Here is a 63,025-nt window from a genome sequence, read left to right as displayed (position 1 = left end):
GTGACACAGATTCTCATTAACATGGTCAAGAGATGAATAGAATTTTTACTATAGATTTTATGCTATACTAAGCCATATCGGTATCCGAGTAAATTATGATTTATTTTCAAACATCTTAATACAATTCGATGATGAAAAACCTTAAATCGTCAAGAACAGATCACGCACTCTCAATCATAAACGACATTGTATTTAGTGTACCCGAAGTAATGCCACAGTTCAAGAAGTTAGAACAGCGCCATCATACACAATTCGAAACCAGTCTTACTTTCTTGTAAATTATTTCGAAAAACCGATATTATTGTTTTGTTGTTTCTTTCCTACCACTGGCGTAAATCCCGCGGGGATGGGGGGATATATCCCCCACACACTTTTCGAGGAGGGGGGGAAATGGCCTGTACATACACCCCCCCCCCCCACACACACACACACACACTTCTTATTTTGATTTGATTTTGATTTTATTTTATTGATTTCCGTTTCACAACATAAGAATGATAAATATAACATGACAAGGTTGAAAATACTGCAAAACATAATAAAATATATAGAACATAATCTTAGACTTAAGGAACACAATTAAACAAATAAAAAAACCCTAATATGACATTTGTATTTGAAAGTAAAACGGAGGGTCTTGCCGAAAAAAGCAAAGCTTGTACAAAAGGCAAGACCCTAAATAAACTTAGTTTCATTACACACAAAAAACACTGGGTCGTAATGATATATAGAGCTTTTGTTTACAAATAAATACAAACAATTTTGGTGCACTTTACGAAAAAAAAAGTAACAGGTGGATCATGCAAAAAATATTTTGTTTTATAGCATTAGGGAGGAAGGGGGGGGAAGGGTTAGGGGAAGAAGAGGGGAGGGACAGAGAAGTGCAGTGTACATGACGTAGAAAGAAAGCGGGCAGCAGGAGCAGGTACTTTGGCTAATTGCGATTTAAAAAAAAAAAAGTAATAACAAATTATACATGTATATGTATATAATATGAAAGCATACAATACACATATACATAAACGCCGAGAATATAAAGAAAGAAAAAAAAACAGTTATTCGGCATGACCTGCTTGCAACGAGTATTGCAAAATTAACATTTTTTTCAGTTTGCAAACTGAAAAAGCATGTAGTTTGTCTTCTGGTGATTAAGTGAAAGTTTGTTGGCCTTGATCCAATCTGTAACATTTGTTAGTTCATAATTTACGATTCTAACGAGTTGGTTAATATCATCATGGGAAAAAAAATATTGGAGTCGTCAGCAAAAAGTATAAATGAAAGCAAATCTGATGTATTTTTAATATCATTGATATAAGTAATAAAAAGAAGTGGGCCTAGTTGGCTACCCTGGGGGACACCGCACGTAATTGGAAGAGTAGATGAAATGCTATTATTTACTGATACAAATTGGGTCCTGTCAGTGAGGTAGCTCCTGAACCACTCCAAGGCCTTCCCTCTAACTCCATAATGACGTAGTTTATGAAGAAGAATTTCATGGTTTATAGTGTCGAAGGCCTTGGAGAAGTCCAGGAAAATACCAACAGTATGACAACTATTATCGATGGAAGTGGTGACCTTATTAATAAATGACAAAATTGCATGGGAAGTACTATGGTTTTCACGGAATCCAAATTGGGAGTTTGAAAAAATGTTGTGTAATTTGAAAAAAGCACTTGTTCTGGTATGGACAAGTTTTTCTAGAATTTTAGATAATGAGGTTAGTAAGGATATCGGACGATAGTTGGAAACGATGACTTTGGAGATTTTCATTTTATTGGGGACCCGTCCAGTGCTAAGAGAGGTGTTAAAGATATGTACCAATGGGTCAACGATGGCTGCAATAATTTTTTTTAGTAGAAAGTTAGGTATGCCATCGTACCCCGGACTTTTCTTATTCTGTAGATTGCGAACTATATTTATTATTTCCATTGAATTAGTAGGATTAAAAAACATAGAATTTGGGTTAGGGTCATCGAGGAAATCGGAAAATGATTTGTTAGCTCGAGGTATATTTTTAGCCAAGTTGTTGCCAACATTTGAAAAATACAAATTGAACTCTCCCGTGATTATGTTAGTGTCGTCTGTGATAGTATTGTTTGACTTTAATTATTGTGATTGTAGATTTTTTTTCTTTTTGTTCAGTACATTATTGATAATCTTCCATCATGTCCATGTATTCTTCATATCATATATTACGGAAGAAATGAAAAAAAAAATCACAAGAGATAATTGTTTTGTTGGTGAAATTCTTCCTAAAATACCGCTTAACAAATAAAACAATATCATTGGATCATAAAATGCAAATAAAGAGCCAGTTCACCATTTGCAAACGAAATACTTTTGTCCTTATTATAACATTGAAGAGAAACCCCCGTTTCTTCCAATTCATCAATGTTGGGGTTTTGGGGGGAGGGATTAAGATGGAATGTCAAAACATTTTGAATGTAATCTCTAATAAAACCATTAAACCATCATGGGGTAAAAAAGATAACAATATCGGAGGGGTATTTGCCATATGGACATACAGTGGCGTAACTACCGGGGGAGAATGGGGGGCACATGCCCCCCCCCCCCAAAAAAAAAAAATGGAGAAAAGGAGAAATAAGGGAGAAAGGAAGAGAAATGTAGTGGGAAAGAAGAAAATACAATTCATTATAATGTTATATTATAATTATTTCTGTTACATTACATAAGAAACATTTTTATCATAACTTTATGAAACATAATTTGCCCAGGGCCTACGTCTTCATTGTTCCTGGTGCTCGCATTGTCTGTTTAACAAGATATATAATCCTGTTGTACTAAAACATCACGTTTTCAAGTCAATATAAACCAAATATATTTTCTAGCACTTGAGTTATCAAATATTGACATATGCTTCTTTTACATGACTCAAAAAGTGATTGCCCCATGTTAAGGTCTCCGTATGTAAACATTCCCTGTCCGTGATTACGATCGCATTAGTGGATTGGTGAGATATGTCTGCTCTTCGTGAATTCCTAAAATCAGTCCTTAAAATGTCCCCTCTTCTGATCTGAATATAAAAAAAAAATTCAGCTCGCGCTTCGCGCTCGCATCATTTGGTTAATGAAATACCTATATGGTCCTAGTTAATTCCTACAAAGAAACCTTACAATGCCCCACTTCAGGTCTGAATTATCTAAATTTTCAGCTCGCGCTTGGCGCTCGCAATATTTAATTGGTGAATTGCGTATGATAATCATGATTGCAATGACTACAAAGAGTGTTTCATGTGTTCAGATGTAATTCTAATAAAATCAGCAAGCGCTTGGCACTCGCATTAGATGACAATGGTGAGATATGCATACTTTTAATGGATTCCTAAAATATATTCCTTAAAATCTCGCTGTTTGTGGTCATAATAAACGAAAATTTCAGCTCGCGCTTCGCGCTCGCATTGTTTAGCAAGACATGTACCTATAATGATTACATAAATTTGATTATAATGTCCCTTTTTAGGTATGAATATAAAAAATATCAGCTTGCGCTCTCACTCAGTGATTAAAAAAATTGCTGGTGCCCCCACAATGCCGTGACCCACGGAACGCCAGTGTGGACATACTAAATTAGTAAATGTAAATTCCTTGCATACACTCTTAAAAAGGATTGGTCAAAATGACCAATCTGTTTGTTAATATGTGTCCGACCGATAAAATTGTTCAATATCAACCAAAATTTTGGTCAATTTGAACCAATAATTTGGTTGCTTTTGACCAATTTTATCGGTCGGACACAAAATAATGCCAAAATATTTCAGTCATCCCCCACCCATCAACACGGATTTATGCCCGTGTTTCTTTCTCTTCTTTTCATCTTTCCCCCTATTTTTTTACATTTTTCTTTCTCTCCATCTTTGTTCCTTTCTTTAACTCTTTCTTCCTTTTCTCCCTTTCTTTGAACCCCCCCCCCCTATCTCTCTCTCTCATCGACTACACTGTTAGAAAATTTATCCTTAAAAATAAAAGAAGTTCTTGCAGCAGATTATCGAGAACACCTGTAATCTTTTTGCTTAATATTGCATTACATCATGTATAATTACAGGAAGTTGGTTTTGGTAACTTTAGAATTTAATTAAATGAAACACATTTTCCCCTTTTTAAACAGACCTGTTCTGTTAAATTGCAGAAAAAATCATGTTTTATGAATTAACAGAATGATACTGTTATTGCTTTCTGCAAAATCTTCTTTTTCTGTAAAAATCAGGGTTTTTTTAACAGTGTACCCCAAACCTCTCTTCGTTTTTCAAGCGCCCTATGTAGTTAGTTTTCAGTCAAAATTTGAACAGACTCGATTCAATGTTTTCATATTTACAATTTAATGAAAAGAGAAATCCATAGATTCAATTCAAAAGGAATAATAGTTATGTGTTCGATATACTTCAATTCTAATCAAATATGCATGGGTCGTGTTAGATAGCAAACTCTCGGAATAAGTTTCCGTCGTTTTCTATCTTCATCATTTATATATCTCATAAAATAATCGGATACCCTTTTTGTTTTCTCTTTTGCTTTGCTCAATGTATTTTAATACATATAAGATAATAAAACAATCGAATATCAAAATGTAGCCTATGTATAATGTAATAAAATGATAAGGCCCCTTTCATCTGTAATGGTGATTCTTGATTTAAGTATAAAACAAGATATTTATTCTATAGTCACCATATTAAGAAATCATATATTTTTCTATATTTTCATACTGTATAGTTGGTAGTAAACGATGCTTATATACCATTCCCATTTATACAATATATAAGTCTACAATGGTCCCGTAACACAAAGGTTAGCGATGATCGCACGCTTGGTATTCATGATTAAATTGTACATTGTAGTCAATTCAATCAATCGTAGAGATATTCATCTAAGATGGTTGTTAAGGTTCGTATAACAGGCCCCAGAAGTACATTTCAAACATGACGCCCATTTGCTCTTTTTTTAGGTTGAACTAACTAGGCGAGATATCATAAATGTAATAGCCTATCAAGATCGTCGTTGCATGCGTATTTTGTTCACTAGACTGAATAGGAACCAATCAGAATTGTTGTTTCAAATTTGTGTTACGGGGCCCTGACGTCACTGGTTTTTCATTCAAAATAAATTCATCTCATAGCTACGCATAGTCACTAATAGTTATGCAGTCATGGCATCAGAAAACATATATTATAAAATAATACAAACCTTACCGAAATTATAAATCTTTAAATTTGTAATAAATTTACTTTTGAAATACTCTTTCCCCTTGGATAAACAGAGTCGTTCTAAACATAGGCCATAACTATACACAAGATAATTTCAGAGACTAACCTCTGATAGAGCAGTAGCTCGATAACATGCATTTCTAAAAAATAAATCATTTATAGATTGAATTCAAATTACAGTGAAATGTTATTAAAGGAAAACAACCACAAATCAACAAAGACTTGGTAAGGTGATACAATAGCTGTATGGTGATACTTTGGTCTCTAGAATTATTGCGTAAAAAGTTTTTTAGAACGTTTTTTTTATGAAGGGCTGTATTTATGATCCCAAAATCGGGTCGAACACAATTTTGTAGTTTGGCGCTTGTACTAAAAAAGTTAGTTGTTATTTTTTTGTTTTCTAGATCGATTTTTTTTATAATTTTCTATCTTTACTTGATTAAATTTCCATTTTGAATTATGAAATAAGGCGTAGTGTAGTTTTGTTATTCTTTTTACACCAATTTGTTAGGTGCAAATTGGGAATGATTGCAGGAATGTTCTTTAAGAACTACTAAATGGGTGTCAAATACTAGGATTTAAAGTAATCATGGTTATACACTTGAAGGTGGAGAGAGAACACCGGGCAATAAAAACTTGAGTATACAAGTCGAATGGCAATTGTTTACTTGATCTGAAATTAAAGATATTGAAATCTATCTGTATGAATTTTCGCTCATAATTCTTAGATAACCTCTTCACCATAATATAAAGATAATGCAAGACTCGTAATTACACTTTACACTGTATTACAATTCATTTCTATATGCAATATCAAGTATACAATGAATGAGATAAAGTTTATATTTACACGCATGTATTGGCAAATGAATGTAGATTATCCATTCATATATCCACTTGTTCACTAATATACGAATTATTATCGCATTGCTTCCATTCGTTTTCAGAAGGACTTGTGACAAATTCAAGAAAGAAAAAAATATATTCTCAGAAGAAAGGAAATCGAAATTGAATATTTTCAAGACTACTCTGAAACAATCCCTTTCAAAAATATAAGTTTTTATTGGCAAATATTCTTCTCTCCCCCAAAATAAATTGTTATCAGAGGTTGGTATTTTCCCTTTTTCGAAAATAAAATGCAAGAAACTTCTAGACGGTCCAAAGGAAGCAACTTATCTTTCCGTCATCCACGATAATTAACTGAATGCTATGCAAATAGCGAACAGGCAATTACGATAGACATGGTAAGAAAATTTCGCATGATGTGAAAGAAAAATGGTCAAATACTTTAAATTGTAGTCTTTCTGATTATTTTTCGTTTATGCCCCATATGCACTGTAAATATTTTCATTAATATGTATGATAGTAAATCTCTTGATTTATTTTTAATCACATTTGCTGATTACTTTATAATATTTTCAATAAATACTGTTGTTTTTAAGTTAGTAATTTTCCTATTACTTGATAATTACAATAATAAGAACGATAGGCCTGTGTTTTTTTGCAGACGAAATGGTACACTTAATACTTGGAAAATTGGTGGAAAAATGTATAATTTTTATACTTCATTAATTGATTCATATTATTTTTCACTTGTAAAACTCGAATATTGTCGTATTAAATTCTAAAATTTACATGTTTTATCCAGTTTCTTGCTAAGACACATGTTATTACTTTAAAATAAACACATTTTATACTAATTAAATTGTATTGTATCTATATCACATTAACTGATTTTGTCGATCATTGGGAAAAGTTATTACATCGTAAGTAATATACATGTAATAATGAATATCGACACGTGTTAACATGGTTAAAGTGGATTTGTAGCAGGGTGAAAGCACGTCAGTTTCAATACTACATGGTGTGATATAACGTGGATTACAGTGATACCTTGATAAAATATAACTTCTTGTTACAAGCAAAGGCGAGCATGTCTGTGGAGAGAGAATCCACGTAACACTCATTACAATGATAACCTTCCGATTCCATATCAAGTGGATGAAACTCAACTCTTTCCTTCAGGTTCACACCATCAAGATCATAGAGCCTGATCACGACGCTACTATTATCCATATCAACACTCGCTACATACACCCTGTCCTGCTCATCCACGGCAGCATACAGGTAGACACCCCGTGGAGCTTGAAGTGACTCACCAGCATTCCCATCCCTGCCATAGACCGTCACCACACTTGGATCGTCCAAACATGAACTCGTGACGATCAAACCCGTCCTGGTGGTAGATGCCTGCCACGTCCTGTGCTTTGTTTGAACAGTGTGTTTAAGAGTGGATCCCGTCGGGTCATAGATATATACTAGGTTTCCACAGTTAGTAATGATGATTTCATCTGATGGACTTCTATTCACTTTGAGAAAATGTCCATTGTCTCTCACGTGGATTGTTGCTTTCCTGAAGCCAATGTGAGAGTAGATATAGGCTTCTGATGTAGAAGCAGTGGACATGCAAAACGTCCCGTCCCGTTTCAACACCAGATCATAACATTTCATGTCACTAAAGGGTCTGTTTCTATACCACTGCTTTCCACCATTTGAATCAATGATACCAATACCTCGTGCAGTCCACCCATACCCGATAGCGACACTGCTATGGGAGTACCGTGCCATACCGTGAATCGCTTCCCGTAGATCAACGCACTGAATGACTTCCATCTTGGGATCTGATCCTGAGATGCTCCCGAGGTCAAGACAAGTATCGTCTGCTGGTTTGAACATCTTCTCCTGTGATTTCTTCTTTAAGGTTGCCGTAGATGGATGATAAGTATATTCTGAGATGCTCCCGAGGTCAAGGCGAGTATCATCTGCTGGTTTGAACCTCTTCTCCTGTGCTTTCTTCTTAATTGCTTCCGCAGAAGTGTGATCGGTAGCCTCCTTCAGCATGGAATCTAGTTCCTTACAGAGCAAGATATGAGCAGATAGAGTGTCTGTCTCAAGATGACCCAGTCTGCCATTATCTACCAAAGTAATTGAACTACAAATACTCTTGATCCTCTGACGATCTTTTGACTTCAAGACGTTGAGGTTGTCATTAAAACTTCGCTTTAAAGCATTAAGTTGCTCCGTGAGATTTCGAAGATTTTTTTCCAACTGTTTGGCCTTGATACTGTAGGCTTGCTTGACATCATCTAATAGTGTCTGTACTGCAGTGTGTACCTCATGACGTTGTATTTCTATGTTTTGAATGTTCTTTTCCAGCTCTGTTTTCTTGTCAGCACAGCGCTGGGCAAGGTCTTCCACCTAAGGAATGAACGTTTGAAAAGTAAAAACAACGCTTTAGATCTGCAAATATCACTTTAATGTGAAAATAACATAATATTAAAAACGATAAATACAGCAGAATGACATGCAATAATCAGTAAAAGAAAAAATACATATTTACATGATTGTATGTCATTGATACAATAACGATAAAGAAAATCATTTATGACATTCCAAAAAAATATTGGGACGAAATACATTATATATACAATATTAACAATATTGATGATGGCACGTTAAATAAGCACAGCCTGTGAAATGGGCCCTTATAAAGTACATTACAATGACAATGATGAGATGAGATAATGAGATGGAAAATATTTACAATGATAATCTAGAGTATATAAGAAAATACATACATACAAACACAAACACACTTATGGTTTATCAAGAATCAAATGAAGATATTTTGTAATCTTTCAAATAACTATTTTCGACATGAATTTTTAAATATGGGCAGTGTTTGACTGGATCTAAAACTTTGTGGTAACTTATTCCATTCTTTGTACATCACAAAATAATTCAAAGCAGTATTTGTTCTTATCCACCAACCAAGTTGTTGGTGGATAAGATTTTTCTGCCGTGTATTGTACAAAAGGACATTTAAGTTAACAACAAATGCATCTTTTAAAAATGAACAGTTTTGAGAGGATTGTGATTTGTACATAAATATCAAACAATTCAAGGAGACTTAATCATCAAGAGGCAAAAACTTCAATTGCAGAAATAAAGGAATACTTGGACATCTGTAATTCGAATATGTTATGAGCCTCATAACTTTCTTCTGAGAACTAGCAGTTTGTTTAAATGGTTCCTGTATGTATTTCCCCATGCAACATTACAACAATGGAAAAGTAAGCAAATGTCATATGCGAATAGTGAGTAAGTAAACAATATTGATGAATTTATAATGTCATTAACATGAATCAAGAACAATAAGAGACCCAGAACCGAGCCTTGGGGTTCACCATATTTAACCTCCTTAGATTGTGATTTAACTCCATTAATCATTACATACTGACATCTATTCGTTAAGTATTTTTTAAACCAACTTAAGGCTACCCCAAGAACACCATAATGCTCAAGCTTGCAAATAATATATCATGATCGATAATATCAAATGTTTTCGATAAATCTACAAACACACCAATACAAAATTTTCCACTATCAATTGCACTTATAATGGTATTTACTAATTTAAAGACACCAATACTTGTGGAGTAATTCTTTCGAAAGCCAATTGTTGTGGTATCATGAAGTTATGAAGTTGAAAAAAATCATCCATTCTTTTTTACGCTATTTTCTCAAGAATTTTTGAGAATATGGGTAACAACGTAATAGGTCTATAATTTTCAATGCCTTTACGATCATTCTTTTTAAATACTGGGACTACTTTAGCTATTTTCAGTTCGTCAGGGACAATACCTGAAACAAGGACTTATTAAAGATATCGCATAAGGGATCAACAATGCATTGAATAAAATTTTTATGACCTTGGGAGAAATATCATCTGACCCGCATGCCTTCGATGGTTTTAAGGTCGAAACCAAATTAGAAATTTCATGAGCAGATGTTGGTCGAAAATACAAGGATGAGGAGTGATTTTGGACGGACATAAAATCTCTGTATGATGATTGAACAGGGGGATTTTCCTTGCTTCTTTTAGAACGTAGATCAATAAAATATTTATTGAATACTCTGCTTTATGTAAATCCAAATTTAACAATAATTCGTTATGATGCATGTCATTTGGGAGTGGAATTTTCTTCCCCCTCTCCAGCAATTCATTAATATGGGACCAAGTCTTTCTCATATCATATTGATTTTTCGAACATCATTATCATAATAATTTTTCTTACTTTGACGAACAAGGCTTGTCAATATATTTTTTAATCAATATACCTTTTTCCGATTAATTTCATTTTTATTTTTTTTATATGCATAATAAAGCTTGTGCTTTTTATGAATGGATTTTAGAAGAACTGGAGTGATCCATGGTTTCCTGCATTTATTCTTACAACTACATTCGATTAAAGGGAAATGTTCACTATATAACTTAGAAAAAAGGTCACATTGGTGTCAAACAAATCAAACAGAATAGACCAATCCGTGTTAAGTAAATCTTGTCTAAAGTTATTCATTTTTGCTTCAGTAAATAGACGTCTAAACACTTTTCTATTTGCTTCACTAGAAGTAATGGCATTGCCTTTGTTAATGCTACACATCGGCATATGATCAGAAAAATCAGAACAAAATATTCCAGAACAGAAATTATATTGAACACAACTGGTATATATATATTATCCATTAAAGTTGCTGAAGATGATGTTATGCGTGTGTGTAAGTTCAGTGATTGGGGAAAACAGGTCAAATGAATACATGAAATTATTAAAATCTCTTACCTTTTCATCTGTATCAACATTTAACAAGTTAATGTTAAAATCACCCATAACATACATGTCTTTTTTTTACACAATTTTTGCATTTCTTGGTCAAAGTCATCAGAAAATGATCGAATATCATTACCAGGGGCTCTATACACACAACCAACAATTGACTCTTTGTTTGCATTATTCAATTAAATAAATACAGACTCATAATAAGTATTTGCCGTTGATAAATCATTGTGTAATTTGTAATCAAGCTCCTCTCTGACATAACATGCTACACCACCACCTTTTTTATTTGATCGACAGACTTGAACAAGTGAATATCCAGGAATATCAAACATAGCTACTTCTGTGGATGGAGTAAACCAAGTTACTGAAACACCAATCACAGAATGATTTACACAGGATAACAAGACTGCTAAATCTTCAAATATTTTAAAAAGGCTTCTCGAATTAATATGCATAACATAAAAGTTTTCACCATTACATTGGAAATCTTCACAGTTTATGTATTTACACTCATTAATAACCGGTTCTGGAATATTAAATCCGTCATCCATGAGGAGAGATTTCAACAAGCAAACAATAAACCAAAACAACCTTTTATAAACCAAATCCGTCACAAACCATACAAATAAAATAAATTATCAACAAGGATAGATGAAACAAGGAAATCTGAGGACAACCATTACACATATTCACAGACAACCTCACACACACAGACACATTAACAACTATATGATGAATATATAAAGGTATGTACATAGTATATACAAGAAAAGCAAGTGCAAGGGCACATAATGACATTATAAATATACAACGAGACATAAGTTAGAAAAAAAAGCGGAAAGAAAAGAATGATAAAAGAAACTAGGAAAATAAGTCAGAAAAAGGGTGTAGTAATTTTCAAGTTACAGTTAAAAGGTAAGCCCCCGAGAGAGGTAACAGTGCCCGAGGGGCCACTTACATTGACGAGTGGATACCATGCGCGACCAAAAAACACGTAAAAAGTTGTCCTTTTCACGATAGGGCACGTTACGTACGTAACGTGATAAGGGTGTCAAAAACACAAAAAATAAGGAAAAAACGGTATCTATTTCGCTAGGAAAATTACGTGTTTAGGGTCGAATTTGCGGGGATGATAAAACAAAATTAAAATGTTTTATAAAGGATGTCCTTTTTGCCCCAACACTTCGTGTTTAGAGTCCGATTTGCGCGAGGTGTAGAAGGTGGGGTCGTACTAAGCCAAATAAGGTAAAGCCGACGACCGAAGAACCCGTAATAATAAAACATTCCTGTACTTGTTTAGGGGTTCATTTCAGGGAATATTTGCCAAGAGTATCGTTTTGTTTCCAATACTTGTTAAGGGTAGAGACCCCATGGTCGCGCATGGTATCCACTCGTAAATGAAAGTGCCCCCCCCCCCCGGTAAGGTTAGAACAAGATGTTACAGTGGAAACAAAGTTCAACACAAAAGCTGGAAGTTGTAAAGGAGCAACTTGTTGCAGTGATGAAAAGGCCTCTTAACTTGGATTCCCTCTTGGTTGGTCTTGAGGGCAGTCATGACTCTCCCATCAGTTGACCATGCCGCTTCAACTTTTGGATGGGAGGACAATTTCATGAGTATTTGATAATTTAATTTAGTTAGGTCCTCCTGGATGGAGATACCTGACCCCTTCAATTTACGACGATCCTTCATCAATGCAGCCTTCACTCGATAGGGGCAGAGCTTGACTAGGATTGGTCGAGGCTTTTTGTCAGATCGGGGCTTTCCCGATCGATGTGATCTCTCGATGTCAGCCTGGGCAGCCAAGGCGATCTGTCGCCACCTTCACCACCAGGTTGTCCGCAGAATCTGTTGATGAATCTGGCACACCAGACACTAGTCTAGTTCTAGACGATTTTAATCGAATCTATTTTCACCGATATATACGTACTATCTCGTGCGTACGCCCAGCCGAGTGTGCGCGCAAAACCGAGAACCTGTACTCCGAGGAAAATCGCCCCAAACCGAGAACCTGTACTCCGAGGAAATTCCTCGGAGTACAGGTTCTCGGTTTTGCTTGCACACTCGGCTGGGCGTACCCACTGGATAATACGTAGCCTATATATCGGTGAAATTCAATGATTTGACGAGATCCTTCAAAAAATCAAATCCACATGTCTCCCAGAGGTTTAATGTTCAACCCAACTTAATGGCAATCAGAGTATCAGATCAAGTCCAATTAAGACTAAAATTAACACACTCGCAGGCCCGGGGGAGGGCACTCGACCAAAAAAAGTAGTCGGCCTGTGCCGCTGGCGGGACAAAATACGGGGTCCTTGGTGCGGGCTTATTGTAAAAGGGAGGGTCCTCGGAACGGGCTTCGGAACTACAAATGTTTGTGAAAACGGGGGTCCTTGGAACGGGTCGCCTGCATGTGAGTGCGTTTGCATACCTATGGAACGTGCATGCAGCTCGCCCGGCGGCACGGGCACCGAGTGCGCTAGCGCAGAGGCGATGGTCGGACGGCGCTCTGCGGCCGCTTTTCACAAAAATTGCGGCTTACTGTAGCAGATCAATGCGAACGGAACGGCGTATTTAAACGAAAAAATATGCGACGCCTTGGAACGGATTTCTTCCTTCTTTTTTTCTCGATAAGAAGAAAGTGCTATGCTTTGGAGCGGCTTTCTTTGTTCTTTTTCTCAATGAGACAAAAATGCTATGCCTTGGAACGGAAATTTGAGTGTAAAAATTGGGGTCCCTTCCGCGGCACATACCCACTATGCAGTATATACTGAGTGCCCCCCCCCCCATATGTAGAGTAGTGATAGGAGTATTATAATTATTAATGAATTTTTTGTTAATGTAGGCTTATATCGTAAAACCTGTGAAAGTACATGAGTTAGAAGGTTTGATGCCATAAGATATGACAAGTTTGTTTTTAAGTAATATAGGTAAATGGAAAAGTCCAGCGGATCTTGTAGGGTAGTGATGAATACATGTATTTAAATTTCTTGTAAACATGAGTAATATTTATGTTTATCAACATTATAGTATAAAAATGTGATTTGTTTTTATATCTTTTAATTTCGTCATTATTATTATCTTTATTATCATCACTTACTGATTTTATTACCCTGCCATTTCAATTCATACTTTCTATCTTTAATACCATGAGGTACATGTTAATTAAAGGTCAAGTCCACCCCATAAAAATGTTGATTTGAATAAATAGAGAAAAATCAAACTAGCATCACGCTGAAGATTTCATCAAAATCAGAGGTAAAATGAGGAAGTTATGACAGTTTCGCGTATTTTTCACAAAACAGTGATATGCACAACTCAGGGACATTCTAATGAGACAGTCAATGATGTCCTTCAATCACTATTTATTTTGTTTTGTATTGTTTGAATTATACAATATTTCATTTTTTACAGATTTGACCATATAGGGACCGACTTTACTGAATAATATCCTTGGCACTGAAACTTGGCTCAACAGCAACATCCATAGTGCTGAATTGTTCCCTCCAGAGTATGAAGTGATACGGAAGGATCGCTTTGACGGATATGGTGGTGTTCTCATAGCACTTAAAAAGGACATCATCTTTGAACAACTACCAGATGATCCTAATCTTGATGTTGAAGCAATCTTCATCAAAGTAAGCCTTCCAAAGAATAACTTCCTTATAATAGGTGCTTTGTATAGACCTCCTTCTAGTTCTGTCAACTATATGGAGAATCTCTGTCAATCTATAGAAGAAATTCACAATCAGCACCAAAGTTCTGTTATCTGGATGGGTGGGGACCTGAATCTACCGGACATCGACTGGGATACAGAGTCGTCATCAGGTAACCAGTATCCTCTGCCAATCAAGCAAAGATTCTTGACGATGATCCACAATTGTGATCTACAACAGATGGTGTCCTTTCCTACTAGGTTGAACAGCTGTCTTGACATTTTCCTGTCAAATAGGCCCACTCTTCTTAGCAGGTGTATTGCCCTTCCAGGAATAAGTGACCATGATATCGTGCTAGTGGAATCCTCTGTTGTAGCGCGCAGGAAAAGACCGGTGAAGAGGAAAGTATTCCTTTGGAAGCATGCTGACATGGAGGCCCTCCGAGAAGACTGTCTTGCCTTTCAACATTCCTTTACAGAGCAATTTGATAGGACGAGTCCTGTGCAAGTCATGTGGGACAACATCAAGTCTACCCTCTTACGTCTGATGGAAAAGCATGTACCATCTAAGATGACATCAACAAGATACAATCAACCTTGGATCACTCGTTCATTGAAGCAGTTGACCCGTAGGAAGAAGCGATGCTTTGACAGAGCTAAGGCAAGCAACAACCCTGGGGATTATACCAAGTACTTGGATGTGAAGAAACAGACAAAGAATGCATGTAAAGCCACTTACTTCAAATATGTTGAAGATATTGTCAGCCCAGATTCAACCACCATTTACATTACATTAACAGCAAAAGATGTGACCCATCTGGGGTAGCTTCGTTGTTCCAGCTGACCGGAAGAATACAAACATTGCCCCTGTCTTCAAAAAGGGAGAACGATGTAAGCCAGAGAACTACAGACCGATCTCGTTAACATCAATGACATGCAAAGTTCTGGAACACATTATCCACAGCAATATCATGGACCATCTTGAAGACCATGACATACTCTCTGATGCTCAGCATGGTTTCCGTAAAAACGATCCTGTGTCTCACAACTTGCTCTTGCGGTCCAAGACCTTGCAAAGGGTATAGACAACAGAGAACAGATCGATGTCATCCTGCTAGATCTTGCCAAGGCCTTTGACAAGGTGCCACATGGGAGACTTCTTCATAAGCTTGATTTTTATGGCATACGGAACTCTACTCATGAATGGATAGCCGACTTTCTTGACAATCGCACGCAACAAGTACTCCTTGAAGGAACCATCTCTACCAAGTCCCAAGTGACATCAGGAGTTCCGCAGGGTAGTGTCGTCGGTGCGATGTTGTTCCTGATATTTATCAACGACCTACCAGAGTACCTGTCTAATGACACCACTGTTAGGCTCTTCGCAGATGACTGCCTAGTTTATCGCAAGATAAGGTCAGAGGAAGACGGTGCTCAACCGCAGGAAGACATCAAGTCCTTGGAGCAATGGGAGGCTGACTGGCTGATGGAGTTCAACCCCAAGAAATGCCAAGTCCTCCATGTAACCAACAAACGGAAGCCTATCATATTGCCATACATCCTTCATGGTTACACCTTGGAGAAAGGAGACACAGCAAAATATCTTGGAATCTACCTCCATCAAAAGCTCAGCTGGAATCATCACATCAGCCAGGTAGCAAAAAGGCTAATTCCACCAGGGCTTTTCTTCAAAGGAACATTAGATCATGTCTTCGCAAAGTCAAGGTGCTCTGCTACCTCACTCTACTTAGACCAGTCATGGAATATGGAAGTATCATCTGGGATCCTTTCACTCAAGCTAACGTCATGAGGCTCATACAGAGAAGGTATGCTCGCTTTGTTTGCAATGACCACCGCAGAACAAGCAGTGTCACCTCCATGCTCCAACAACTGCAATGGCCATCCCTGCAAGAAAGGAGAGCCCAGGCAAAGGTTGCGATGATGTTCTGCATTAAGAACTCGTTAATATCCGTCCCCGAGGCTACTCTGATCCCATCTCTCCATTCCTCACAAAGAGGTCATAACCAGAAATTACAAGTACCATTTGCTAGGACACAGACACTGCAAAAAAGCTACTTTCCTGACGCAACCAGGCTATGGAACGCTCTTCCACAGGTAGCCGTCTCATGTACCTCTCTTCCAAGTTTCAAAAGAGAGGTACAGAAAATCCAGCTCCGTTAACTTTCTACGGATGTCTTTTTAGCTGCACACTCTGAGAGTTTATTTTAGTCCCCTTATTTGAGACACTGTACATACATTGCACCTGCACAACAGTACAACAATACGCCAGACGGTGGCCTGTACTTATAGAGAAGAAGAAGAAGGAAAACCATATACATGTAGTATTAAACAATGCTAATTCCACATGTTCAGGGAGGAATTAATCTTTGTCCACTTGACAATGAGGATAAAATTAGAATATTTCATATAATAAAAGTTACAAAAAAAAATACAAAATAAAAAGTGAATGAATAATGTCATCAGTCTCCTCATTTGCATACCGACTACGATGTGCATAATACATGTATTGTGAAATTAACTGAAACTTTGAAATGTCATAACTTTCTTATTTCACATTCAATTTTGTTGAAATTTTCATTGTTATGCTAGTTTCTATTTTTATTCGTATCAACTTTATGTTGGGGTGGACTTGTCTTCAAATATTGTTAATGTTATCCATATGCATGATCATTACTATTCTTCTCAAAGCCATTTTCAGTTATCAGCTCTTTTCATCATCATCATCAATATTCAATTTCATTGTTCTTCTATAGGTGAGGATTCATGGGAGCCAAACTTCATGAGCCCTCTTGACCCCCATCCTTCCTCCCCCTCCTCATTCCGCCCCCCCCCCCCCCCCCTCTACTCCTCACCGATCGAAATTATTCACATCATTTGTTTTATCCTAGGCATTAATATTTTCAATGTCAATATTAAATTCCGTGTTCTTTTCCACACCACGATCTATTGAATAAATAAATTTACCTTCCGTCGCAACTCCTGTTCAAAGTCAACCTGGTTCTTGATTTCATGAGCTTTATGACCAACGAGTACGCACTTTTGACAAACGTGGAACTTACAATCATCACAAAACATATCTTTGTTTTCTTGTTTGTGGATAGAGCACTTCTCGAATAAATTACCTATGCTAACCTTCCCTTCGATAACATCATCAATGGATACAATCTTATGATCTCCAAAGATCACTACAAGCTGTTGATGAGAGTGCAAGCACTTTTCACACATGTAAAAAGTACATGTTCTGCAGAATGACACAGCGTCTTTCTGAGACTTGCAAGAGGTGCATTTTTGTCGCATCTCGAGGACAGCATTCATCCCTCCCCGCTTGGCGTGGTAATCGTCTACGCATCCGTTGATGGAGACATTGAGGCGTAGATCATCGACACGGTTGTCAGACAACTTGGTGATCTCCCTGCAGAGAGGACAGACCATGTGATCAAGGTCCTGGTGGGTTAGATCGTATTCTTTGAGGCATCGCCTACAAAATGTGTGTCCACATGAAGTCAGGATTGTCGCCTCGACAAATATATCAAGACATAATGGACATATCAGGTTCGGTGAAGAGCTTGAAGCTTTCTCTGATTCACACTTCTCAGCCATCGCTAAATCAATTTACAAACACGAGATCTAAATTTCAACAATTATGATACACACAATATGTCTATCAGTATTGATGCATTGAAACGTCGATCGAGTTTGGGTTACAACGTGTACTTGAATAAAATTCAACAACAAGAGTAAAATACACCCATTTCGAACACCCTATAACAAATAAAATTTAGTATTCCCAGTTACCTTTGAACTTGAGTGCGTTATGTATTTATTCATATCATTATATCTAGAATCATTTGTATAATGTTTAAACTTGAAGATACGTGAATGCCAAAGTCTATTATACTATTCTTTCGTGTTACCTTATTTACATTAATGCTAATATTGCGTGGGGTTGTCAGACCAAAATAAATTTTAATTCCTTATTGTTATACTGCAGAAAAGAGCCATAAAAATTTGCACAGGTTCTCCATGTTCTCCTTGCTTAGCCAATACTGATCCAATTATCAAAAAACTGAACATAAAATATCTGATATCATTATCTTACAAAGTGCAAATTTTATGTTCAATACTAATCACTTGGTTCCACGCAGTATTAATTCAATATTTATACACAATACCCAGGTTCATGCAAACAATACCAGTGGTTCCAGGAATTTTCATATTAGTAATCCCAAAACAATCCTTGCTTATAAATCCATTATACATAAACATGATAAAGGACCCAATGTTTAGCACTCATTGCCTCATGAAATAAAAAAATGTTCTTCGATCTATTCTTTTAAACGTAATGACACATAGATGATCTTATAGTATATTTAGATCATTTATATAGGTATATTGTTACACGGGTTTCCAGTTCCCGATGGGGTAGGAGGTTTAGAACATCCTTCCTTTTTTCCTCATGTCATCATTTTAAACCTATGTCAATGTATGTATACTGCCATGATGGCACTCGGGGTCTGCCTCGTCAAGACCATTCAGCAGTTCAGTCTTTTGCAGTCTCCCAAATTTCATTAAGTAATTGCCTTATTTCCTATAATGTATTTCTCTGATATTGCATCTTGTGTTTTTATTGAATGGAATTTTAATAAATTAAATAGAATTGATATGTGCTTTTCACAAATATGAGTGCATTGAATACTCCTGCCAAATTATTTTGCTCAAAACCATTCCATAAAAAACTATGGTACTTAAAAGTGGAGAACTTACTTTTGGTTGTGTTTATATATGTGTGTATGTTTCTAAAAAAAAGTTTGAAATGGTCAATAATTCCTCCTATCACTCAGCATTAACCAATACATGCTTAAACATAGAATACGTCATGCTTTCTGATCTGCACATACATTTATATCATAGTTGTATTGATCAGAAAACAAGACGTATTCTCTATTTTAATCTTATTCAGAGTTTATATGACTATGCCAACCCTGCTTGGTTTAGTGGCATAAGCCAATCCGATCAAAAGAAGTTGAAAATTATACAGAATAAAATGGTTAAATTCGTTTACTGTTCTGTTCCAAGAACCCACGTTGTGCATTGAACTATCTGGAGCAGGTTTTCTTAAAGACAACAAACGATCAAAACAGCTTATTTTGCACCACATGCATACAATTTATCACAATAATTCGTAACATTGTATTGAATCAAACTTTAATCTAGTTACCGAATTACACAACTATCATACAAGAAATAGCCATTTCAATTTCTGCCTTCCAGAAAATGTACACAGTATTGGATACTTTACAATGCGATGAAACATTGGAATTCTCTTCTTAAGCAAATCATACATTATATTGTCTCTCCATTGTGTCATATTTTTAATCTGTCGATCAGCACCGGTAAATGTCCAGATTCCCTAAAAATTGCAAAGGTAAATCCTGTTTTAAAAAAAAGACAATCCACACGGAATAACAAATTATAGGCCTATTTCTATTCTCCCCAGCATATCCAAAATATTTGAGAAGATTATTTACAAAAGACTTTATAAGTTCCTAGATACTTTTCAGTTTCTAAATTCAAACCAATATGGATTCAGGAAAGGGCATTCAACTGATCAGGCTTTAATACAAATATACGATAAAATTACAAATGCAATGAAAAATAAAGAACACATGATAGGAGTATTCATGGACCTAAGCAAAGCATTCGACACTCTTGACCACCAGATTTTACTTAAAAAACTTGAAAATTATGGAATTCGGGGAATCGCACTATCATGGTTTGAGAGTTATTTGTCTGATAGAAAACAATATGTCACTCACAACAATATTTCTTCTAACTTTCAGTCAATAAAATGCGGAGTTCCACAAGGATCGATCCTTGGCCCCTTACTTTTCCTTATATATATTAATGATTTGACTACTGTAACGCCTTTATTATCATTTGTATTATTTGCCGATGACACAAACATTTTTTGTTCAAACACTAGCTTAGAAACTTTAGTAGATACATTTAATCGTGAATTACCTAAACTATCTTTATGGTTTAAATGTAATAGGCTCTCACTTAATACAGACAAAACAAACTTTATGTATTTTACGCATACAAGTTCACATATTACTGAGTTTCCATACGACATAAGCATAGATAATATTCCACTCAAAAGGAAAAAAGAAACAAAGTTTTTAGGTGTCACAATAGATGAACATTTAAATTGGAATGAACATATACGTTCTATAACTACTAACATCTCCGGAAACGTAGGTGTACTTTACAAAATGAAAAACATAATTCCTCATACTACACTCGTTCTACTATACAATTCATTAATATTGCCGTATATATCGTACTGCAATATAGTTTGGGCAACGTGTGCAAAAACTAAAATTAATACAATATACTTATTACAGAAAAAAGCAATTCGAATTTGTACTAATTCGCAATATTTATCACACACAAATCCATTATTCCATAAACTAAAGACTCTAACTATTTTTGACATAAATTCATTTCAAAGCTTACTGCTTATGTTCAAATATGTAAATAACATGCTCCCACCTTCATTTCACAATTTTTATACTATGAACACATCTATCCATTCATACCCTACGCGGAACTCTTCTAATTTCCATTTAATCAACCCCAAATTGCTTATTGCGCAGAGATCCATAAGACACCATGGTCCTGATTTGTGGAACTCTCTATCAGAATCTATAAAAAGATCCACGTCTCTTTACTCATTTAAGGCAAACGTTAAATCTATGTTGATATCAGAATATTTGAAGTAAAATTTCTGTGTCGATGTGTCATCATTAAAGCATCATCACCATCATCCTCTCCATCGCCTTCATCTTCACCATTTCACCATCATCTTCATCCTTATCATCTCCATCTTCATTGCTCAAATTACATTACTGCTGTTTTTCATGAAATGTACTGTATATCGATTCTGCTGTATTAATGTATTATATTAATCAATGAGTTCTAACCTGGGGTTGTCATTTTTTCAAGCAATCTGCTTATGATGACAATCCTCCTGCAAATTGTAAATGTTAACTAATTTGGTATGAGATCAGTTTTGTTTGTAATGATAATTTTAGTACATTTAGTTATGATTCATGCCAAAAAAGTTCTCAATATACTATGTTTGTTATGTTATGGAAAATGTATTATATACGAATGATGTAATTGCAGAAGTAAACAATAAAATCAAATCAAAAAATCAAAATCAATTACTAAAATGGAATAGGAATCTTTGAGAAAACATCTTTCACTCGAGAGTAAAACAGAAGATGCTAATTGTATGTTATACGGTTGATTTAGCAACCCATGTTCTTTCCCTGCCAGGTAATATTGATTATTTTACATATTTTATGATTGGATTTTTTAATTGATATGTCTTTCTCATTTTCCTTCTTTTTTCTCTTCGTTCCATTCTCTTCTTGTTGTTGTTATTGCTGTTGTTGTTGTCGTTGTTGTTTATCTCCTTGTTATTTTTCTTTCTACCCTCCTTCTTCTTCCGAAGTGCTACTCCATCTTCTTCTCCTCTTTCTTCTTCCTCTTCTCTTCCTCCATCATCTTCTTCTCCTTTTTCTTCGTCTAAGGCTCCCATGAAAGTCCGCGGTTCGATTCCCGGCCCCGCCCTTTTATCTACATTGCTCTTTTTATCAAATTGCTTCAAATGAACGAAAACTGCTCCTGGTTGTTTGTACAGTAGGGGAGCAGTGAGGTACAGATCACTAGTGTCGATCCGTGACGTCATACTATTCAAGTATGGGGGATGAAACAATAGATCACCCCCCCCCCCTTGTACAATAGATTCATCGCTTGGATTGACACCAGTGGCTTTGCTGGCTAGTATTTTTTTACCGTTACGCCATATTCGGCCCCCTCTAAATTTGTGGCTCATTTAACTCCACTAATCTCCTCAAGACCAAAATCTCGAGATATACAGTAAAATCTGCTTTTGGAAATCCAGGAATCAATTTTCTACATATCTAAAACGATCGGTGCCCCATGCCCTGCCTCGCACTCTTTAAAAAAAACTATCGGTATCCCATGCCCCGCCTCGCCCACTTCTTTCAAAAACTATCGGTGAATGCCCTTTACGCTCGGCGTTCCATACGCTCCATAAAAGGTGCCCTCCCCTGGATCCCCGGCTATGTCACCACTTTATCAGCGCAATTCAAATATATAAATTTCCATAATAGGGAGCTTTTAGCACGTCGACGCAGAAAGCTTTCAAGGAAATAGAAAATTTATTGTCAAATGCATTTCATGACAAAGATCAACTAAGAAGTCTTTGTCGAAAATAGGTGAATCAAAACAGTAGTTTCGTCTTGGACAAACGACATGTCGTTGTTTATATGTCAGCTCAGCCGAAACTTAGGCAGTTAGGACGAACTGTTGTTCCGGTTCACTAATTTTCGACAAAGACATCCCAGCTGTTAATTGTCATTTGAAAGATATTATCAATACATTTATTATGTTCTTGAATTTGTTCTGTGTCTTGGTACTAAAACTGCCTATTGACATGATTGAGGTGAATTTAACGCACTCTACACGCAGTAGTTCTCAGTAATACCAATCTAACCAAGGCGATTAGTAGCATTTAAAACGTTACATTCGCTTATAGTTGCTGTATGATTTTTATCAGTTTTTATGTTTGAACCATCAATCATTATACTTCAAACAGGGGATATCACTATTTTCTATTGATTTAAATACTTAGCGCACCCCACAGAGACCATCTGATTTTGAGTGTTTTTTATGTAAATCAAATTACAGTTTCAGTATCACTATACACAAGATGGCGCTAGACACCTAACCTCAAGCCAAACATTAAGCTTTCGGAGCTATCGAAGCTTTCGATTAATACTCAATGCACTGCAGAAACTCTGTTGTTGATTTAACACCAGCCCGGAATCTATATATGTCCACACCATAAAAGTGTTAAACAACACCAGTTTCGGTTTGGTCAAACACCAGATATGTGTTTATACAACAGCAATTAGTAACAAAACAGCATCGTTTTGATTCCAAACTGGTGATGTTTCAACGTCAATATACAAATCTACTTCAATTTAATACCCTCATCTTATTCTTCTGTCTTTGTCTTTTATTTTCATCTCTATCCTCTTCCTTTCTTTCTACCTTCTGCCCTTCTTTCCTTTTATCTTTCTTTCCAGCTCTCTTCATTATTTATCTTTTGTCTTCTTCCTCTTCTTTATGTTTTTCTGCTCTTTCCCATTTTCTTCATCTTATTCTATCCTTTTCATTCCTTCTCCTTTCCATTCATGAGATTTCTACCTCTCTATCTCTCTCTCTTTCCCTCTCTGATTGCCTACCTGACTCCCTCTCTCTTTATTTCGTAAACTTACGAGTTCCATATTTAAAGATGGAACAAACTCAATTCAATTTGATTACATTCAGAATTTAATGAAATCTTGATATCAAACTTGACAGAACTGATGAAAATTTTGGAAAATTTCTTCCCACACCCATTAACTCTTCTTTACTCTTTAACCCAACAAATGTTCAGGAATTAATTGAAATAACAAAAAATCTAAAATCAAGCAAATCACAGGGAATTGATAGAATTAGTACTTCCCTTCTTAAGCAGATCATACACTATATTGCCTCTCCTTTGTGTCATATTTTCAATCTCTCAATTAGCACTGGAATATGTCCTGATTCTCTAAAAATTGCAAAGGTAAATCCTGTTTTTAAAAAAGACAATCCGCATGAAATAACAAATTACAGGCCTATTTCTATTCTTCCCAGCATTTCCAAAATATTAGAGAAGATTATTTACAATAGACTTTATAAGTTTCTAGATACTTTTCATTTTCTAAATTCTAACCAATATGGATTCAGGAAAGGACATTCGACTGATCAGGCGTTAATACAAATATATGATAAAATTACAAATGCAATGGCAAATAAAGAACATATAATAGGCGTATTCATGGACTTAAGCAAAGCCTTTGACACTCTTGACCACCAGATATTACTTAAAAAACTTGAAAATTATGGAATTCGCGAAATTACACTATCTTGGTTTAAGAGTTATTTGTCCAATAGAAAACAATATGTAATTCACAATAATATTCCTTCTGATTTTCAGTTAATACAATGCGGAGTTCCACAAGGATCAATCCTAGGCCCCTTGCTCTTTTTAATATATATTAATGATTTGACTTCTGTAACACCTTTATTATCATATGTATTATTTGCAGATGACACCAACATTTTTTGTTCACATAATAGCTTAGAAACTTTAGTAGATATAATTAACCGTGAGTTACCAAAACTATCTTTGTGGTTTAAGTGTAATAAGCTTTCACTCATATAGACAAAACAAACTTTATATATTTCAAGCATACAATGCACTTACATGGTAACGAATTTCCTTATAATATAAACATAGACAATATTCCTCTCAAAAGGAAAAGAGAAACAAAGTTTTTAGGTGTCACAATAGATGAAAATTTAAATTGGAATGAACATGTACGTTGTATAACTACTAGTATTTCTAGAAACGTTGGTATACTTTACAAAATGAAGAACATAATTCCACATACAACTCTTGTCATACTATACAATTCATTAATATTGCCTTATATATCGTATTGCAACATAGTTTGGGCAACATGTGCAAAAACTAAAATTAATACAATATACTTATTACAGAAAAAAGCAATTCGAATCTGTACTGATTCCCAATATTTATCACACACAAATCCATTATTCCATAAACTAAAGACTCTAACAGTATTTGACATAAATACTCTTCAAAGCTTACTTCTTATGTTTAAGTACGTAAATAACATGCTCCCACCTTCATTCCACAATTTTTATACTCTGAATACATCTATTCATTCATACCCTACCCGTAACTCTTCAAATTTCCATTTAATTAACCCCAAATTGCTTATTGCGCAGAGATCCATAAGACACCATGGTCCAGATTTGTGGAACTCTCTACCAGAGCCTGTTAAACAATGTTCGTCTCTTCACTCATTTAAGGCAAACGTTAAATCTATGTTATTATCAGAATACTTGAAGTAAAATTTCTGTGTCGTATCCTTTTTATCGTGAATTTATTCCTCCTTCGTTTTAGTCATTACCAATATCTTCATCATGACCATCATCATCTCCATGGCCTTCATCATCATCATCAACATCATCATCATATCACCATCGCCCTCAGCTATTTGAAAGAATATGCCCATTCTGCTTTATCAATGTTATAAATGTATTAATTCAATTAGTATAAGTTTGGGATTGTCATTTTTTTCAAGCAATCTGCTTATGATGACAATCCTTCTCCTGCAAATTGTGAACATCATATAGTTAATCATTTTTGTCTGGAATTATCTTTTTAGTAATCTTTATTTACAATTTATGCCAAAAATGCTAACATATTATGTTTATTATGTTATGAAAAATGTATTATACAAATGTTATGGATGCAGAAGAAAACAATAAATCAAATCAAATCAAATAGAATCAATGCAAAATGATAAATTGAAACCTCGTAAGTATGTGATTTACATGAATATTAATCAATCATTTTGTTAGCAAGCTGTCTCACCGTCTCTCCTCTCCTAAATTAATCATGAAATTACTTGTCTTTATGATATCAATCATGCAGATGTAGCTATTGTAGTGGTAATATCGGATTGATTATTATTTCTTCATTATTGTTTGGTTTGGTTTGTTTTGGGCTTATTATCAGAATAACACCAAGATAATATAGAGTGCACATGAAGAATTACAAATGTGAATGTTAACATACATGTAAAAGATATAGATGGATCACTCTATTCAGAGTCATTCATTAGAGGTCTAATTACAGTAATGAGAGAAATAAAATGACAAGAATAAATGAATAAAAACGTATTTTGTTATACAACTTAAAACAAAATACTAGTAAAGCATAACCCATAAACAAAACATTGATAAGTACATGTATAAGAAGTGTTTCTTCGTATGTTTTGATTTAAGATGAATGGTAATATGGTGCCTATAGCTTTCTTATTCCTTCTTAAATCTGTCAATATCAGATTTCATGATATGAACACCATTTTCTTTAGTTTTGTCTAACTATCCAAGTTTACTGGTAGGCAAAATTTACTCATGGTCAAAAGCTGTTTAATGACGTTGGATTTCAACCGGACCTTTTTTATTTATGATATAACTTGACACAAAATCCTGTACATAATCCTACTATTTGCTTTTAAAAAAGAAACACAAATGTATCCGTTATACTGCGTTAGACCGTTTCCTAGTTCATATCGTTTGTAACATGCATCATCATAACGATTCATGATATCGGGTAAATATATCTACAAATATAACAAAAATATAAATATTTCTGATTAATTAACTTTAGCCCCTCTTTACCCATTAATATACAAAATCATTCTAAAAATGAACAAAATGTGGAAAAAACCTTCGATTTCAATTAAAGTGAGTAATACAGCGTGACTGATATTTTGATATCACTATGATCATATCGAGAAACATAAAATGTGACATAGTATGAACATGATAATGAAAATGTTCAAATTTTCTGTTAAGCAAAGTGATTTTATATTGTGATCTTCCTCGTAGGAGACAACAGAATATGCTCTATACATAGATATACAGCTTACCATACTCATACAGGCTTATGATCAAATTATGATTATGGAGGCGCGATAGCTCAGTCGGTAGAGCGGGGATTCGTTTTCCGGTGACCCGGGTTCGATTCTCACTTGGTGCGTTAGTGCCCTTTGGTTAGGCATTAATCCTCATTACCAGGTCTCTCGGAGAGGACCCTCAGCCGTCGGTCCTCTGGTTGCTTGCTTACAAGCATTCTTGCTTTCCTAGCAATCAAGTATAAAAATCGGCACCACCACCATCTCATTCGAAAGTACATGACACCTACTTATATACATGATGACATTTAAATGACTAAATTGCCAATGCAAAGAAGAACTCAAATACATTATATTTCCCCTCCAAAAATGTTTACACGCAAGAAAATATCATTAATTAGGTCAGATACGAACAAGCATGATCCTTTGATCCTTTAATTTCATGCAGGATATACAGTATGGAATCAAAATTAAAGTTCTATTAAAATGCCACCTACTTTGCAAAGTTTCAATCATACTCTAAAATCTATATTTTCTGCAGATGAGGTGTAAATAAATTTTTAAGAAATATATGTATATTTAACTTTTAATGGTGCATGCGACCATGCATGATTGTTTTGAATTTCGCTTAAAAGGTATCTTTTTATCGAAGCATGTTTTTTGATAATTTCCTCTTGCAAAATGAATATAAAATAATATAGGATATTTATATTACGCACATTTCCACCTTGTTAGGTGCTCAAGGCGCTCCTATATTACCCGGCTAAGCTAGGCGTTCATAGCGCACACAGCTTCTTAAGGAATTACTTCCTACCGGTACCCATTTACCAATTATGTTCATTTTTCTCTATCCGTTTTCAGATTGATACTCGAATCGCTTCCCAAAGCAATACAAATTAATGTTATTCAGCTAAACAAAAACATACAAGTTTCTTACAATCATAATAATAAATGGAAAAATAATTTAAAACAATTGTTTGTAAGAAATGCGATGAGCATATCATTTCATTTGGGGGTACTCAATTTAGACTGCTGCCCTCTTTGTGCCTAATTCCTTCATTTTAGCACAAACCATTTCCTTTACACCATGAATAAACAAAAATTAGTGTTTGCTCAGGCATGGGAAATATGCATGTTTTTGGTGTCACCTGATAGAGAGGGCTTTCGAGCATCAACCATGATTGAAACAAGGAAAATCTTCATACTTAAATAAATCTTCGACATCCCGGGAGAGGAGGGCATCATATAATTGAGCATGTATTTAGTTTTAAATCATTTATCTCGAGATTGAACATTCTTTCAATTTTCTCACTCCATAATGTTCAATCATCTGTTTTCATGCATTTCTATTATAACAACCTTTTGCCTAATAATTTTGACAATATTTCCAAACCAATAGAGATATACATATATATAATACGAGAAATTTAGCCAATACGCTCGCAATATGTGGTCATTATTCTTTCTCAAACAATATATTTTCATTTAGGGGCCCTATTATTTTGAATAAGCTCCCTCAAAATATCAAACAGTGCAAAACTTTACAAAGCCTCAAAAGACATTTGAAAATCCACTTTATGCAGAAAGTATAATACTTATTGTATACTGATATAGATTCAATTTCTTTCATGTGATGTTTGTTTGTTCTGTTTTCCAGACTGCATTTGTTTTTATTATGTTGTTTTGTGTTAATTTCAGGATCATTCATTTACATGTATTTGTTCTTTGTCAATTTTTTGTGATCCTGCCACTATTTTTAAATGTTCTTACTTGTGTTATTATGTATGTTTATATATATATATATATATATATATATATATATATATATATATATATATATATATATATATAATTGTGATGAGCAAGGACCTAAACATTGCGTGGGTGCTTTAGTGAGTAATATATTGGTGAAGAAGCTCAAAAAGCATTGAAGCTAGAGACGTAGCCTGGATTTCTTCAACTTTTATTAGTACAAGCTTTCGGCCATTTAGTTCGGCCTTCTTCAGGTATCTGAAGATGTAAAAGACATAATGGCTTTACATGTAACATGCATATGTTTGGATTAATTTACTAAATATAGGTATATCTTAGAAGAAGATGTTTTACATCGGTAATGTTTAATTAGGATTATGCAATAGCTATTGAAATCAATTAAGTTTACGCATATTTTTATTACAAACATTTTTTGAAAGTATATTGGGTTATGTGTGCTGTATAATACATATATCTCAAAATGTATATAATAAATATATCTCAAAGTAATACATATATCTCAAAAGAAATTGTATTGAATTGGTTATGCTTAATTAAGATTATCCAAAAGCTAATAAAATAGATTAAGTCTGCACAGATTTTTATTACAAATATTTTAGGAAAGTATTTAGACATATTGTAGTGTGTGTACTACTACTAAAAATAAAAATATAGGGTATTTATATTGCGCACAACTAATTCGTTCAAGTTTGTACAAATTGTATTTTCATCATTATATGAGAATACCAGCCGATGTGACACAGTGTGAAAATCATAAAAAAAAGTAAAAAAAATTGTGATAACATGTTCACATTGTGTTATTTTATGTAAAAGAGGGAGTGAACTGTGTGTCGTCTCTCATTGACTGTGTGTTATAAATGCATAGTTTTTAAAATATACGTGATCAAATATTTACTAATACTACAGAGAATGAATTGTATTTGTAAAGAGAAAATGAATGTTTTGAGAGGAAAAGTAATTGGTTTGCTACTTGGTAAACATAATCATTGCAGTATAAATGTATTGAATAGTTAATTAGCATGTTATCATTCAAGTGGGTCTATATTATTAGACTACACTAGCATTATTGGTCAGGAAACTGGCGTGTGTACGTGTGTGTGTATTTAAGTTTTTGTCAGACGTTTATCATTCAGATATGATTATTTACGTCTGGGACCGAACTTTAACGTCACCATCCGAAAGACGTGACCAGGGCTCGAACCTCGAACCTCTGCATCAATTTGTAACTTCCCCACAGCTTGGATTACAGGCGCACGCCACAACGCCAAGTATGAGTAGTTGAGGACTCGAGATGGCGCTATTGGTTTGTATCTGCTTTAATATGAGATAACTACAGGTTTCACAGGCCTAATTCATTCCCCATAGACTCATGTGTTAAATTGGCACTTTAAAAAAATCATAAAAAATAAGGATGAAATTCAGGGGTCGAATGTTTACTACCAGTGGATAGGATATATATCTGGCAATCCATATCTGACCAGAAAAGTGTCCCTCGACCGGCTCATTTTAAAAATAAATTGGCGTGTTTGAAGACACCTTCGGGGGGAGCAGATTCATCACCTCAAATAGCAAAATAGCCCTAATCCTTCCGCCAGTCAAAATATAGTCCAAAATTGGTGATATTTCTTCCCAATTTGGGAAAAGGAAGTTCAGTAATTACCAAAAATAGAATCAGTGTTAGATGGACAATCATATGCATACACTTTGTCAATCAGCCATATCAAAATAAAAAAAATAGCAATGGGTTGGCTCGAATGAATATCTATGGCCTGCCACTAGTGATTAGGCCCGTGTAACCAAAAGAAATACATGGTATCCTCATGTTATGCATATTGTCAAACTCAATAGATACTTTCGTTGTGCCTATTGAACAACCTGGTATTGGACAAGAACTGATTATCCAGATTATGACTCATCTCCTGATTAAATGAAGTTATTACATGATAAAATAAACAACAATGGCACATGGGAACAAAAATGTATCCACACTTTAAGAAAATATGTTAATGGATATGTACATTACACGATAAAAAACGCATGTTCATTATACTGTAAACAGATACGGCTATAACTCGTGGATAAAAAATACATGAAAATAATACAGGCCAAGAGCACTATAGCCCTCTGGTGCGATATTATCATCAGGAAAATGTGATGTAAATGCACAGTTAAAAAATATAAACAACGCTGTTTACTATTTGAATTGAACAGTAGTTGTTTAAACCTTTTAAACAAGTGCTTCAAATCTTAAACAGCAAAGTTTAAATTCAAATATTTAATGATCAATAATTCTTCAATAATATTTAATCATAGTTGTTGTATTTTGAATGTTTGTTATAAATGTATGATAGTTACCTGTATTATCTTTTGTTTAGTTGGAAAGAAAACTGAATTTGAATTCGAAAAAAATATGCTACATCACTGTTAAAAATAATATAAACAGCGCTGTTTACTATGTGAATCGCACAGTAGTTTTTTTTAACATTTTAAACAAGTGTTCAAAATCTTAAACAACACTGAATATTAAATTCAAATATTCAATTATCAATAATTTAAGCATAGTTGGTTAGGATTTAGAATCCGTTTAAAGTGTTTAAACAACTACTGTGCGATTGACATAGTAAATTAACAGCGTTGTGTAAATTATTTTAACAATGTGTTGAGACATTGTAGTAGGTGCATGGTTGAGATAATCTGGATTACAGTGATACCTTGATGAAATATAAGTTATGAGCACAAGCAAAGGCGAGCATGTCTGGGGAGAGGGAGACCAAGTAACACCGACCCAAACCCAATGCGATATCAATATTGAAAGCATTGAATTCAACTCTTTCCTTCAGGTTCAGACCATCAAGATCATAGAGTCTGATTACGACCTTCCAATTCTCACAATCAACACTCGCTACGTACACCCTGTCCTGCTCATCCACGGCAGCATACAGGTAGACATCCATTGGAGCTTGTAGAAACTCACCAGCATTCCCATCCCTGTCATAGACCGTCACCACCCTTGGATCGGCAGAACAGGAACTCGTGACGATCAAACCCGTCCTGGTGGTTGATGCCTGCCAAGTCTTGAGCTTTGTTTGAACAGTGTGTTTAAGAGTGGATCCTGTCGGGTCATAGATATAGACTTGGTTTTGATTGTCAGTAATGATGATTTCATCTGATGGACTTATGTTAACATTGAGATCATTAGTATTGTCTCTCACGTGGATTGTTGCCTTCCTGGAGCCAAGGGGAGAGTATATGTAGGCTTCTTCAGTACCGGATAGCGATACGCATAAAGATCCGTCTTGTTGATAGACAAGATCATAATATTTCCTGTCATTGGGTATGTTACTGTACTGCTGCTTATCACCATTTGAATCAATGATATCAATACCTTGTGCACACAACCCATATACGATACCCACACTGTCGTGTGAGTATCGTGTCATTCCGTACATATATGACCGTAGCTCAACAGACTGAATGACTTCTACCTTGGGATGTGATCCTGCGATGCTCCCGAGGTCAAGACGAGTATCATCTGCTGGCTTGAATCTCTTCCCCTTTGCTTTCTTCGTAATTACTGACGCAGAAGTGTGATCGGTAGCCTCCTTCAGCATGGAATCTAGTTCCTCACAGAGCAAGATATGAGCAGATAGAGTGTCTGTCTCAAGATGACCCAGTCTGTCATTATCTACCAAAGTAATTGAACTACAAATACTCTTGATCCTCTGACGATCTTTTGACTTCAAGACGTTGAGGTCGTCATCAAAACTATGCTTTAAGGCATTTATTTGGTCGGTGAGATTTCGAAGATTTTCTTCAAGCTCCTTGGCCTTGATGGTGTAGGCTTGCTTGACATCATCTAGTAGTGTCTGTACTGCAGTGTGTACCTCGTGACGCTGTATTTCTATGTTTTGAATGTTCTTTTCCAGCTCTGTTTTCTTGTCAGCACAGCGTTGGGCAAGGTCTATCACCTAAGGAATGAATGTTTGAAAAGTAAAAACGACGATTTAGATGTGCAAATATTCCTTAAATTGAAAATAACAAATTATTTTTAAAAAAAGGTAACTACTGCAGAATAACATGCGATAATCAGTAAAAGAAACCCTAACCCCATATTTACATAATGTCATGTCATTGTTACATTAACGATAAAGAAAATCGTTAATGACATTTAAAAAATATTAGGAAGAAATTATTTACAACAATATTAACAATATTGATGATGATACGTTAAATAAGCTAATTATCATATTCAATATGTTTTTGATTGATTGATTGATTGATTGATTGATTACGAATTTATTTCATTTCAAAACTTCATCAAAATTTTAAAGTAAAGGTTTCCTTCAATAAATAAGACATATTGATGCAAGATTTAAAAAATCTAAATAGCTATATTAAACAAGTCATCTTATCTTTCTTGTATAAATTAGATATAAATCCTAAATTATTAGTTTTTTATCGTATTCTCCCAAGTAAAATATAAACAAGGCTGAATGATATTACAAGATATGATATAAAATTGAGAGGGCACACGAAATAAAACATAATAAAACAAGCCTGAAACAAAAGACTAAAAACGAGTGAAGGAAAACAAAATACAAAACTGCACAGGTAGATATAATGAAAATAGACAAGGGAGTGAGAAGGGAGAGAGTGGGGAAGAATAAGAAAGAATAGAAAATCCTGAATAATCATAATAGGGGTGTTAATGAAACTAATTTAATGCTATATGAAATGTAGGCCCTTTTTCGTATAGCTTGTGAAAGTGAGTTCCAAGGTTTCATGGCAGAAGATATAACAAGTTTCATCGCAAATAAGTTTGTTTCTAAATAATGTCCTTGTTCAAGGTAAATGGAAAAGTCCAGCAGATCTAGTAGGGTACTGATGAATATTGACATCACTTGTTAACATAGAGTAAAAATTTTAATATTATAGTAACATTATAGTATCCAAATTTTACGACTTGATTTTATATCTTTTATCATCACTTATTGTTTTTATTACCCTTACATTTGAAATTAACATTTCTATCTTTAATACCATTAGATATATTAAAGATCAAGTCCACCCCAGAAAAATATTGATTTGAATAAATAGAAAAAAAAATCAAACTAGCATCACGCTGAAAATTTCATCAAAATCGGTTGTAAAATGATAAAAGTAATGACAGTTTCGCTTATTTTTCACAAAACATTGATATGCCCAACTCAGTGACATGCAAATGAGACAGTTGACGATGTCCATCCCTCACTATTTCTTTTGTTTTTTATTGTTTGAATTATACAACATTTCATTTTTTACAGATATAACCACAGTGACCGATTTGACTAAACCATATACATGCATAGGCGGCGGAAGCGGGGGGACGTGTCCCCCCCCCTAAATTTAAGGAGGAGGGGACGGTCCCCCCCCTAAATTTGTTGTTGATGACCTTTTTTTTTTTTTTTTTTTTTTGCTTGTCAATTTATTTTCGTACGTCCCCCCTAAAATTTTTGGTAACACTTTTTTTTTTTTTTGCTTGTCAAAAAATTTTTGGTTGTCCCCTCCAAAAATTTTTGGCTTCCGCCGCCAATGTATACATGTAGTATTAAACAATGCTAATTCCACATGTTCAGGGACGAATTAATCTTTGTTTCACTTCACAATGAGGATAAAATTTGAATATTTTATATAAAATACAAAAATAAGAAGTGAATGGATGACGTCATCAGTCTCATAATTTGCATACCGACCAGGATGTGCATAATAACTGTTTTGTGAAATTAACCGAAACTTTAAAATGTCATAACTTTCCTATTTTACAGCTGATTTTGATGAAATTTTCAGTGTTATGCTGGTTGGATTTTTCTCTTTTTATTCAAATCAACTTTATGTTGGGGTGAATTTGTCTTTAATTACTGTTAATGTTATTTACATGCATGATCATTCCTTTTCTTCTAAAAGCCATATTCAGCCCTTTTCGTCATCATCATCATCATCATCAATATTCAATTTCAATGTTCTTCTATAGGAGAGGAACCTTTAGGAGCCAAACTTCAGATGCCGCCTTGTCCCCCCCCCCCATCTTTCCCCCCCCCCCCTCCTCCTCCTCCTCCCCTCCCCCTACCCCTCACTGATCGAAGTGTTTATTCTCATTATATTTTTTTGTCATCATAGACATTAATATTATTATCAGTGTCAATATTCAATTCAGTGTTCTTTTCCACACTATGATCTGTTCAATAAATAAAATTACCTTCCGTCGCAACTCTTGTTCAAAGTCAACCTGGTTCTTGATTTCATGAGCTTTATGACCAACAAGTACGCACTTGTGACAGACGTGGACCTTACAATCCTCACAAAACATATCCGTGTTCTCTTGTTTGTGGATGGAACACTTCTCGAATAAATGACCAATGCTGACCTTCCCTTCGATGACATCATCCATGGAGACGATCTTATGATCTCCAAAGAACAGTGTAAGATGTTGATGACAGTCTAAGCACTTATCACACATGTAACAACTACATGTTCTACAGAATGACACAGCATCTTTCTGAGACTTGCAAGTCGTGCATTTCTGGCGCATATCAAGGACAGCGTTCATCCCACCACACTTGGCGTTGTAATCGTCTACGTATCCGTTGATGGAGACATTGAGGCGGAGATCATCGACACGGTTGGCAGACAACTTGGTGATCTCACTGCAGAGAGGACAGACCATGTGATCAAGGTCCTGATGGGTTAGATCGTATTTCTTGAGGCATCGCCTACAAAATGTGTGGCCACATGAAGTCAGGATTGTCGCCTCGACAAATATATCAAGACATAATGGACATATTAGGTTCGGTGAAGAGCTTGAAGCTTTCTCTGATTCATGCTTCTCAGCCATCGCTAAATCAATTTACAAACACGAGATCTAAATTATAATAAATGTAAAACATATATGTTTATCCGTATTGATGCATTGAAACGTCAAGTTTGGGTTAGAACGCAGTGATATAGCTGGCTTCAAGCTATTGCTGCTGTGTACTTCAATACAAATTCAACTACAATTGTAAAATTTGAACCTCCTATTAATAGTACCGGGTATTCCCAGTTACCTTTGAACTTGAGTACGTTATGTATTTATTCATTGATATGTGTCTTTCACGCAAATGAGTGCATTGAATACTGCAAAATTACTTTGCTCAAAACCATTCCATGAACAAGTTCAAGCACTTAAAAATGGGGAACTTTTTTTGGCTGTTTTTATAATTATATGTGTGTATGTTTAATGATTTAAAAGTTTCAAAAGTTTGAAATGGTTAATAATTCCTCCAATCACTCAGCATTAACCAATACATGCTTAAACAGAGAATACGTCATTCTTTCTAATCTGCACATGTATCTTATTTGTGCATGTATGGATCAGAAAGTTCAAGTTTATTTTCCATTTCTATTAACAGCATTATAAGCAGATACAAATCAAACATACATAAATATAGACAAAAAGCAAGATGTATTCTCTGATTTGCTCTTATATAATTTAGAGCATATTAGACTATGCTAACCCTGCTTGGTTTAGTATCATAAGCAAATCTGATCAAAAGAAGTTGAAAATTATACAGAATAAAATGATTAGATTCATTAATTGTTGTGGACTCAGAACCCACGTTGTCTACACCAAATTCTCTGGAGCAGGTTTTCTTGAAGTCAATATAAGATCAAAACAGCTTATTTTGCACCACGTGCATAAGATTTATCACAATATAGATCGTAACATTATATCGGATCAAACTTTAATCTAGTTACCGACTTGCATAACTATCATACAAAAATATCCATTTCAGCTTCTGCCTACCATAAAATGTACATAGCACTGGATATTCCTTTTATTACAATGCTATAAAACATTGGAATTCTCTTCTCAACGACTAAACAAGAAATAGGAATCTTGTCTTAAAGAATATTTTTCACTCGAGAGTCAAACAGAAGATGCAAATTATATGTTATACGGATGATTTAGCAGACCATGTTCTTTCCCTGTCAGGTAATATTATCTATTTTACATATTTTATGATTGGAATTTCTGATCGATATGTCTTTCTTCTTTTTCTTCTCTTTTCCCTTCTTTCCATTCTTCTCTTCTTTTGTTATTGCTGCTGTTGTTGTTGATCTCATTGTTCTTTTTCTTCCTATCCTCCTTCTTCATCCATAATTCTTCTCCATCTTCTCCTCTTTCTTCTCTGTCTCATCCTCCTCCTTCTGCGTCTTCTTCTTTCTTCTTCTTCTTTCGTCTTCTTCTTTTTCTTCTTCTTCTTTTCTTCTTTTTTTTTCTTCTTTATACTCTTCATGTATCATGTAATGCTAATAGTAAATTCTGATATTTTGTTTTCATTGCGTAAGTAGTATGTTTTTACCTTTTATTATCGTAATTTATATAAAAATCCTGTCGAGGACCCCAATGGAAATAAGTTTTCGAGTTTTCGTGGGTCATCCTGTGCAAGCCTGTTGTATCAATTCCTACTGTATGCATGTTGTGGTGGCTTGCTTAATAAAATCAACCAATCTTTAAAAAAAATATTTGATACGTTTTAATCAACTCATCATGAAATTCCCAATGCGCGAGTACCTTTCATGTAGTTCTTTTATGTATATTTCATTAGCAGTGCAGCCGGAGATTGGTAAAGGTTGTGTGAATTTGCAAAGATTGCTAACATGAATATTTATGAGCCCATTGGTTTCTTGCCTCACTTTGGTACGTTAAACGCATCCAGGGCTAGGGGGGGGACATCCATCCTGCCCATCCACCTAAAATTAAATATTTTCTTGGGAAATATCTCGGTCGGGCATTTTTTTTTTTTTTAGATTGAACAACAAATGGTGCTCTATATGTCTGCGCACCCATTCAATTTACACACAGTGGTGATGTGCCTTAGCCGAGTGGTCTAAGGCTCCTTACTACACAATGAAAGTCCGAGGTTCGATTCCCGGCACGGCCCATGACCGAGGCAATTTTATCTACATTGCTCTTTTTATCTTATTGCTTCAAATAAACGAATTATTGATACCAACGTGTGCACGTGTTGAAAGAAAAAAAATTGTTTTGATAATGATGAAACAATTTTGTGTATATTTTGCCTTTGTAACCATTCTAATGTATCTGTTTATACGTAAATACCTGACCCTTGTTGGTATGGATATCGTTCCGTTTTGGGTGGCGAAATAATAACTCACAAGTATTTTTGAATGCGTTAATGCAGGTTTTAGGAACTATTTGTTATTGAGTAATTTCCCGCGTGTTTTAAACGATTTCAAAACTGAACATCCATCACCAAACTAAACTAATATATCTTGAACACATGACTCTTGTTGGATGAAATTTGCAAGTTACGAATTGTTTCGCCTTTATGCATTTATGGCGATTCTTTGTTATGCATTGCTCTGATGTATATGTTTATTTGTATATGTGTGTATATATATATATGTATATGTATGTATGTGCATGTATATGCATGTATATGTTTTTTTTTTTTAAAGTAATTTTCTTGTTTGCATGTCTATACCAAAATTAGCAACAATGACAATCTATTTTCAATTGTACGATACAAAAATTATGGGCGCCTCTTTTCATGTTCTGTTTTCATGTCCACGATATTGATTTTGCTTATGCTTAATCTTGTTATTTGCCCACCTGTATGGAGTATCATTATATTTCATCACTTGCATTTCTTATTATACTGATCTTTTCTTTGGGCATCTCTCCAGTAATAATTATCAACGATGTATCTTCACTGTCTTTGCTCTCTGACGCGTTCGTCCGCTCTGCCTACGAAGATTTCTGCTAAATCATGTAAATGCTTCCCTCTCTCGAAGCTTTATGAATTCGTTATTTGTTTGTACATGTATGTGTTTTCGTTTCTCTGTATGTCTGTTACTTATTTGTTCCCACACAGGACCTTTTATCTTAATTACTCTTCTTTTATTAACTCAATGCCGAAAGTAGTAGTGAATGTTGGGAGGCTAAGTGTACTTCAGTGAATACCTTAATTGATATGCCGTTTTATTCTTTGAGTAATGATGACCTCTCCATTAATTTAAATACGCCTATATCATGTATATAGTAATTCAAATGGCTACCCTCAGGTTAATTCGGTGTACAACCACTTTGTAGCAAACAACATTAATGCATCATCAGAACTTCTTGATTTCCACACTGATCATGATTTAATTCGCAATCCTTCATCAGAATACATCACTGAACTTCAATTCAAAAACACTACTAGACAATTCTCCAAAGATATTTTTTCTTTATTACATTTAAACATAAGAAGCATAAATAAACACTTCGAAGAGTTCCAACTGCTATTAGACAATAATTCATCTAGAAATTCATTTTCCATTATTGGACTTACAGAAACTTGGTTAACTGATGAATCCAATATTCCATTTTCACTAGATCAATATGATTTCGTTTTTAATAACAGGAAAGATAGACATGGCGGTGGTGTTGCATTATATGTTTCCCACAATTACGAATACAAAATTCACAACGAAATCACTAATATGAATGAATATGTAGAGTCACTTTTTATCGAAATCAATGTCCCAAATTCCAAAAATATAATCATAGGTGTTATATATAGACCACCAAATTCTAATCATAATGATTTTTTACTTTACCTTTCTAACTTGGTTAGAAATCCATTGTTGGTGAACAAACATGTTTTTATTTTAGGGGATTTCAATATCGATATATTGAAGCATGACAGTAACAATACTGCCCATGAATTTCTTGAAACATTTTTGACATCTTCATATTTGCCATTAATATCAAAACCCACTCGCATTGCCGATCGCTCTGCAACACTTATTGATAACATATTTTGTAACGTCATGCCGACTCCTGATTCTGAAATAATATTATCTGATCTGACTGATCACTTTCCTATTATGTCACATTTTACCCTTAAGCACTCATGTATTAATCCTTCCAAGCCATCAAGGCGGAGACCTACTCCAGAGAATCTCGCAAGACTGGGTGTTTCGTTAGAGTCTGTTGACTGGTCACCTATTTATAACAATAATGATGTAAACATATGCTTCAATAACTTTCTGAATATTTTTATTAGTGAATTAGATAAGCATATTCCAAAAGTAAAAGATAGACAAACTAACTACAAAAAATCACCAAGACTTCCTTGGATATCTAAAGCACTTTTGCGTTCAATCAACAGAAAAAATAATTTATATTATAATTCCAAACTTAAAGGCACTCTTCAGGCTAAAGCTAAATACACCACATATAAGAATACTTTAACCAAAACAATACGTTTGGCAAAGAAAAGATATTTTACTGATCAAATAATTCTGTATAAACACGACATTCAAAATACATGGAAAGTTCTTAAACAAGCTATGAATTTATCCAATAACAAGTCCGATATAACTGAAATAAGGTCTAACGGTGATATTATTGGAGATCCTGATGATATAGCTAATATTTTTAATGACTATTTTTCATCTATAGGAACTAACCTAGCTACAGACATCCCCCCTTCAACAAACCACTTTTATGATTACCTAGGTACACCTAATTCTAGTTCAATATTTTTCACTCCCGTAGTGAAAAAAGATATTACTGATATTGTATCTAATTTGAATAATAAAAAAAGTCCTGGTTATGATGATGTCAATAACTTTATTTTAAAAGGTATAATATCTGAAATTGTCGATCCTTTGACATATATTTTTAACATTTCTCTAACCTCCGGTCAAGTCCCTGATCGCATGAAAATTGCCAAGGTCATTCCATTATACAAAAAGGGTGACAAGTTAAGTGTCAGTAATTATCGCCCAATTTCTTTATTATCATCCTTGTCAAAAATTTTAGAAAAAGTGGTTTATAGCAAAACAATTGATTTTTTAAAATCTCACAATATTTTTTCTAATTTTCAGTTTGGATTTAGAGAAAAACACAACACAGAACATGCATTACTGAATTTCGTTGATAAAGTGGCTCACGCTTTTGATAATTGCTCACATCTAGTCGGCATTTTTCTGGACTTCTCCAAGGCCTTCGACACCATTAACCATGATATCTTATTACATAAACTTTCTCATTATGGTGTGCGCGGGAAGGCCTTGGAGTGGTTCAGAAGCTACTTATCCGACAGACGTCAATTTGTATCTTTGAATGGTCATGCATCCAATATGCAGTACATTAATTGTGGAGTCCCGCAAGGCAGTCTGTTAGGCCCTTTATTATTTATTATTTATATTAATGACTTTTGTAAATCATCTGATATCCTTTCGTTCATTCTTTTTGCAGACGATTCTAATATATTTTATTCCCATAAAAATCCATATACCTTAGTAAATACAATTAATAATGAACTTTTAAAAGTCACACAATGGATAAGATCCAACAAATTGTCTCTTAATTTACTTAAAACTAAATATATGCTATTTAGCAATTCCATTGATACACTTCCCATGGACATTGTTTTAGACGAAACTAATTTAGAAAGTGTCACATTCATTAAATTTCTCGGTGTTACCGTTGATAATAAGCTTTCCTGGAAATACCACATAGATTGTATATGTAAGATTATTTCGCGAAATATTGGCATTATCAATAAACTGAAATATCATTTTTCGTCGTCATCACTTTTAATGCTATATTCTTCCCTGATCTTGCCTTACTTGAATTATGGGATACTTGCCTGGGGCAGCACCCATCAAACCATTTTAGATAGACTGTTATTACTGCAAAAGAAGTCCCTTCGTGTTATTCATAATTCAGCTTTTCGTTCACACACTGACCCACTATTTTTTGATAGCAAATTGCTGAAGATAAGCGACCTATATTTATTTCATTTAGGACAATTTATGTTTAATTTTGACAAAAACACACTTCCGCGTGTATTTGATTCTATGTTTCCTCTTAATCGGTCTTTTCATAATTACCCTACTCGGCAATCTGACGAATTTCATTTACCCCGTTTTAGAACTTTATTAGCAAAGAGTACATTTATGTTCGATGGCCCTAGATTTTGGAACTCCCTCGACAATAACATAAAAAACAGCCCTTCCATATATTCTTTTAAAAGAAAACTTAAAAACGTTTTACTTAAATCCTACCGAGGTCTTCAGTTCTAATTCCCGCTCGTTATCATCTCCTCTCAGACTTAAAGTTATTTTTGTTAGTCTATCATTTTGTTTTATCCTCTCTTTTCGGTCGAAATTTGTCCTGATTCTATTTTACGTTTATTTCTCCTTTTGTCGTCCTGTTTTTTTTTTTTTTTTTTTTTTTCTATTATTTTTTCGTTTTGTCTTGTTCTGTGAGTTATCCTGTTCTTTTTAATCTATTCAGTAAATCTCCGTAGGCAAATAGCAACCATTGCGTCTCTCTCTCTCCCTCTCTCCTCTATTCTCTTTCTTTAGGGGGATTCACATTATACAAGCTATGCTTTTTAGTGAATCCCCCATTTCCACAGATACTTTTTTTTTCTATCCTAACTATATATTATTTGTCTATAAAATATTTTGTATTATATTTTTATATGTTAGTTATGATTATTATTAATGTATTGTAAATATTTGTTATAATCTATGAAAATGATTTGTATCAATATTTGTTATTTCTGTTGGAAATAAAACTGAATCTAAAAATCTAAAAAAAAATCTAATGTAATTTGGTCGAAAAAAAATTGTTGATATTTCAAATTACTCGGGAAGATATCGTGTTAATATATGAAAATAAATTGTTTGGTTTTTGTGGTACAAATAATAATGCGCTTAACAGTACTATATCATGATCATATTAAGAAATGAGTTACCTATTTAATAATAATTCATTTAACACAATTATGTCAGAACGATAAAACGATATTATGAAATGGAAAAAAATATATTATTTACGACAAATCTCAGAGAAATTAAAAATTTCGATAGAAATGGTTTAGAGTCACTTTATTAAACACGGAGCACTGTTTTCTTTGTGGATAAATCTTCTCTGAATATTGTCTTTATCTATTGTATATTGAATAGTTAATATTTCAATATTTATATGCGTGTACATGTTAAAAGTGTTACGTACATAATTTTTATATATTTAACTTCTTTTTTCACTGTCTTGTATGAAATATTTTGTATAATAATGTAATGTAGAAGATTTTTTAAAATAAAGAACACTGTGGAAGGAGAAAAGAAAGGGAACAAAATCACCCCAAAAATCGGGATTTTGATGAGAAAGAAAGCATTTCGAGGCCGTATAATGCCTGAAATTCGAAAAAAAAATACCCCATTTTCAGTTGGATATTTGTCTCACCTGCATAGCAGAGCGAGACCATAAGCACCGCTTATCCGACGGCTGCGGCGGCAGCTAAAACATAGAAATCCTTACCGAAGGTTAAGTTTTTGAAAATGATATCACAACTTAGAAAGTATAGACGCAGTTCATGAAACTTGGACATAAAGGTAAATCAACTATTATTGAACATCCTGCCTGAGTTTCAGGTCACGTAACCAAGGCCAAAGGTCCATTTCCATTTATTGAATGTAGGATGAAAGAGCAATGGAGTTTACTCACAGACATTCGTGCCATGGTTAAGATAGAATCCCGGACTTTCACGTATCTTAGACCACTCAACCACTATGTGTTGCATGTGTAAAGTTAATGGTCGTTGTTGGTCTTCTAATAATGTATTTGATTTGTATTACTTTATATTACTTTGTATTATGTTTTGAATGGAAATGGAATAAAGAATAGAATCGCACAGATACGCCTGAAGTAAAATTGAAAGAGGGATGGCGGGTGGTTTAGCGATATGGCACAATACAGACAGATACGAAAACCGAGTGGTTGGTTAATGACAGGCACGACACTGACAAGGATTATTACTCACGAATCACAGATGGGTTACTTCGACGGTACAACAGTGACAACAACTAATACTCACCTGGCACTTGCACAACGATGCCACAAGGTAGATAACAGATATTGCAGACTTCTATGAACACTAAATAACGGACCACGGCGCCGAGTGGGGAGCTTCTGGGATGTGTTCACTCGATGGCGTCTCGGGGTCTTCTCTCTACGGTGTCTACGCTGGATCTCTTCTCTTTGGTGTCTACGCTGGATCTCCTAGCACCAGCTTGTGTACGTGCTGTGCAACGCACACACGTACGTAGCAGGCGTAGGAGCATATAAAGGCTCCTCCAATCAGGAGTGCACCTCGCCTACACACAGCACACACGGACTTAATACATACATGAACATAGATCAATACATAGACTTATAGTTATACACATATTAATACATATAGGGTACTGCATGTACATGGCCCAATTACTACATTCCTCCCGGTTCCATCAGAATGCGACATATATTGTGCAATCTCAATAGATATAAACAGATACGAAGGAACCTGACAGAAGAATGTAATATATGCCTATATGATTAAAACTGATTAAATACATGACACCAATAAAATACCTCAGATACCGTACATAAAAAGTGTGATCTGAGCTGGACATAGAATTATTCAATAACAATTGTTCATTTAGAAAAAGATTGCTGGTCCAGCAAAATTAAATATCTCATTACTTGAGACCAGCAAATATATACTTACATGGAGGAGCAAGAACAAGTAAATGGTAAGTATTCATCTGGCCAGGCGGGCCCAGTCTGGTCTATGTATTGACATAAAGAATATCTTCTTATTTCGTGTAAGTCTGAAAGAAGATGTTCAGCCTTGCCCCAGCAATTTACATAAAAGATTCCTTAAGTTGAGCTGTTAGTCTGTTCTTTACATAAGTTGTACATTTGGCTGGAGCTCTGTTACCAATTAATATAGGCCTGTACAATGTGACCTTTACAAATATGATATATAATTGGTAATATGCTTGAGCTCTTAAAAAATATGTACGTAATGACTAATGTAATGATACTTCAACCAGATCTAGTGCAAATAAATATAACAACCTGAGCTTGACATACATACACAGTATCTTCCCTTGAGAAAAAACTACTGCTATTTCAACATCCTGTATGACAATATTTCCAGGGTTGTTTATAAAGACTTTGCAAACAAGGTAAAGGATATATGGTTGAAATATCTATATCTTTGTACAAATGTGATAAAAGAACTATCTATTGCATAACCAGTGTTTGCACCTCAAGAGGTAAAAGCTATAAAAAATAAGAGGTGTGCCTTCACCTTCTTGTGTCCATGAAATGAATTATAATGCCTAACACAAATTTCAATTGCAGGACTTTCAGCAACTGATCAAGGAGATACTACTCCATTCTTGGGGCGGTGGCCAGGGAGGAAGGAGCCATGGACAAGATAAATGGAATTGGCCATTACTTAAACTACAGACATATCTCTGGTTGCACCAGAGGGGATAACTGAGGAATTCAAAGATGGACAGCTTAGGAGGGGTACTTCCCCAAAGCAATTGCTCAAGATATCTCTGCCCATGCTTGGCATCCTCAGTAGAGGCTCGACTGTCCTCTGACACAGTTACAAAGCTTACATTATCTACACCTACGGTATTTACAGTATCATCACTTGCACATGTAGTATGTACAGTTACATCATCTACACATGTGATATTAACAGTTACATCTTCTACACTTAAAATACCTACATGTTTTACTGCTAAACGTTCTGGACAGTTCCTCTTAAAGTGCCCAGATCTGTTACATGCAAAACAAACATCACGACAAGACACATTGGATTCAGTGTCTTCTGTCGAAGGAAAACCTGTGTGCCTATTCAGCTCTGGGACAACAGTTACCGATCCCTGGACTGAGGACTGGAAGGACTTCATCTGTGCCCCTAGAGCAGATTGAATATTATCGACCTTCTCCAGATTGGGCACTCGATCCTCCAGACTGTCCTGACAGGACTGCTGAGCATCAGAGGCATGCCCGGAAATGCCCACACAGTTATTTCTGAGATCCTCCTCGACAGTATCGTAAGACCTTTGTCTTGCATATTCTAGCCGATGCTGAAACCACCGAACTAAATCAATGGCATGATCAAGATTTCGAGGACGTGATTGGATAGCGCATTTCCCCGCTTCTTGATCTAATGAACCCTGACAAAACTTGTGCACTATTTGCCTCTCAACAATCTCCTCAGTCAATCCGTCAAAGACGCGTGAAGCGTAGGATAGGACACGATCGGCCCATTCCCCCTTTGTTTCGGTTGTTGCCTGCTGCGCAAAATCGAATTGCAATTGTGCGACAGGGAATTCTTTGGAAGCAAACCTTTGCTCAAGCTTCTTAACAATATCTGTATAGGGAACGTTTATTTTGGAAGAAACAATAACTGATGCAAAATATTTGATTTCACTTCCCTCAAGACAAAAGCAAAGTTCATTGAGCTGTTGGGCTTGATCCCAACCGCGATCTTCCGAATACAGCTGAAAATTACGTATGAAAGTGTGCCAACACCCTCTACCATCGAAGGTCACGGACTTGGGCAACGAGGACACTCGCGCACCAGGAGTATACCCACGAGAATAAGTTCTCAGGGCATCGCAACCTCGATCTAAGGGCGGAAGTCCTGAATCCAAAGCAAATGAATGCCGAGATGATTTCAGTTCTTCTGACAATGATTTCATTTCAACAGCCATACAGTGCATCATCCGTGCCATATAACTATCATCAGCTTTGGAATGATCATAAGAAGTATGAGAGGAAGATTGTGGATAAGAATCATGTTTATTTGTATTCTGAACCCTGCTGTTTGATCTGGGTTCACATTGAGTATAAGATGAATGCAAATTATCAGCCTGAGGCTGTCTACCAGTATTGGGTTCAGCATATTTATATTGGCATTTATCAGGACATTCATATACAAGATCTGTTAAATCAAGATCAGATAAATAATGTATCCTCGAACAATCAAACCTCTCATAAACAAATTCATCTACAAAATTTCTTGGATAACCAAGCTTGTACAGATTATCTGCCAGTGAATACTCATATATGTATCCCCTACTAGTATTACGACTGTCTATAATGTCTTCAACTAATCTTTGTTTTACTCTGGCAATATCACTTTGCATCATTATCAATTCCAAATAAATTCAGAAAAGTATTATTGATGATCACCCTGGTGATTCAAAGGCATATTCTTAAACATATTTTAAATTATACTTTCATAAATTCAAAGTTCAATGATCTACAGGTGTAACTTAACAGAATATAGCTTGCAGATCAGTGAAAGAACTTAACTAGGTTTATAATCAATCTCGTGTCACACTTAATGCCAAGGAAAGAGTGAAGTATGGCAATACTTGTACTGCAAGAATGAGCGTCTGAAACTCTGAATATTAATAATAAATGTATGTACACATTCATGTAGCAAAGTCTTAGCAATGGATGTATTCAGTGAAAGTATATTTACGAGTTACAATCCAGCTTCAAGTTTCAGAAACTACACTTGTAGAATAGAATATGTCAGAACTTGTACTACTCTGAGTAATCGCAGAAGTGTCAATAAGTTTTACTTAAAGCCTGTGTATAGCTTTGGTAAAGGGTCAATAATGTGATTGATAATCGAATATCATCTAATATGACAGTCTTACTGAAGCGTAGAGACCGTTAGATATTTTTCCAACTGCACTTCTCTGAGAAAATTTCGAATATTCAGATCTTGGATATATAGCGCCCTCTCTCGGCGATGCTTGTTTTAAATTTAAAAAATGGGCATTCCAGCACTTATCTTATAAATTTAGTGATTAGATATCCAAAAGTTACAGACAAAGAACATATCTTGAAAGTTTCAGCCCATTCCACAATTTGGAATAAGATTTAATTGAAAGACAAAAACACACAGATATTTTAATTTGATCGGGTGACCCGATCAAGTTAAATTTCCATGTAAAATCGCAAAATTTATCCTGTAAAACACATTTTCATTTCATATCCTCCACATCATAACTGTTATAGGGCATATCCATTCATATTAGCTAGCAATGAATTGGAATAGTGATAGGTGCATTTTGGTGGATTTACCAAAACTATACACAAGCTTTAATTTACAACTATTAACAGAACCTAACAAGAGTTCAACTTATTGAAACCTCAACAACCACAGGAGTAGCATTCAATGACAATTGCCTATTTCTGATGAATGCAATAAATAAATGTCAAACACATATATCCTACATCCGATTTTCTTTATTTTTCTTTTGTCTTTTTTTTTTAGAATGTGGATAAGTTACCAAAAAAAAAAGAAAGTGAATGGCAACAAGCCAAAAAATGGCTTTACTATTTAGAGATAAACTTGCGCAAAATGACAGCAGTGAATTTTGAATTTCGCTGAAGGGTTGAATTCTTGAGCCAGAATAGAAATTTGCAAATTTTTAGCGCAAGAATGATGCTCCAAAAATACGACAGAGCAAACCGTATGAACGAAAGGATTTTTTTTTCAAAGAATATTGATATCAAACATTGATTCTGATATCAAAGACCAAGAGTATCTGTACCTTTCACTTAAAATCAGGGTACCTAAAGCTGAGATTAATATTTCTTTAAAAAATGTAGAAATTAAATTCTCAAGCAAGAACTATTCTGAAGAAAAGTTCCTGATCTAACAATGCTTGTTAAATTTAATCAACTAAGAAAACCTAAATTTCTAGCAGACAGAATGACAATCCAGGATGATCTCCAAGAAAAAATTCCTACAAAGAACTAGGGGCCTGAAATTAAATTCCAAGTCCTCGTTCAAACCATTGTACACCGAGTCAAAAGCCAAATTAAAACAATTGCACTTGTTGGCTCCAGGTATACACGGTCAGGAAATTACAAACACCCGAGAGATTAAATTATCTGCAAAGGAAAAATCCCTAAACTATTATGAAGATACTAGATTTATTTGGGGATCAATTAAATTCTCACGATGGAATTTTTCTGATATGAGCTTACAAAAATCAGAAAAGACAGAAGCGCCAAATCTGAAATATATTTTAGGCAAATAAACCAATTCACAGCTCTAACTCAGCTGATCAGCTCAACTTAAAGAAAAATGAATTTAAATATATTCTTTTAATTTCCAGTAAGAGTCCAATTGATCTCAAAGACAAAAATGCAAAGTGCTACTGCACAGACACTCACAAAGGTACCGGTATACGGCTAACGTGCAGGTCGTTGGCTGGTGACTACTCGACACCAAAGTTGAATGATAAATTGAAGGATAGATCTAAAAACATGAAATATCAATATGGGAATAAGGAATTTAGCTACGTTTGCTTAAATATTGGATCAAGAGACAATTGGCAGCTAAATCCAGCAATTTGTCAGCAAAAATTGACGAAAAGTAAACTCGTTCAAAATTTGCCTTCACTGAGACGATTACCGGCTCGTGAACGTTATCCCTGCCTGAAGTTACGGCCAGACAGAGAGGTTCGTTGCGCTGGGGTTGGTTGAAAACCGCGCGACGTTAGACCTAATATTAACTAATAATGAATGATCTAATTACAAAATCAACCTCTCCGAGTTCCTACTTAGAACTAATCTTCAAAATAAATCAACTGTCAATCACTATAATAGTATAAAATCAGAGTTCAGCAAATTCTAACTCTGATCGACTGTGAGTGTGACTGTGTTTACGAGTCTCGATCAAGTGTAAAATACAGTAGTCACGTGATTCGACTCGGCAGTGTTTCGCCGAGCGAGCTAGGCGATCAAGGGAATCAAATTTGGTCAAAAACAATCTTATTACTTTTTGACTTGCAAATCAATGGAAATCAAAATCAGCACAAAGATTTATCAATAGTGTTGATTCAATTTATTTCGAATCAAAACGACATATAAACATGTAACATATATAAAGAACAGAGAATAATGTATCTTAGTTATCAAGAAATTAATAGCCTACCGGTTTCTCTGCACAACCACACAATTTCGAAAAATTATGAAGCCTACACCCAACCAGCCCAAACTACTAATTATTCGATATGTCAGATATAATTATTCAGACTTCTCTTTCCCAGTCTCAACGGGTCTGACACTGGTATTGACAGAAGTCTATTCACATAAATATTTCAGACTTCTCTTTTTCCAGTCCCAACGGGTCTGCCACTGGAATTATTATACAGAAGTCTATTCAAACAAATAATTCAGACGTCTGTTTTTTCCAGTCCCAACGGGTCTGACACTGGATATATAGAAGTCTATATATATTCACACACAATTCTACCGAGTGGGTGAACAATTATTTTTAGCAATAATGAATGACAATTGTAATTAGTACAAGAAACAATCACAATATCGGATGTGATGAATGAAATGCATTAAAGAAAATGCACAAGATGTGTATTAATTAAAACAATAATCAAGAGTATATATTTCAAGTTACAGGTAAGATCCGAAGCTCAGAAAACCCACCTATTTTTCTAGTAACAGGTAAGATCTGAAGTTCAGAAAAAACCCACCTATAACCACCGACACAAATGTAATTTTGAGTTGGTGTAAAGTTTGAAGTAAATTCAGATTATTACTAAACTCGGCAACCAGGAGTATTAAAACTTCTAACACTCTTTCTGCCACTCAATGTTTATAGAACTGGTTGTAAAACAATTTGCTGAATGTCGATAGAAAATATATAGATCTACTGGAAAATGTGTAAAAATATATGAACAGCAACTCTACGCCCTCAAAATATTGGTACACTGCCTGATTTACAAGACTATGAAATTCTAGGAAACTTATACCATCTGGAATAATTACTGAGGATCGAGGGAAAATTTTAAGTTCAAATTAACTTTTCCAATCCAATAAATCCACCAAATACTCACACCCGACTTTTTTTTCTTTTTGAAAGTGGTGCGGTGTGAATGTTCCGAATTCGGAAGAAATCTTAAAGACAATGGCGGACTAAAAATATCCAAGCCTAGAAGCAGACTTCAAAGAATTCACAAACAAAAGCAACGAGATGGTAAGCTACGCAAAAATATGCAAGGAACGAAATTCTTGACCGCGAGCCAAACAATAGAAGAGACTCGCGAAGAATGCGATCAGACATGTCAGAAATGCAAGTATAACCAAACAATGATTTGAAAGGCGTGTGCACCTTTGGTGTACTGTGCACAGAGAATACCACGAGCGTTGCAATGAAAATGCAACGTAGTGGACATGAAATAACTTCCTAGATATGGCAAATATATATCAAAATCCACTTGTAACAAACAAGAAATGATATCATTTACGGAAAAATGATAAAACTAAAACTAAATGTGTGCGAGATGCATAAATATCCACGCAACCTCAGCACGCAAAGTTAAATTCTCGGTAGAGAGCGGAAAACTTCTCACTTACTCTCCGTTCGCTATTCACTTCAAAATCACCCAGAAATGACTCTCGTGAGCAATAGTGAAATATAAATGGACATGAAATGATGTAAATAAAAATGACAGGCGCACAGGACGATCCGAAAACTCGCAATCGCCAAATTACTACACGCCTTTACGAGGACAAAGGACACCTAGACATACAATGAGTAATTAATAGGTAATATTGCAAGTGTTTTTTCTTCTTTATATTAATCTCTATATATTGCCTAAGATCTCGAACTAGTATCAACTTTTTGCACTAATGTTTTGGGACGAAAGTGAAAAACGATTTTTCTGAGTAGAAATAGATATTGTACAATGTTATTTATTTACCTCAAAACGTTATGTTGACCATCTTTCAGAGAAAGCGAAAAAACAATCTTAATCCTCATAGAGACGTATGGAAATTTGAATAAGGTTCCATGAATATAAGCCCGAGTCCGTCCGTATGCGAAGGTTAATTCAATTTTGTTTGCTTTACGATGCAAAAACAGGTGCACCTACATCATTCCCTTGGTTACCGCGACCCGATTGGATAAAAGTTTTCACTCTGCGCAGATGTCATTGTGACGTCACGTCAGTAATTTCATTGAATTCACGCGTTTTGGTGGCGCACCGCAATTATAATGCTTGATATCTTCAATCGCAGTACAGTCAAACATGCTTTCTGTCTGGGGTCCGTTTCATAAAGAGTTACAACTTTGCCATTGCAGCAACTGCCATGGCAACAGGGCTCAGCAGCCAATCAAAGTCAAAGTTACCATGGTAAATGCCATAATGGCAAAGTTACAAAAGTTGTAACTCTTTATGAAACGGGTCCCTGTTTCATCTTTCTTACAGTGGCGTTAATCCGGCCCAAGCAGCAAGGATGATAGAAATATATTGAGATCAAATTTCCAAATGGCGAGGGCACCCCCACATCGAGGGCTATAATCTTGTAACCATTTAGTGGTGATAGTGAAGGCCTATCACGTTTTTTTTCGATGGCCGTTTTAATAGTTTTAATTGTTGCATAAATAACTGAAGTTGGACTAACCATGCATATCGATGTTTGAGCGAGCGAAGCGAACATGCAAATTTTCATTACTTGGCCAAAACCAGTGTATACTTAAACCAAAACGATAAAATGAGCAGTTAACACTCGAAAGGAACTCCATGAACACAGCATAGGCTAGAGGTGAGATGAGAATGAAGAAGATGTCATCGTTCTTTTCAGGAATAAAATTGCCTTAAACGTATAGGAATTAAAGTCTTTAGCGCGGGAATGACCGCACAAGAAAACTTACTTTTTTAGATTGCAAAGTTTGATGAATCTATCATTAAGCCATTAACGGTAGTTTTTACACAGTTTGATAATAGGAAAAGAAAAATGTTGCATGTCTTCAAAAGTTGTCATCTGAGCTTCACGTTCTTCCCTCCCCCCCCCCCCCCCCCCTCTCTCTCTATATATACCTCTCTCGTCCCTCCTTCCTCTCTCTCACCGCCCCCCCCCCTCGCTCTCTCCCTCTCTTTTTTATTCTCTTCTGTCTGTGTTTAATTTTTTTCTTTATTTGTGTATTTTTCTATTTTTTAATCCGTTTTCTGGTGGTAGGTTTTTTTCTCTCTTTTGTTTTTGTTCTGTCTTTCCTTTTTAAAAGTTTTTCAATGTTTGTTCGTAGTGTTTATCTTTGTATATTTTCCTAGCTTTGCTTATTTTTTAATACCTTAGTAATAGTGGCTCCCTTCATTGTACACCATTCCTTCTCAAAAGTTTAGTGAACCCCATTACAAAATGCAGTTCTTGCTGCTATAGTAGGCCCTATCAGTATCCGAGTAAATTGTGATTTATTTTCAATCATCTTAATACAATTGGATGATGAAAAACCTTCAATCATTAAGAACAGATCACGCACTCTCAATCATAAACGACCTTGTATTTAGTGTACCCGAAGTAATGCCGCAGTTCAAGAAGTTAGAACAGCGCCATCATACACAATTTTGAAATCAGTCATGTAAATTATTTCGAAAACCGATATTTTTATTTTGTTTCTTTCCTATATTCTTCTTTTCATCTCCAGACTGTGAACCACAAGGTTCGGTGTTCAAATCCCACCACAGCACTAGCGTCCTTTGGCAAGGCGTTTATCTACATTTGCCACTCTCGACCCAGGTGTAGTAAATGGGTATCCGGTAGGAATTCCTTGAATGCTCGAAGCGCCCGATCAGGGTAGCCGTGCTTAAGCCAGGGTAATAGTATGCAATGCTTAGCAACATTTGTATTCAGCGCTATATAAATGTTGCGTATAATTATTATTAAATAATGATATCTACACAAGAAAATATTTATACATTATATTCAAAATGTAATACCTTCTATTATTTATGTCAACCTCTGTCAAGAGGTTAGTCATCATTTTTACTATAAAGACTATAATTAAAACATAAATCATCCCTTTTTTTAATTGAAAAAAAATCTGACACAAGTCCTTCCCAATTGTGCTCGGTTTTTAACCTCATATATTATTTGTGTTTATCCTCTCATCTTTTTTCTCTTTCCTGTCCGCTTATCCGCCTTCCTACCGCTTATTTATTTACGGCATCAATCACATTTTTCGCGCATTTTATTCTTTCCAGGTCATTTTATATATTTTGTTCTCCTTTTATACACATTGAATCCAGTTTGCTTGAGTCCACGATGGCATGTGTTCTACCTACGTTTAGCAGCACCCATCCATCTTCTCAGGGCATTCTCCCCTTTCTCTTTTCTTTTTTTTTTGGTGCCAGGTAAAAATGGCAGAGGTAAAAATGGCAGAGGTAATATTGGCAGAGGTAAAAATGGCAGAGGTAATAATGGCAGAGGTAAAAATGGCAGAGGTAAAAATGGCAGAGGTAAAAATGGCAGAGGTAAAATGGCAGAGGTAATAATGGCAGAGGTAAAAATGGCAGAGGTAATAATGGCAGAGGTAATAATGGCAGAGGTAAAAATGGCAGAGGTAAAAATGGCAGAGGTAAAAATGGCAGAGGTAATAATGGCAGAGGTAAAAATGGCAGAGGTAAAGATGATAAAGATAGGCTACATCATAATAATTATCATCCATGACCGACGAAACAGGCTATAAAAACTGATTAAATATTATGTTGTTTTTCGTCATTTATGATCTATACTCTGTCATTTATATGACTTAACTCAAGCATTTTCTTGCCAAAATGATTTCAATTAGTGACTGCATGATGAAAGGATCTTAAGCTCGTAAGCAGAACAACGTTTTACATACAAACCCAACGATTTTTTTTATGTAAACGCCAATGTGTGCAGCCACTAACCCTCTGAAAGGAACAAGTTCGGGTCTACTTCGAACTGCTTTCATAATTTAACCTGGTTAAAAAAAATAACTGAACATTCTAAAAAAAGTATTTTTTTTAATTTCCACATCATGATGGATCATGATGAATAGAATTATTGATGTTACTGGCGGATCCATGGGGCACAGCTGGCCCGTGCCACCCCCTTGAGAGGTAAAATTAAAATCTTAGCAAATATGCTAACTCAAGTGTGCCCCCTTTAAAGCGTGACCCTTTTCTGCGTGCTAATTATTTTTGTGGACGAGTTAGTAGGCGGAAAACTTTTTTGCCTGTCATTTTTCAGGAAAATGTGCCCCCCCTTGGAAAATCCTGGATCTGCGCCTGATCAATGTGATACGTTAAATGTAAATGATACAATTATTGTTCAGTCTTTAGAGCAATACCTCAATGCAGCTAGTCCAAGTGGATTCCAGGTTCCCAAAGGGTTTGACGTCATATATGGGAAGCTGCCCCATGACATTTTATGCACTACAAAAAGGTTCATAGTTGTTTTAAAAAATATTTCAGGAGCGTCAGTGAAATGATTTGTCTCTTGATAGATAATTTTTTTTTTCTAGAACATTACATTTCATTGATATTTTCTATACACCAAATATGGGAAAGCTGCTCGCAAATGACGTCATCATTAAAATATAAAAGTATAGCTTTTTAAATCTTTGATTGATTTCCTAAAACCCTCACCAATATCATTTTGTTTTTTTTCTGCTATTCTACAATGACTTTAACTGAGGTTGAACTTCCCCTGTAATGAATTAAGTACAATTGCGATCAAGAGTGTGCTTCAAATTTGAATATTAATATGACATGAGAAGGCCAGAAAAAATAAGATATTCCAGCCAAAAGATTATCAATTTGGTGCAGACGATCTATCTATGATTTTGAAAATGTCACCCTTTCCATTATTTTTATTTTCTTAGAACCTTTCTTAGTTCATCTATGTAGGGCTTACATGCGGGGGCTTTTTGATTTTTTTGCACGGGGGTTTAAGACCCTTTCTACCTATACCATTACGACATCTGCTATTTTTACCTCTGCCATTATTACCTCTGCCATTTTTACCTCTGCCATTTTTACCTTTGCCATTTTACCTCTGCCATTATTACCTCTGCCATTTTTACCTCTGCCATTTTTACCTTTGCCATTTTTACCTCTGCCATTTTTACCTTTGCCATTTTTACCTCTGCCATTTTTACCTCTGCCATTATTACCTCTGCCATTTTTATCTCCGCCATTTTTATCTCCGCCATTTTTACCTCTGCCATTATTACCTCTGCCATTTTTACCTCTGCCATTATTACCTCTGCCATTTTTACACCGAGCCTGTTTTGGGGGGGGGGTGGTAAGGGTGGATATATTTTTGGATATATTTTAGGACGGTTTGTTTTGTCCTATACAAACTATTTTTTGATATCTTCGTATTTTATATTTTGTGAGTATTATTTCTCTCATTTATTTTTTTTCTCATTTGATTACATATGTCTGTATTTGTACTCTGTTAATGGTTTTGTTATCTATTTTTGAGGGGCCCACATTGTACAAGCATTGCTTTTTAGTGGGTCCCTCCATTTCCATCTTAATTTAATTTCTATTGAAAAATAGTATACTTATTTAAAACCTCCAATGTGTTGCCCAAATCGTGTAAGTTTTTTTTTTTCACAACATATGTATTATTATTTTTGTTTCTTTGCAATGGATACAAATACTTATTTTTTATATATATGGTATACAATTTGTTTTTGTTTGATGGAAGTGAAATAAATAAAATTGAATTGAAAATTGAATTGAATTGAAATTTATGTCAAAAGGCACTTACTATTTATAAGTAGAGATATAAGTTGTTTCTCTTTTTGACGAAATTCTATTTTGTTTTTGTTTATCTGCTTATATTCCTTGAATTGTATATTTGTTTTGTATTATTTCGTACTTCTTGTTTTGAACAAAGCATTGGCGAATGCCAGTGACGTTCTAATAAATTAAATTCAATTCATTAAATTTAAAGTAAATTTGAAATGTTATTAAAGGAAAATAACCATAGATCAACCAGAAATTGTCCCTATACGTCTAAGGTAATACCTTGGTCTTTTGAATTATTGCGTAAAATGGTTTTTATTTTTTACAACTTATTTTTTAAAGGCTGTTTTCATGATCCTAAAATCGAACAGAATTTCGTCGTTTGGGGCTTGTAATAAAACAAGCTAGTTGTAATTTTTATTTTCCAGACCAATGTTTACAATTATCTCATTTTACTTGATTAAACTTCCATTTTTAATTCCGAAATAAGGGGTGGTTAAGTTTTGTTATTTTTCACACCAATTTGTTAGGTGAAATTCTGGATAACGATTGCAGAAATATTCTTTAAAAACTGTTAAAATTTAACAGTTTTAATGGGAGTCAAATCCTAGGATGTGAAGCGATCTTGGTTACACACTTGAAGGTATAGAGAGGGCACTATAAACTTGAGTATATGAGTCAAATAGCAATCGTTTATTGAATCTAAAATTAAAGATTGGTGAAATTTATCAGTATAACTTTTTCTAAATAATTCTTAGAAAGCCTCTACACCATAAGAATAAAAGAAAATGCAACATTTTTAATTATACTTTACACTGTAGTACAATGCATTTATATATGCAATATCATGTATACAATAAATGAGATAAAGTTTATATTTACATGCGTAATTATAAAGTGCGTATCAAAAAAAAATTTACACTTTGAAAAAGCTCTGGGAATTCAAAAATATACAACACGTGGGTATTTTTTTCACATATAATCTTGGGTTTGGGTCTCATCTGTCCAATGAAAATAAAAGTTTTGACAGAATGTTACACTTGTGTGAGCACTGACCATTTTTGTAAAGCTCGTAGAAATCTCTTTGCGCAGAAAGGCTTGTTTTCACGCTGTGTACAGGAGGAAGGGCGAAATCAAACTTACCCTGCAAAACATTTCTCACACATTTCCCTTGCACTTTTAGTCAATTGAAATTAAACGGATACATTCAAACATTTTGTAACAGTTTTGCCACCCAAATTTGAAATTTCAACACTTAGTCAGCACAACCTTTACCCTTTTTGTGCCAGCTGGATCTGAGGACATAACTGAATCTGAACAAAAATTTATATCAGACATCTCCAGCATGTTTTCACAAAGTTTTTATCATTTAAAGTGGGTTACATTTCTTTTTCATTTAATACTTGTTTCTCCACACTTTTCCCAAGCTTGACAATGATTAGAAAAATGAAAATCAAGCCTGAGCCATTTCATGTAAATCACAGTTCAGTGTAAAGCAAATATCGTCACGATGGCCCTCGGTGTGTGGGGGAGTGGGGTGGGGCGCAACGCACACTTCGAAGTGTTTTAGGCGAGGAAACATGTTGAAAAGGTAAAAGATATCTTCAAATCAATTTTACTAGCTAAATTCCATGTGTTCTTCATGATTAAGGTCTGCTTTTATTCGCATAACTATTTCAAAGTTCTGCGCTAATCATTTTTCACTAACTTTTCAAAAGTAAGTGGTGCTCACTCAAGCGGAAATATTTTTCGACATTTATAGCGTCATTTTGCTTAAATGAAAATGTGGAAAAATCCTCAGGATATTACAAATGTATAATTTTACAGGGCTTTTTCTAAGTGTAAACTTTTTTTGATACGCACAGTATTGGCAAATGAATTTCAAAATTATCTATCTCCATCTGTTTATTAATATATAAAGTATAATTACCTTGCTTCCATTCCATTTCAAAGGGAATTATGAAAAATTCAAGAAAGAAAAATAAATTGGTTCTTCAGATGTCTTGTTAACATTCTTAAAATAAAGAAAAGAAAAACAGTATATTTTCAAGACTACTGTTCAACAATCTTTTTTTACCAGCAAATATTTTATTTCTCAAAATGCTTATCGGTGGTTGGCATATTGACGAATGAATATAAACTATATATTCCTATCTCCACCTGTTCACTAATATACGAATGAATTATATATTCATATCTCCCCTGTTCTCTAATATAGGAATAAGGTATATATTCATATCTCCACCTATCCTGTAATATACGAATAAGTTATATATTCCTATCTCCATCTGTTCACTAATATACAAATAAATTTTATATTCATATCTCCACCTGTTCATTAATAAACGAATAAAATTATATATTCATATTTCCACCTGTTCCCTAATATACGAATGAAATTGTATATTCATATCTCCACCTGTTCACTAATATACGAATAAATTATATATTCATATCTCCCCTGTTCTCTAATATAGGAATAAGGTATATATTCATATCTCCACCTATTCTGTAATATACAAATAAGTTATTTATTCCTATCTCCATCTGTTCTCTATTATTATATTTTCATATCTCCACCTGTCCACTAATATACGAATAAATTATATATTCATATCTCCACCTGTTCCCTAATATACGAATAAATTATATATTCATATCTCCACCTGTTCCCTAATATACGAATAAATTATATATTCATATCTCCACCTGTTCCCTAATATACTAATAAATTATATATTCATATCTCCACCTGTTCCCTAATATACGAATAAATTATATATTCATATCTCCACCTGTTCCCTAATATACGAATAAATTATATATTCATATCTCCACCTGTTCCCTAATATACGAATGAATTATATATTCATATCTCCACCTGTTCCCTAATATACGAATGAATTATATATTCATATCTCCACCTGTTCCCTAATATACGAATGAATTATATATTCATATCTCCACCTGTTCCCTAATATACGAATGAATTATATATTCATATCTCCACCTGTTCCCTAATATACGAATGAATTATATATTCATATCTCCACCTGTTCCCTAATATACGAATGAATTATATATTCATATCTCCACCTGTTCCCTAATATACGAATGAATTATATATTCATATCTCCACCTGTTCCCTAATATACGAATGAATTATATATTCATATCTCCACCTGTTCCCTAATATACGAATGAATTATATATTCATATCTCCACCTGTTCCCTAATATACGAATAAATTATATATTCATATCTCCACCTGTTCCCTAATATACGAATAAATTATATATTCATATCTCCACGAGTTCACTAACCATTACATTGCTTCCATTTCTTTTCAGATGGACTTATGACAAGTTCAATGAAGAAAAAAAATATTCTTCAGATGTCTTGTAAACATTCTCAGAGGAAGGAAATCAAAATAGTATATTTTCAAGACTACTCTGAAACAATATCTAAAAAGGGTTTTTAACCATGTTAACAGCATGTTATTTTCGATTAAAAAGTTATCCAAAATTAGCAGTGACATTGGCATTAAGACTGGCATTTTCCCCTTTTTTGAGAAGAACACATAATTATCGAAAATAAAATACAAGAAGTGGTCCGAAAGAAAGCATCTAAATCATCCATTATAATTTAATGAAATAACATACAAATGCACTAAGTAAAAGTGCTCCATGTGGGTAATTTTGACTGTGTCAAAACAACACTGGGCATTTCTTTTGGACATTTCTATTTATTCATTGTGATGAGAATTTTGCCCATTCTAAAGTAATCGCTGCTTAGGTTTTTTAACCTTACTGGACCATAATGCCTCCCGCATTGGGTAAAATACTGTCCCAATTTGGTTGGTAGCATAATTACCCTCGTGGTGGTAAACATTTTACCCAATATTTTTCTACAGTGTAGTGAATAGGCATGAGTATGATGGTGCGAAAATTTCGCATGACGTGGAAGAAAAATGGTCTAATACTGCAAAGTGTACTCTTTCTGCCTATTTTCCATTCATGCCCCTTATGCATTGTAAATATTTTCATTAGTATGTATTATAGTCTTTCTCTTGATTTATACATATAATATAGTGGTATTTTCAATAAATACTTGTTTTTAAGTTAGTCATTTTACGATCACTCTCAACGATAAGCATGATAGGCCTATGATTGTTGCGGACTAAATAGTATATTCAATACTCGGAAATTGGTACAAAATAACGTATAATTCCTATACTTCATTAATTGATTCATTTTATTTATCATTTGTATCACTCAAATATTGTCGAATTAAATTCTGAAATTTCAATGTTTATCCAGCTTGTTACTGCGACACATGTTCTTTTTTCCAATAAATATATCTTCTACGAATTGTATTTATTATATCACAATAACTGATTTTGTCATCGAATGTAGTTATCACATGGTAAGTAATAAACATGTAGTATTGAATATCGACACGTGTTAACATGGTTAAAGTAGATTTGTAGCAGGGTGAAAGCACGTCAGTTTCCATACTACATGGTGTGATATAACATGGATTACAATGATACCTTGATGAAATATAACTTATCCCAACAAGCAAAGGCGAGCATGTCTGGGGAGAGGGAAACCAAGTAACCCCAACTCCTACCCAATGACATATCAAGATTGAATGCATTGAACTCAACTCTTTCCTTCAGGTTCAGACCATCAACATCATAGAGCCTGATCACCACCTTCCTATTCTTACAATCAACACTCGCTACATACACCCTGTCCTGCTCATCCACGGTAGCATACAGGTAGACGGGATAAGCCCGTCAGTCATAAGGACCATAAGTCATAATACTAACTGGTCATAAGGACCGCTAGTCATAACGTGTAAAATCCTATACCCAAAAGCTCGCTAGTCATAATAGGCAAAAGGGGTCGCTAGTCATAAGGTCATAAGGACCATGGGTCATAAGGTCCGATTTTCATAATGCAAGATAAGGGTTGCTATTCATAATGGACCATAAGGGTAATTGATCATAAGGATCGCCAGTCATAATCAACAATGAGGGTCGGAATTCATAATACTAGATGAGGGTCGCTAGTCATAAAAAGGAAGAGGCTACATTGATCATAAGGGTCGCCAGTCATAATAGGGGATGAGGGTCGCCAGTCATAATGGTAGAAGGGGTTCGCCAGTCATAATAATGGATGAGGGTCACCAGTCATAATAATGGATGAGGGTCGCCAGTCATAATAATGGATGAGGGTCGCTATTCATAATAATGGATGGGGATCGCCAGTCATAATAGTGGATGAGGGTCGCCAGTCATAATAGTAGAAGGGGTTCGCCAGTCATAATAATGGATGAGGGTCGCCAGTCATAATAGTAGAAGGGGTTCGCCAGTCATAATAATGGATGAGGGTCGCTATTCATAATAATGGATGGGGATCGCCAGTCATAATAGTGGATGAGGGTCGCCAGTCATAAAAGTAGAAGGGGTTCGCCAGTCATAATAATGGATGAGGGTCGCCAGTCATAATAGAAGAAGGGGTTCGCCAGTCATAATAATGGATGAAGGTCGCCAGTCATAATAGTAGAAGGGGTTCGCCAGTCATAATAATGGATGAGGGTCGCTATTCATAATAGTAAAAGGGGTTCGCCAGTCATAATAATGGATGAGGGTCGCTATTCATAATAATGGATGGGGATCGCCAGTCATAATAGTGGATGAGGGTCGCCAGTCATAATAGTGGAAGGGGTTCGCCAGTCATAATAATGGATGAGGGTCGCTATTCATAATAATGGATGAGGGTCGCCAGTCATAATAATGGATGAGGGTCGCTATTCATAATAATGGATGGGGATCGCCAGTCATAATAGTGAATGAGGGTCGCCAGTCATAATAGTAGAAGGGGTTCGCCAGTCATAATAATGGATGAGGGTCGCCAGTCATAATAGTAGAAGGGGTTCGCCAGTCATAATAATGGATGAGGGTCGCCAGTCATAATAGTAGAAGGGGTTCGCCAGTCATAATAATGGATGAGGGTCGCTATTCATAATAATGGATGATGGTCGCCAGTCATAATAGTAGAAGGGGTTCGCCAGTCATAATAATGGATGAGGGTCGCCAGTCATAATAGTAGAAGGGGTTCGCCAGTCATAATAATGGATGAGGGTCGCCAGTCATAATAGTAGAAGGGGTTCGCCAGTCATAATAATGGATGAGGGTCGCTATTCATAATAATGGATGAGGGTCGCCAGTCATAATAGTAGAAGGGGTTCGCCAGTCATAATAATGGATGAGGGTCGCCAGTCATAATAGTAGAAGGGGTTCGCCAGTCATAATAATGGATGATGGTCGCCAGTCATAATAGTAGAAATGGTTCACCAGTCATAATAATGGATGAGGGTCGCTATTCATAATAATGGATGAGGGTCGCCAGTCATAATAATGGATGAGGGTCGCTATTCATAATAATGGATGGGGATCGCCAGTCATAATAGTGGATGAGGGTCGCCAGTCATAATAGTAGAAGGGGTTCGCCAGTCATAATAATGGATGAGGGTCGCTAGTCATAATAGTAGAAGGGGTTCGCCAGTCATAATAATGGATGAGGGTCG

General features: G+C 35.0%; 2 protein-coding genes across 2 annotated transcripts; both read right to left on the bottom strand.

Annotated features, from left to right (window-relative positions):
- Positions 1 to 7,057: 7,057 nt before the first annotated feature.
- Positions 7,058 to 18,183, bottom strand: LOC121428012. Its single transcript, XM_041624592.1, has 2 exons — positions 17,535 to 18,183; positions 7,058 to 8,476 (listed from the first exon to the last, which is right to left on the bottom strand). Exons 1-2 carry the CDS (start codon positions 18,168 to 18,170, stop codon positions 7,100 to 7,102), a joined length of 2,013 nt encoding a protein of 670 aa, XP_041480526.1. The 5' UTR covers positions 18,171 to 18,183; the 3' UTR covers positions 7,058 to 7,099.
- A 13,497-nt stretch (positions 18,184 to 31,680) lies between these two features.
- Positions 31,681 to 35,852, bottom strand: LOC121427165 (E3 ubiquitin-protein ligase TRIM71-like). Its single transcript, XM_041623428.1, has 2 exons — positions 35,217 to 35,852; positions 31,681 to 32,949 (listed from the first exon to the last, which is right to left on the bottom strand). Exons 1-2 carry the CDS (start codon positions 35,850 to 35,852, stop codon positions 31,681 to 31,683), a joined length of 1,905 nt encoding a protein of 634 aa, XP_041479362.1.
- Positions 35,853 to 63,025: the final 27,173 nt, after the last annotated feature.

Source organism: Lytechinus variegatus, chromosome 14 (assembly GCF_018143015.1).
Source record: "Lytechinus variegatus isolate NC3 chromosome 14, Lvar_3.0, whole genome shotgun sequence".
Lineage (NCBI taxonomy): Eukaryota > Metazoa > Echinodermata > Echinoidea > Temnopleuroida > Toxopneustidae > Lytechinus > Lytechinus variegatus.
The sequence above is the reverse complement of the archived record's forward strand: the minus strand, read 5'-3'. Positions and strand labels throughout refer to the sequence as shown.

What these genes read in the sequence shown, in the direction of transcription:
- LOC121428012 (XM_041624592.1), bottom strand. Translation starts at nt 18,170, where the DNA reads ATGGCTGAGAAGTGTGAATCAGAGAAAGCTTCAAGCTCTTCACCGAAC. An exon ending in AACAGGAGTTGCGACGGAAG is followed by an intron (nt 8,477 to 17,534) that starts GTAAATTTATTT and finishes TTCATTCCTTAG; the next exon opens with GTGGAAGACCTTGCCCAGCG.
- LOC121427165 (XM_041623428.1), bottom strand. Translation starts at nt 35,852, where the DNA reads ATGGCTGAGAAGCATGAATCAGAGAAAGCTTCAAGCTCTTCACCGAAC. An exon ending in AACAAGAGTTGCGACGGAAG is followed by an intron (nt 32,950 to 35,216) that starts GTAATTTTATTT and finishes TTCATTCCTTAG; the next exon opens with GTGATAGACCTTGCCCAACG.